Here is a 72,089-nt window from a genome sequence, read left to right as displayed (position 1 = left end):
CAGTGTTAGCTGTGAATATTGCTGACATTAGTGGAGGTGGCAACAAATCTGTGCCAGTGGTTAGTTTAAATATTGCTAACATTGAACTTTGAAATGCAGAGACACATACCATGTTGGAGTTTGTAAAATTGAAGTTTGCCCCCTCCAACCCTCATTGTCCATGAAGATTTAAAACCCAGAGAAACCTGGAGACTTGTTCAAAGTCCCACAAATAATTTCTGACATTAATAAAATTAAAATTGAAGAATTTTCCCTGAGCATTTCCTAGGGAATGGAAGGAATAGGAGGGCCAAGTTTGAGGAAAATCATATTAAGCCTCCCTAAATAGAGTTCACCAGGATGTCAGACAAAGGAAAACAGACAGGTAGACTCTTATAGACTAATCCTGAAACCTTTTAGTCCTACTTGTTAGGGAACATCTTCAATTTGATGGACAAATAATCCTATCTTTTCAGCAATTATATTTTCCGAACAACAAAAAAAATCTGAACTGCCAGGCTCATGCATTTAATCCTAGCTACTTGAGAGGCTGAGATCAGGAGGGTCTTGGCTTGAGGCCAGGACAAGTAGTCCAAGAGACCCCATATCCAGAACAACCCAAGCAAAATGGGCTGAAAGATTGGCTTAAGCAGTAGAGTGTCTGCTTCATAAGCCCTGTGTTCAAACCTCAGTCCTAACTAAAAAAAAAAAAAAAAAAAAAGCCCCAAAAACCTGGAAACTGATGCTTATAATAAACTGAAATATATTAAGTGTTTACTGTCCTTAAAAATTTGGGTCACACAGTTTCACCTAATAGCCATTTCTAATATTACACCTTTTTGACTCTCAATTGAAAGATATTTCTGACTCAGTTGCTCACTTTTAGAGGTTGGCCTTATTCCTTTTGTATTAGCTACCATGGAGTTCCGTCTTCTCTCATATCTTGTAGAGTGACTGTCCTTTTTAGTCCACAATCACTAGATAGCAATTTAGCGGCCCATTGTGTCACTCTGACAGACCATTGATAGAAAAAGTTGGAAGCTCGTGCTCCTTATGAGCCACCTTTCTTTGATGATCCACACCTGGGATATCATTATTTTCAAATTGTCTTAAGGTGCTGTTTTCAACTGCTTCAACTAATGTAGGATAGATTCGGTAACTGACTTTTCTATCCTGTCTGTAGAAGCCCCGCTTCTCATTTGCTTACAGAAGGACCACTCCCACCCCCAAGGCCTGAGATTTCTATAATCTACCGAGAGCTACAAGGCAAGTTCAAAATTCATCATACAGCCTCTCAGCTGATGAGGCATATGACCAGAGTAACTGGATGTGAAATATAGGATGACATCAACTTTGCCATGGCACCAAGTAGAAAAGGTCACTTCAAAGGTACCTTCTTTCCTAGCCCATTCTAGTCATAAAAGTCATAGGACAACAGCTAAAAATCACCTAGTCCAGCCATGCAGAGAGATTTTCCAAAGTTCAAAAAAATGAACCCATCACAGTGAATTGAGATCTCCTGACTTCTAATTCCGGGTCTCCGCATGGCATCACCAAGCCCTGGACATCTGCACCAGCTCTCACTTCTGCCCTGACACCTCTGCAAAGTTCTAGGGGGATTTCCTATGTCTCCTCTTCTCTCCTCATCCTTCCCTAGACTCACTGGCTTTTAGTTATATACACTTTCATTACAACTTTCTCTTAAGTAGCCCCAAGCCATAATTACATTTGAAATTTAATAAAATAGTTAATATAAAACTATAGCATTGCTATCAAAGGGAGGACAATAATAAATAGCAACCTGACCTCCAGGGAAATGGAGAAGTGGTCAAGCGTCACTGCTATTTTTACCTGCCTGTAATTATAGAAAGATTTGTAATGCCTAACTGATTGTGTGGTCACACGGACAGCAATTCAAAGCTCTTAGAAAATTCAAATCACATTTAAAAGGTTTCAATGGATTCTAATCTCTTTCTTCTATCACTAAGTTACATGTCCTGGGAGTGTTAATAAACCCATTGGGGTCTTGAGTTTCTCCTCTGTAAAAATAAAGGACTTTAATGACATGATTTCTAATTGCCCTTCTAGGACTATATTCTATTTTATGTTTCCTAGGGGTAGTGTAGAAGGAAATTGGAAGAATAAAGAGAGAGACCAAGAATTAGGTAGTGTAGTGCGGATGAAAAGAAAAAATGGGAAGTCTTTCAAATTTAATCTTCACCTTCTCTATGAGCCAAGAGGTTACTGCCTTGGCTCCCTCACACCTACTCCCTTATCTCTTTCACTATTTTATGGAAATAAATTACATTTCAAAATGCAAGCATTGATTTAAAAAAAGGTTATAACTGTCAATACTTCCTGCATAGTATGAGCTAATTTAAGGAAAGATTTAAGATATTTCTTGTAAATATTTAAAAACTGGATAATTTGGGGTATCAGAGGATGAAGAACAATTCTTTATAGTAGGTTAGATGGCCCTGAGCTACAACATTGTTAAGTAAATGTGAGACCACTGTGTAATATGGAGAAGAAAAAAACAGAAGCCAAGTTTGGGATAGGCCTCACTCACCAGCCTTTGACACAGGGAACTCCCTTGTTGAACTTTGTGCACCTCTGTCTGGGAGACAGAGGTGGCAAGTGAGAGGATTTTGCATTGCCGGCAGGTCCCTCAGTCCTATCTTTCTTTAAATGGCAGGGAAAGAAGTATCCTGTACCTAGCCTAATCCATAGACTGCAAAAGAGTTCCAAAGTCCAAACAACTAACAATATTAAGCTTTTACAATGCATCATACTTTCAGGACTACAAAATTACCACTGCTAAGGGAAAGAAGGAACACCACCACTGTGAGGTAGTCATTTCATTAGGCAACGAACTAACAGACGAAATTTCATGGAATGCCAACAATAATATTCACTTCCACACAGCCTAATTCCTAAGTCACTTTTTTTATATCCATTAACTTTATGACTCCAAAAACAGAAACCCCTTAGGGCAAGCAAACACAACAGCAAAAAAAAAAAAAAAAAAAAAAAAAGAGGCATGGAGCTATCATTTGTAGGCATTCTCAGTTTCTTGCACAACCACATACTCACTCTTCTCTTCTAGGAGTGGTAATAATTGGACTTAGCCAGGGCATAGTTTTCCCCACTTTACTGAACTCCCTTTCTGCTAGAGCTGGTCATGAGATCCAGGTCTATCAATAAAATATAAATGGAAGACTTCTGGAGAAATTTTTGGAGAAGTTTTCCTTTTCTGGTGAGTGGAGTAAATAAAGCTAGTATGATCTCCTTCCTCTTTATCAAGGATGCCGTAGTCCATTTTTTGTGCAGGTATAACAGAACACTATGGGCTGTGTAATTTATAATAAGCAAATTTTTTTATTATAGTTATAGAGAGCAAGGACTCCAAGATTGAGGGGCCAGCACATAAGAAGGGCCCTTTTGCTGCACTGGCCCATTGCAGAAGTCGAAAGGGCAAGAAAAAGAACAAGACAGAGTGAACCCAGCCCCGTAAAAATGAACCCACTGCCACAGGGGGAAAAAAACACAATATTAATCCATTCATATGGCAACGTCCTCATGACCTAATCACCTCCCAATACCTCCTCCCAATACCACCTCCCAATACCAGTACAACGGCAATTAAATTTCAACATGTGTTTTGGAGAGGGCAAACATTCAAACCATAGCAAAGGACAAGATATTTGGATCTAGAGCATGTTGTGTGATTGTGAGGGAAAGAGAAGCACAGGGATTCTCGGTGAGGTCCCTGAGCGCTTGAGTCTCTACCAGCAGTGAACTAGCTCTGTACTACCTATTTTGAGGGAAGAGTCAGTACTTCTTTGATTAAGTCTCCAAAACTTTTAAGATATTTTTTCTTGTTGCTAAAAGCTTTCCACTAATACAAAGGAATATCATACATACCAAGGCCTAAATTAAAGTACACTTTAATTAACTATTGATACAACCACACCCAATGGTCAGCCCAGCTTTTAGCCCAGTCTCCCTTAACTGTGCTAATTTTACTGCTAGTTTGTGTATTTCATAATACAATAATCATATTTTATCTTGCTCCTGAAATACTGGAATAAAGAAGAATTTACTCTGAATATCTTTCTAAAGAGGTTATACTGTTTCTCACTTTTTTATTTGGATATACTAGATTTCAATTCAATTAAATTCAGCATAAATTATTTTGTTCTATGAAAAGTACACCAAACTAAATGAATTAGATGGCTCTATATTTAATCTGATGCATATATTTGAAAGAATCAGAATTAGACTATATTACTCATCTTTCTATCACTATACCTGACACAAGCTATTTATAAAGTAAAGAGATTATTCTGGTTCATTTTTCTGAAGGTTCAAGGCCAACATCAAGTGATCTGACTGGTTTTGGTCTCTGATAAGGACAGTAGATGGCAACAGTGGGAGCAAATGTTGGAGGAAATGAGGGCTCATGTTCCTGAACAAGAAGCAGAAAAATTATAGAATCTATAATCCCCTTTAATGAAGGGTACTCCCCCAATGACCTAAGGACCCTCTGCTCACCAGGCCCTACCTCTTAAATGTACCACCTCCTAATAGTGCCTCACCCTTTAACGTATGGAACTTTGGGGGCCACTCATCCAAACCATAGCACAGAATAACATTTCTGGCACAGTGGGCAAATATCACATATCATCTTTTGTTTGTGCACGTCTTCGCCAATGGCATTAGATATATATACTGATGAAGAAAATTCCTTAAAACCATTTATTCTACTATGCTATTTCTAATATAGCAAAGATTATTGAACTTCAGCACACAGAAATTGTCTTTACATCTGAATCTCTAACTTGGACTCATTTGCATAGAAAAAGTGATTCCACATTTATAAGTAAAGAGTAATGGGTTAAAAAAGCACCATTCTGAAATTTCAGTGTTTGCTAATATTCTTCCAAGGGGAAGACAAAATAATGAGAAGTCTCCTACCAAAAAGATTAACTCTGGCTAGTGTGAATGAATACCTAGGGTTAACTTACATGTAACCACTGCATTCATCTTCTGTTAAAACTAACTTCTCCTTTCCTTATAAAGAAATCAGACATGGGATATTAAGTATTTATGTTCCCAGATGAGTTGAGAAGGTTTTTAAACAGACAGATAAAGAATCTGCTATTATAATACTACAAGGTCCCCTACAACATTTACCTTAGTTTCATTAGAAAAACAACCAACATTTATTAACAATTTCTATACCAAATATATGTATTATTCCATCTAAGTGTCAAAAAAATCCCCCTGAAATTTGGAATAATGATTTCCCCATTTTGCCAAAAAAGAAACTGCGACATAAGAGGATAAAAAATTTGCCAAGAAAATATAGGTTAAAAGTCTATAACTTAGATTTAAACCCAAGGAATGTGGTTCCAGAGTCAGGAATTAGACCATGGAGGAACTTACAGATGTGGTAAACATTTCAGCTAATATTCCTTAGCATATTACTTCAGAGAGTAGTCCTGGTGTAGGTATTTTCATAACAGGAAGTGATCATCTGTTCTTTACTTCCTGGCCCAACCTTCACACATGGAACTGACTATTCTTCCACCTGGCCATTTGTCCAGATGAAATCAGAAGGTGAAGAAGCGTTCTTTGGAGAGCCACTAAAGGCCTTACTTTCACTCTGAGCACTTCGCAAGCCTAGAATCTTGTATTATCCCTTGAAACCATGATAAGACGGGAAGATTGAACTCATGGGTACCCCAGGAGTAGGTGATGAGCTGCCCTTGTCTCTCCTTTGCAGAGACTCTAATAAGACACTGGACTATTTACCATCTTATTCTTCCAAAGACAATACTTCATGGGTGATGAAGTCACAAGAGCCTCTATCTGTATTTATATGTTTAAAAATGTTATGCGTCTCTACTTTAAGGATTCTTGCTCCTCAGGTTCAGGATTCTTATTTGCCTTATAATATAATTCAGCAATCTACATCAAAATTTTCAGCTTGATGAAAAGGGATTATCAGATCTCTTTTAGTGCTAGCTACATTTGATAAGGAAGAAAAGGAGCAAAGTGCATCCTGGCCCCAGGCCCACTGTACAGTCCCAGGCAACGTGGGAAGGTTAGTCATCCTATTGTCAGTCCAAGTCTTTCCATCTGTCAATTATCAGTTCTCTAAAGCTAATCCAATGGCCCCTTAATAGCTGCAGTAAAACCATACCATACAGTAAAACTCATAGAATTTTTTTGCAAAAGGGAAAAACACCTCTTTCTGTGAGAAAATTTTTAAATTAAATAAATTTATTTATGAAGAATGCCCATTAAGAGAAAAAATTTATCCACGCATCCATCTATGTCACAGAGCAAAGAATATTGCACAAAGAGTCAAGAAACCTGAGTTTTTGGATCAATTCCTTTTAACTTGATACATAAATTTGGCAAATTTCTCCACAATTCCATGTACTAACCTATAAAATAAAAGACATAAGCTAATTCTTTAAAAAGCTTTGACCCAAGTCTAGAATTCTAAGAAGTTGTGACATTGCATCATATGGAATTTCCCAAGTTGTTTGTCTTAAACTTCAGCAAAGACTAAAATTAGCTAGGGGTGGTAGCTGCAATAGGCAGACATCAAATGAGGGTATTTCCTAATTTAAAATGCTCTCAAAAGAAGTACTGGCAGAAATCTTTCCCACCAATAATAACAATAATAAACCTCAAATGTGATCAACTTTCTAGGCATCAAGCTACACCTAGTACCCAGTAGAACTTTTTCCATTTTTATTAGCATACATTCATTGTACAGAAGGGATTCATTGTGACAATTCTGAATAGCCTTACATTGTACATTGATTAGGTAGCCCCCACTATCTCCCTCCCCATCAACTCCTTCTCTGTGCCACCTAAAACAACCAGTAGAAGTCTTTCCCACCAAAAAAGCAATAATAAACTTCAAATTTAATGAACTTTCTAGGCATTGAGCTACCCAGTAGAAGTTTTTATTTAAATATTTTCTTTCCTTTGAGACAAATATGTTCATATATATGTGATATTTTGATACTATATAACTTGTATAATTGTCAAATCAGGGTAAGTATCTATCTCCTCAAACATTTATCATTTCTTTGTGGTGAAAACACCAAAATCCTTTTTTACAGATTTTTAGAAATATGATGACATTATCATTTTCAATAACCACTGTACTGTGCAATAGAACGCCAGACCGTACTTCTCCTATCTAGATGTTACTTAATACCCACTGAACAAACTTTCCCCAACTTTTCTTCCCCAAATTGAAATTTTAAATCAACTTTTACCCTTTCTGCTCAAAATGAGGTGTACAAATAAGAGGGAAAGAGAAAGAAAATCATGACCACTTTGAGGAAACTAAGATTTTGCATTTTGGTTTTGCCTTTTCATGTTAGATGTAGGGATAAGAAAGAAGGGACTTTTTTAATGCTAACAAGGAGATCTGAAGCCACTCATGTGGGTGTCTAGTCAATCTGAAAGCAGTGGAGCTGCTCATATCTTCATACTGAAATTCCAGAACAGAAAATACTGCTGTTTCCATTCTATTGGAATGTCCCTTAAAATTTTTATCTCCACTTCTAATTGAGAAATTTCCGTGAAACAGAAAGAAGAGGAAAAAGGTCACTTTACAGAGGACTTTAGGGAATCTTAAGTGATATGAAGGGGAAACTGACCATAGAAGTCAGAGTCTTACTGGTACCAGAGAAAGATTTCATAGATAATTAAATGGAATTGTGGAAAATGTTATGTCTCTAAATTTTAATATTTAAAATGTTTGATGTCATAGATTTACTCCTATTGTAATCTAATACCGAATCAACACACAGAATATTAAATTTTATATATAATGTCCATATTTAACATTTAAAAGTATTTGAGTATTTTTAAAAACCAAATTCACATGCTTCATTTATTTTCATTTAAGTCATAAAATTGTAATTTCATAAGAGCCTCTTCATGTGCTGTATTGGGTTTATTGGGTATATTGAATTTTTCTGCAATAAAAGTATCTCATAACAGTCCATTTGAATTATATGGTAGAAATGAACCTTGGAAGCCACTGCCTATTAAAGCTGTTTGGATTTAAAGTTATCATCAAAAGTGCAAAGTGACTTTTGAACTAAGCAAAATAGATTACTCAGTCCATTATCTCTTAGGATCTGAGAGCTCAAAGACCTCAGCCACTATCAGCTTCAACTTCCAAGATGATGCAGAAAGCCCTCTTTACCCATTTTCCTGCAGCACTTGTTCCAGCAAACAAGTTGCTTAGTACTACCCATGGCACCAGGCAATGCTGCATCATTGTGAATCAATTCCACTTGCCCTCTCTTCACAGAGACCAGATCTGTTTCCAAAAGCTTCCATCCAAGAACCTAATTCTGTCCTCAAGGATACCATACATCTGCCCTGTGGCTATAAAAGTTGGAATCATGTCTACTCCTTGGTTTTCTCATTTTTATATCTTCTGCAAATGGTCCTCATGTGAATTGATTTTCAACCAATTTTCATCCTGTCTTCCCTTCTCAAACCCACTGTAGGTTCAATGATCTTTAAATTCTGTATATCTATGAGAGAACACAGTGACTCCAGGACACTCAACTGGCCCAGAGTTTTTACCTTGAAGTGAAAAATATTCTTTGCTGTGGTATTGATAATATTGCTATTTTTACCATGATATCCCTTGTGAAATTTCTTTCAATAAATAAATTTCCTCAACTATAAAATGAATAGGTTACATGAGATCAGCAGAGTTGCTGTTTCATCAATGGAATCCTAACATGAAGACCAATATTCTAAAAAGCCAACCAAGGAGCTGCCTAATTAAAAGCAGAGCTATAGATTCAGAGGGGAAAGGCTGGAGGTCTGAATGTCCCTTCCTACAGTCTCCACATTTAGGCTTCTCAAATGTTCTATGAAGCTCCAGATTCTCATTCTGAAAGTCCAACCCAGTTAGATCCTCTCAAAACTGAAGAAAAACTCACAGTGTGACTTGCCTCTAAAAAGCTACAAGTGATACAATCATTTATATTTTATACTATTATACGAATACCCAAATGTTCATTCATATCTTCTTTTAATATTAAAGTGTGGAAACTTTTCTTTGTTTATGGTTACTTGTATGTCTTTGGTTGTGCAACCCACTTTTACATACAAAAATGTAAATTGGGGGACATATGCATAAAAATCTACTTAACTGTTTTTACTTTAAAACTGCTATTCATTAAGAATGAGTAAGGTTTTAGAAAAAAACCTCAAAATTAAGTAAAGAAATTTTTAAATGTAAAATAAAAGTTATATATTTGATCTATAGAATAAAGGACAAACAGAAAGGGGAAGCCATGTAAGTAAAGGGTGAAAAGGAGAGAGAAGACAAGGCAGATGCTATGATTTAAATATGTTTCCTTCAAGTTTCATGTGTTAGATAACAATAACTAAGTTATAGAAATAGCCAAGATGCCCCAAAATTTATGAATGGATTAAGAAAATGTGGTATTTAGATACAGTAGAATTTTATTCAGCCATGAAGAAGAATGAAATTTTGTCATTTGTAGGTACATGGATGGAATTGGAGAACAACCTGTTAAGTGAAGTCAGCTAGGTTCAGAAAGTCAAAGGCCACATGTTTTCTCTCATATTTGAAATACAGATCCAATACAAATATAAGCAATATTTTGAAAAACAGACCAGCTAAGGGGAAATTACTAATAAGAGAGGAAGTCTAAAAGAGGGAAGTTAAGAAGGTGAATATGGTTGATGTACTTCCTATAAAAGAATGAATATAGAATTTTTAAACCAGTTGAAATCACTATTAGAAGGGTATAAAGGAGAAAAACAGAGGGAATAAACCAATTTGGGTTTTAAGACATAGATACATGGAAATATCACAATAAAACACCCGTATAGCTTATCTTATACAAACAAAAATGTCTTTTTTTCAAAAACAGAGAACAGGAAGGCAAAACAGGTCCTACCTGGGGATTTGGTACCAGTGGGAGGGGGAGGATGTAAGGAAAGGGAATAGGGGGTGAATATGGTGGATATGTTATGTACTCATGTATGAAAATGGAAAAATGAGACCTGTTTAAACTATTCCAAGAATAGGGGGAGGAGGGATAATGGAGAATGATGGAAGAGGTGAATTCAACTATGATATATTGTAAGAACTTTTGTAAATGTCACAATGTACTTCCAGTATAATAATGAAAAAAAATAAATTAACTAATTTCTAAAAAGGTTCATTTTTAAAAAGGTTAGAAACTTAATCCCCAATGCTACAGTGTTCAGAACATTTACGAGGGAACTAGGTCATAAGGGCTCTGACCCCATGCATAAATTAATATCATTATCACAAGAAAGAGTTTGTTATAACTTGTGTAGTGCACTCTCTCTCTCTCACCCATGGTGCTTCATATTCTGATACTTCAAAGGCCCTCACCGATGTCAGCACTGTAATTTGGAATTTTCTAACCTGTAAAATTGTGAGGTAAATTTATAAATTACCCACTTTGCCAGTTTTGCAGTATTATGTTATAGAAGCATAAAATGAACTAAAACAGAGAAAATACAAAACCCCTGAGAGAGAAAGTAAAGAGAGGGAGAGAGAGAAAGAGGGAGAGAGAGAGAGAGAGAGAGAGAGAGAGAGAGAGAGAGAGAGAGAGAGAGGAGGGGAGAGGAAGAGAGAGAGAAAGAGAAGGAGGGAGAGATGAAGAGAGAGAGAGGGAGGAAGGGAGAGATGAAGGGGGAGAAAGAAAGAGAGAGAGAGTTGAGACAGGCATGAAGGGACAACTCATATAATTCCAGGTCTCCTCACACTCATCGAGAGAGAAAAGAACTCTGTTCTAGATTCCAGAGGCTCCTGTTAGTAAGAACCAGATCTCTGTCCCTTCCATCCTTGCTAGGAGAAAAGTATATATCCAAAACACAGCATTCCTCTCACCAACTCTCACACAACACAAGGAATACTGACACTTCAGTTTATAATTTAAGGATCTCAGGATGTCTTAGGATTGTCACTTTGCAAATGTGATATGCCCCCAGAAGATCACGAATTTTTAAAAGATAATAATTATAGGCATTGTAAATGAAAATCACATCCAGAGTCACATCTCTAATCTTTCTTTATAACTAGAGAAACTGAGGCTTCAAGCTGAGATGACTTTCCCAGAGTCTTAGTCTGGTAAGGGGATGGCCATAAGCCAAATCGAGGGGCGAACAGCGTCTCAGTCTATCAAGGTGAAAGCAGAATCGTTTTTCTGAACCACTGTACCACTAGCACAGCCTGCATCTCTGTCACCTTATGTTTTCCACAATACATCTGTAGCCTTGGCTCTGTCAAGTTACCACTTCCTGATATGGGGACTGTTTTCCTTTCAAGAATAAATAAACAGTAACAGTCAATAAACTCTAGGATGATAAATGCCCTCTTGTCTCAATATTTTCTTCCCAGAAGATGGAATACCACACACGAGCAAAATTCTTTCACCAGAATAATAAATATTTATTGTAAGACACAAACAGTACACTAAATAAAGTCTTGGGGCAATTTTACTTTCTGTCAGTACATTTTCTCCAAGTCCTTGGGGCTTGCAGAAAGAAACTGACTGACTAATTCTGAGCAAAAGTTTGGATACCAGTTTGGTCACATGGTATGGACCACTGAGTTATGGTGCTTTGGTATTTGTTCCACTCAAGCACATTCAAAGCATTACATAGTCTGACCCATACCTACTCACTCAGTGACAAATTCAATTCCCACTTCAACCAGAAAACCCAGGACTCACTTGATCCTAATTTTCAAAAGAGATTGGCTCCCATGGCTGGAGGGCCCCAGTAAAGGAAATTTCCAATCAAAGTTAAAAAATCATTTCTGTGATATGCTATGAGCTGCTCATCACCACTCAGCCATGTCCTGGGATCTCATTCTACTCCCCAGGGCAGCAATGGTATTTATATCATCTATAATCCAAACTGTCTCCACCTCTTAAATACACATTGGAAATTCCATGATTTCAATCACAGAACTGGAAGAATCCAAGTCCAAATAACATGTATCTTACTCGTAACTGAATTGATTTGAAAGGGTTATAAGTACTTACTATCTACTCTGTACAGAACACCATATTATGACTATACAGGACCAAAGGGGAGAGTGAATAGCAATTTTGACATACAACTTCTAATTCCAAATTTGCAGCTATTTATTTAGGTTATAGTTGACAGGGCTCTAGACTTTTGCCTTCTCCCCATTTCTGATCAGGGTGCCCACTCTTCTTACTAAAATATGTCCAAGAAAGTGATATAGGAAATTTTAGGTTAAATAGAACAATTCAAAAGAATTCTTTGTTAATATGAAAGTTGAAGGTTATAACCCTTGTGCTTTGATACCCGACTGCTCCCAGGTGGGGAGTACAGAACATTCCCCATGGCAGTGTAATTACCAGTCAACATCCAGATGTCAATCAGAAGACATAGCATATTGGCCTAGCAATATGCTACAAATCAACAGTCAATGCATAGAAAAGATAATTTAACAATGTGGGATGCAGAAGTAAGAGACATGGATGCCACAGGAGGTTGGGGGGTAGTCCCCTGACAGCAAAAGTTCAGGTACCTCTGGTTCTATTGGAAGTACATTTTCAACAGATTGATTTAGATGACTTACTGCCAAAGGCAAGGAACATGTTAGGTGGCATTTGATGAATATTCTAGCCTTATAAATCCAATTCTTGATTTTTGTGCCCCTAAGAGATCTGGAATTAAAGGGAAGAAGTTAGATCAGCAAAATTGATTTTTTTGGAAAGTATAGCTATAGGAATGATACTTTAATTTCCTTTACTGATCATTCTATTTCAAAGACAGTGGTTAATCATGATTCAAGAAACTGAGGAAAATAATATAACCAATTTGTTCTGCTGAAGATCAACACAAGAAATAATTTTCATTCTATTTCAAAGACAGTGGTTAATCATGATTCAAGAAACTGAGGAAAATAATATAACCAATTTGTTCTGCTGAAGATCAACACAAGAAATAATTTACACTAACCTTTTCCTTGAGGCGATAATATTTTACATATAGAATAGCCCACAGTTATTTGCCCACTAAGATATATTGAGCCTCCTTCCATGAGTATCACATAGTGCGAAGTATAGCAAACAAAAACAAAGAACAATAGAAAGAAATTGGTTACTGACTTAAAATAACTTCATTTTTTGCATAATGAGTTTAAATCAATTGATTAGTATTTCCTAATATGTCATCTATGGATCCTCTGATCAGAACCACTGTAAGAACTTTTTAGCTCTTCTGAGAGACCCAGGCCTTACCTAGCATCTAATGGTTTAGAGTCTCTGAAAGAAAATCCTTTGTTTAGTACTCTCCAGGGAATTTTAAGTATGTTGAAGTGTGAGATTTCCTTTATAGAAACAATCTTAAGTCCATATCAGTTAGGAGATTCAAGTACAGACCTAGATGAGAGAGTGACTCAATTATAAGGGGTAAAAATTTACTAAGCGTCTCATTCTCCATTTCCTGTCTTATACTCAAGTTCACATTCTGCTGGAATTCTTTTGGCTCTTTCCTTCCAAAGGAAATTGCTGTATGTTACTGAATTACCTTTATTAATAGCTCAGTTGCACTTGAAGAGCTGAATACATAGTAAAGATTTATTGATTTGAACCTATTAAAGGAAAAGTAACATTAATTTGGGAGGGGCCAGAATCAGCAGACTTTTTAACAGAAATGTTTTTCTTTAACGTAATAATGATGCATTCTAACTTACAAACTAATGTCAAATTTTAGAGCTGAGTTTTTGGTGTTGGTGTAGGTTGAGATGTACTGAAAAATCTCCCTACCACTTTGTCTACCCCATGATTCATCATTACCAGTTGTTATGGAATTTTTCACCCTCAGATTTAACAAGTATGTTGGTTCTGAAAAACCAATGACAAGAATAAGAAAATAATCATATTTAAAACATGCAGTATGCCAGACACTATTTCCTTAGCTCTTAGCTCTATTTTACCTTTAAAGATGGGGTTCAGATGACCACTAAATGATAACGCCAAAAATAATGCTTGAGTCTCCATTCTCCAGGTAAGAAATCTTAGTATATAATGCAGCATGGTGTTTCTTTCAATGTAAATGTGCTTGAAAGAGAGAACATATTTCTTACACTGGGGAAAAAAGGTTATAATGTAGAAACTTGAATAAAAAATGTGTGCATGTAACTAAATATATTACTTGTGAAATGTCACTTCATCAATTTGTAGCTCTGATTGTCTACAAATGGGGATACTGTCTCTTCCTTTCTATGAGGAATAACTGAAATTAAGAGAGAAAATTTATCACTAACAGTTAATAAATTTTAGTTTGCATTCTTATCTTTTAAAAAAATCAATTAGGCCAGTAAAAATGTTTTTCTAAAAGCTCACTGCTGTAGCTCTAAATATTTGATTATATGGGTATACCATACTTGTTTATCAATTGATAGATATTTGGATTCTTTCTATTGTTTGGCTATTGGAAAAAAGGATACTATGATCATTTTGTGCAAATTTGTGCAGAGAATGGCAACTCAAGAAAAGCAAAACAAGTCTGATGCCATGACTCCTGCCTGTAATCCTAACTACTTGGTAGGTTAATAGCTGGAGGATCTTGGTTCCAGGAAGTTTGAGGGACCCCATCTCAAAGGAAAAAAGCTTGGTGTGATGGTTGACACCTGACATCCCCACAAAAACCTCAGGATTCATAAAATAGGAGGATCCGTGGTCTAGGCTTGTATAGGAGGGAAAAAAAGTGAGAAACTATTTTCAAAATAACTGGATCAAAAAGGGATGGAGGCATGGCTCAAGTGGTAGAGTACCTGCTTAGCACATACCACAATGGTTAGACCCTAGACCTTCTAAACAAAGGAGAATGAAGTCAGGGGTGAATTTAACTAAGCTACATTGTAAACACTTTTACAAATGTCACAATGTATCCTCAGTACAACAATACATGCTAATAGAAAATTTGATAGGAAAAAGAGATCTATATTCTTAATTTAAGCACACATTTTTCCATCCTCTAGCTCCTATCTTTACAACTCAGTTTATCTTTCAATCTTATTTCAAAACTCTTTGGGGCTATTGAGACGTTCAGTCTATAGATTCTACCACCTATCCTTTCAAATCCTTCCCTTTCTTCTTACCAAATTTAGAGCACAGGTTCCACCATTTTAATCACTTCTTTCATAAATCCTCAGCTACTTGCTTTCTTTGACTGACAAAACACCAACCTTTTATGATATAGCTCTATTGCCTACTGTACATCTGCAATTGAGCAGCTGAGTGTGGCTAGAGATAAACCCAGAGGAAGGCTGACTATTCCTTCAAATATGACCTTAAATCTCAAAAATGCTAATAATGCCTAGAAAAGTTCAACATTCCCCTGTCATTCTTACTCTTTAGAAACTTCTTTTTTTATGTATTTTTTATTTTTAATTGACACAAAATTGTACATACTTATTGGGTACAGTGTGATATTTTGATATATGTATACAATGTGTAAAATGATCACATCAGGGTAATTGGCCTGACCATAATATTTTTCATTTCTTCGTATTAGGAACACTTAAAATTCTCTGGCACTTTGAAATATACAATTAATTGTCAACCATAATTACCCTGTTGTGCTACAGAACATTAGAAGTTACTCTTCCTATACAACTGTACCCCTCTATATGTTAACCATCCTATTCACCATCTCTCACTCCCCCACACTCTTCTCATCTTCTCCTAGCCACTATTCTATTCTTGTCATATGAGCTCAACTTAGCTCACACATACAAGTAAGAACATGTGATATTTCATACACATCTTTCATATCTTTTCTCCCTGTCTCTCTTTTTCTCTGTCTGAGAAAGAAAATGAGTTAGCTCCATCACCAGCTCCATCCTTACTCTAAGTTGTCTTACTTTCTTAGTCAAGCATCAGTATTTAGTAGATATTTAGGTCTACATTGTTCCTAGCCCAAGTTTAAAAGCCTACCTGTGCCTGAACCCATATGCTCTGCCTTCTATTTGTCATAATGATATCTAATGCTAAATTCTCCTTTTATTATCTTGATTTTTTTCCCTTATCCCCAAAGACTTTGCTCCGATAATTATCCCTTCTCTTAATTGCAACATCATTTTTATCAGTATAAAACCATACTATATCTCCCATTATAAAAATACCCTGCAGGAGTCACATCTCCTTCCAGCACCTGGCCCATTCTCCTAGTCTCATTTGTAGCAAAACTCCTTGAAGGAGATATCTATGGTAACTGTATTCATGTTCTCATTCCCTCTAATCAAAATGGTACCTCAACATTGCACTAAGCTTTCTCAGTGCCAAACCTGCCCCTCAGTGCTCCATCCCTATTCCACACCAACTCTCAGCAGAGGTGAGCACAGCTGCTCATGTCTTGCTTGAAACAGTCTTCTCTTGGCTTCCAGGACACCACACTGGATTGTCTTTCCTCCTTCTTCCCATTGCTTCACAACTATTCCTTTTCCACCTACTCTGCAAGATGCTCCTTCACCTCTTAACACAAAGTATTAGTGTGACCATAGCCCCGATCTATACCTCCTTATCTAAAATGACACCCACTCCCCAGACCTTTAATCTAATCCAATAGTTTAATATCCTGTCTGTATGATGCTGACTCCCAAATCACCAGTACTGGCCTATCACTTAAACTATAGCTGTTCATGTCCATGGAACACTTATTAGTATCCCTGAGCCCATCTCGATGTCTCCTCTGCAGTCCCTAAAATGTCTCCTTCCTCACTCTCTAATGAATGAGTGACTACTCCATTCCTAGGCCATTTATTCAGTCAAACATCTGAGGGTCACCTTTGATATGCTTCCCTTTCCCAGACTCCCCACATTCAATCCATCAGCAAGGCTGGTTCACAGTACAGCCTCAACACATGTACATCAAATGAATGAAAAGATGGATAAAAAAGCAAGTGTGCGTGGCTGTTTTGTACAGGGGCAGAAATTATGAGAACCTACTCCTTATCATCCAAAGATACAAGCAACAGCATGTATTCTTAATATGCCTTTGTAATAACTTATGAGGAAATGAAACCCATAATAAAGTCAAATGCTGAGATTTATAGCAAGAGTCCTCACTTCTCAGATTTGGTTACTTCCCCTTAAATTACTGGCATAGTCTGTCCAGCGTTACTATTTTGGGAGATCTGATTTCTCTTCTGTTAATTGGTTAAAATAAGTTTTGACATGCTTCACTTTGAAATCATTGCTCTCTAAATACACTAAATCCCTAAACTGTAATATATTAATTGTCAGCCACTACTTGGGGGAAAACCTGGAGAAAAAAACAACAAACTTTCTAGCTAAAAGAAGCAATAGCTTTGGTGTACCAGAGTTAAAAGATAATAAGCCATATCAAATTCTCTCTGGAAACAACCTTTAAGAGTAGAATAAATAAGGTGGGTTTTTTCAGCTTAATATTTTAATCCAATATTTTTTTATTTGCTTTTCAAACCCAAATTCAATTTAAAAGTAAACAATTAATGTTTTTCAGGATGGGAAACATTAATTTGCTTTTCTTCTGGTACACAAAGAACATTAGTGCCTATAAAAATGTCTTGGATCATTGCCTTTTCAATAAAAGAGCAAAAACTTGAGCCAGGGTTGACTCATATATCCATTAGCCTCTTAGGTTTATTGACTGTCATCCACATTCCTTTTAAGTTCTTTCTTAGGGAGAACTTACCAGATGTTAAATATACAGCTCACATACTCTAATAAAAGTTTGTCTAAAGCCCATGTTGTAAATTCGCTCCACACATTGAAGAGTCAGTCATGAGACAGTTAATCCAGATGAGGTCACCCCCATTTGTGCCCAGTGGTCACTAGAGCCAATGGAAGGCAGAAAGCATGATCTACCCAGCATCCCTGGGAAAACATTTCATTTTGAAAATCCTCTCATCTATGAAATAAACATCATCAGTTTTTGGTTTTTCAATCTGCAGTATGACAAAGGTAATGCAAGTTAGAAGATAAAGAAATTATGCTAAAGGAAGATAAAGAAACCAATGATTTGTAAAGAAGCAGAAACTGTCAACATAAGATTTTTTAAAATGGCAGAAGATAGAGGACTTCTGTGTCCATTGAAGATATGACTGAAGGTGTCACATGTAGTACACTTTCTAAGACTCAGGAAGAATTCCTGGCAATTAATGGACACTGGAGAAAATTACTAAATAAACTATATGATGATTTCTTCACTGTACAGTGGGACATACTAGTTAGGAATTGAGTTTTGGAGTCATGTCTAAAAAAATTAATGAATAAGGGCATTTCTGCAGCAGTCATAAAATCCTTCCATATAAAGTCAAAGCCCTTCACTAATTACTAATTATTTATCCTTGAACGAGTAGTAGTAACATCTCCACCTTCAGTTTTCTCCCCAGGAAAATGGTTAATAATAACACCTGTCCTACCAAACTGATTTAAAGGATGATCATAATAATAACTAACACTTACTAATGTTTACTAGATGACGAGCACTATTAAAATACTTCTGTGGTATAACTTGACTTAATCCCTAGAGGAATTATAGAAGGTAGATTTTATTAACATCTCCATTTTGTAGAGGAAAAAATTGAGGCACAGAAATGTAATTTGAGGACCAGAAACATCAACATCACTTGGGAGCTTGTTAGAAATGCAGAATCTCAAATCCTACCATAGATTACTGATTTATAATACAATTGATTGATTCATATGAGTAGTAAAGATTATTAAGCACTTAAGACCACCTGGTTAGAAGTAGAGGAGGAGAGTGTTGAAACTTCCAAGTTTTACTCTGTAACTGCTGTACTGCATTGCCTCTTTGCATTAGAGAATGTGTGTAAACTGCCCCAGCATATCATAAGTAACAAAAAGTATTATAATAGTTTTTATTTCATTTATGGTTTCCTATAGTTCTACATGGAGAAAAAACAATATGTATAATCAGGTTAAACTTTTAGAAAGCTGAAATTGTTATCAGCCAACACAGTATTGACAGGAATTTGAATCATAGAATTATAGAACTTAGCCTTAAAAGGGAACAGAAGAACTTAAGAAATCAAATCTCTTATTTCTGTGGAAATTGTTGCTGAGAGAGATAAGGAGTAATTTGACTAAGGTCAGCTAGTAAATTAGGGATATTGAACTTTGTAGGTAGTCTGCAATTATACAATTATTTTTGGCTTCTCTTTATTCCCTGCTACTCCACAGAGCAAAAGAGACTGTTGAATAAGAAAGCAATTAGCAGATGCCAGTGGTTTCACTTACTGTTTAAAGTGTTCTGTCAACTACAGGGGTTAATTCCAATATCTATGAATATAAAATATCTTTATAACATGTTTCTGCAGAAAACAATTGTTTAGTGGATCTGTATTAGGTGTTTTGCAGGTGTTTCTTGGCATTTGGCCAAAGCATTGATGCAAAATTAGTGTGTAATATTGTAAACATTGAGCAGTAGTGTAATCTCCCTGAAAAAAATCTTTCTTTCTATTCAACATTAACCCTTATCATTCTAACCATCTTAACAGAAAATTTTTTAAATGGCAATGCTTTGATCTTCTTTAAATTACAGTATAATCTTCCCTACCCTCCAGAGTCCCCATCTCATAAATATTTGTCTTCCAAAAAGTCACACTAAATTTTATTTCTTGACTTTCATCTGCACACTAATATTCCTTCTGCTTCTATAAAAGTAGACACCAACTATAAACTGTCCATTTCTTCTCTTATCACTACATTTTTCCAAGACTCTCAATCATACAAAACATTTTCAGGCTGGTAGAATGGCTCAAGTGGTAAAGCACCTGCCTACAGAGCGTGAGGCCCTGAGTTCAGACCACAGTACAACCAAAACGTATTCAAATTACTCCTTCAACAGGCTATTTCATACTTTCTTTAAATTTCTCAAATTATTTCTCTCATAAACGTTTTTCACCAATAAGGATTGTTGAGGATAACCAAGATTTTTATATTAGGCCTTTTATTAATCTATACTATATAATCAGCAATGTAGACATGGCATGCATTATCTATGACTTTACCTCCTATGCAATATTCTCTACACAGATACTAGGTAGCCTTCAGTCTTATGGATGACTTTTAATTTAGATGGGATGATGATTAATTTCATATATCAACTTGATCAGGCCATGAGTGCCCAGATATTGGTTAAACATGATTCTGGATGTGTCTATAAGCATATTTCCAGGTGAGATTAGCATGTCAATTAAGTAAGTTACATTTGAAAGTTGGACTTCATAGATTAGAATCAATTGACTAATTAAAGCATATTCCCTCCAATGTGGGTGGCCCTTATTCAATCCCTAGAAGACCTGAACTGAACAAAAATGAGAGAGGAGAATTTACTTACTTTCTCTGTTTTAGAGTTAGATGTACACACACATTGGAATTTATATTATCAGTTCTCCTGGATCTCAGGACTTAGACAGGAGCTAGAACCATCAGCTGTCCTGGGTCTACAGTTTGTAGATGACAGATATTGTGTTGAAAATGTACTTCCAATAGGACCAGAGGTACCTGAACCTTTGTGAGACTTATCAGCTTCCATGGTTGTCTGAGGCAATGTTTTATAAATAAATCACTTATTTCTCTGGAGAATCCTGACTATAGTTGTATCCCCCTATCATTAGAGAATTGTTCCAACACTCCCAGTCGATTCCTGGGACAATGACAATACAAAACCCTATATATACTATACATGCATACTTACGATAAAGTCTAATTTATGAGTTAGGCACAGTAAGAGACACAACAACTTATCTCAGATCGTAGCAACCTCAGCATACAATCTCTTTTCTTTTCCTTTTCAAGTTGAAAATGTCTCCTTTTTACTTGAAGGAAGTGCTTTATAGCTTTTCTTTGGTATACCCTAACATCAGCATCATTACTCTTATGCTTTGGGGCTATTATCAAGTAAAATAAAGATTATTTGAACACAAGCACGAAATGCCATAACAATTGCTCTGATAAACCAAGATAGCAACAATGGCTAAGTTACTAACAGACGGGTAACATGTAGAGTGAATAGACTGAGCAAAAGGATAATTCATATCAGAGGAGGTGAAGAATGACAGCACAATATTTCATCATGCTACTCAAAGCAGCACACAATTTAAAACTTAGGAATTGTTTATTCCAGGAATTTTTTATTTAATGCTTCTAAACAGTTGACACAGGTGATTAAAACTGTCAGAAATGAAGCCATGGATCAGGGCACACTGCTGCCTAGCAGATGGCTTGTTGATTCACTGCCCACTGCTCCTACTTCCCCTGCCTCCCATCCATGCCCACTGTGCTCTGTACATGCTTCAAGGTTGGCTGTGGACAACTAATGAGAATGCTTTCACCTATTGAAAACAGGTGAAAATTCAGCCTGCTTTTCCTAGACTTAGAATATTTTCTCCTTTAAGTGAATTTCCTTCACCTATTAAAACAGTAGAAAGCTTAATGTATATTCAACTGTATTAAAAATTAACCAAAAAAGTTAGAACACAATGCACAAAATCTTAAGGTTCATTGTCGAAGGATGTTTAGATTATGAGAGTGATGTTACTTTACTAATTTTTTTATTTTCTATACATTTTTAAGATTTTTAAAATAGAACTAATTCTGAAAAAAAATTCAAAATTATTAAGAACTGGAAGTTTGGGTTTATTTTGGCATCTGGATAGTAATTCCCAAAAAACTGGCATCTACTACTCACCAAAACTCAAATAAGAAGAGAATGATAGAGCATCAACAATATCGTAAAACATAGCATCTGTGATGGTAGAGGATATAAGGAAATGCATTGAAAGCTATTGAAAAATGGGGGGTGGGATGGGGTAAGGGAGAACAATGGCAAGGGCTGAATGGAGCAAAGTAAAATATAAAGTGGGGAACATCAAGAAACCCCTTGGAACATCGACTTAAGTATTAATAGTGGAAGACAGGAGTAAAAAATAGGTACTGTATGTGGGGGGGTAATTGTAGGGGGAAGGGTGAATGAAGGAGATTAAGGTGAGGGTATATGGTGGATTTTATATACACATATTTTATATGTGTATATAAAATAAGACAAAGAAATGTATTGCAATTGCTTTAAGTGAAGTAGAGAGGGAGTTGAGGAGGAAAGACAGTGAGAGTGATCTAACAAATGTACACTATAAGCCTATTTGGAATTGTCATAATGAACCCTCCCTGTATAACTAATATATCATAATAAAAATATTTTAAACAATGTTTTTTTTTAAAAAATCCTACAAAAACTAGGACTACTATGCCATCACGAAGCAGAAAAACTAGATTAAGGTAAACTTACATAGGCTTCTATATACCACATACACCAAACTGGTGTCATGACAGAAATTATGAAAAAGAGAAAGATGGAGAGATCTTTGCTATTTCTTCCCATATGTCCCAAAGCCAAAGATCTAAACTGCAACAGCTAAAGAACCAGTTGTGATGATCCTTTCTGCCTCTCTATTCTACTCTGTGAAGAGCACAATGACTATTCCCGTTAACCATCCCCACCACCAGTCACTATGATCAGGTGCAAAAAATCTATTTAGTTGAAATAGGTTATAGGTTACATTTTCTCACCACAAAGAAGAAATATAGTTTTTTTAATTAAGTGCCATTTTTAAATGAGAGAGAAATTACCTTTAAAACAACCCTAGGATAAAATAAGAAACTAAAACTACAATTGCAAGTCAACTGGAAAATACCAAAAAATAAGAATACTGCACATAAAAACCTGGGAGGTATGGCCAAACTGTATAGTTCAAGAAATTTATCTAAAGTGATTTTATTACTAATTTCTAAAAATTTAATGGTCAAAGCATTTAACTCTTGAAATTTAGAAAGATTAAAATAGAACAAACTTTAGGAAAACAAGATAAAACTTAATAAAGTAGAAATCAATAAGTTGGGAAATGATGAAATAGAGGCAAATTAAATTTATAAGCAAACTGAAAAGTTAGTTACTTTAGCTTCTGCACAACATGAGAAATGGTTTCTAAATTGAAGCAGTCCCACGGAATGGGAGATTTGCCAGCTATACATCAGACAATGGATTGATAACCAAAATATACAGGGAGCTCAAAAAAATAAACTCCCCAAAAACCAATGACCCAATGAAGAAATGGGCAAATGAACTGAACAAAGCCTTTTCAAAGAAAGAAGTCCAAATAGCTAAATAAACACACCTTTATAGGAAATGCAAATCAAAACCACTCTAAGATTCCACCTCACTCCTGTCAGAACAGCTATCATCAGGAAGACAAACAACAAAAAATGTTGGTGAGGATGTGGAGAGGAAAGGAACCCTCATACATTGCTGGTGGGAATGTAAATTTGTACAACCATATGGAAAACAGTATGGAGGCTCCTCAAAAAACTAAAACTAGAACTGCCATATGATTCAGCAGTACCACTCCTAGGGATATATCCGAAAGAATATGAGTCCAGTTAACAACAAGGCACTTTCACACCCATGTTTATTGCAGCACTATTCACAATAGCTAAGCATGGAAACAGCCAAGATGCCCCACCACTGACGAATGGATTAAGAAAATGTGGCATCTATACACAATGGAATTTTATGCAGCCATGAAGAAGAACAAAATGTTATCATTCACTGGTAAATGGATGGAATTGGAGAACATCATCTTAAGTGAAGTTAGCCAGGTTCAGAAGGCCAAAAGCTGCATGTCCTTCCTCCTATGTGAAATATACACCTAATACAAATACAGAAATATCATGAAAATCTGGTCACACTAAGAGGAGGTCCCATACAAAACGGGTAGGGTAAAAGAAGGAAACTAAGAAGATGAATATGGCTGATATACTCTTACACAAAAATGAATATAGAATTCTTAAACAGACTGAAACCACCATAAGAAAGAGACTAAGAATGAAGAAAAATAAAGAGATGAATCAATTGGGGTTATAATAGACATATACATGGAAATATCACAAGAAAACTCCCTGTGTAGCTACCTTTATCTCAATCAAGCAAAAATGTCATGTTTTTCTTTTTTTTCTGCAAAATCAAAGAACAGGAAGGCAGAGCAGATCCTGTGGGGGAAGGTGGTACCAATGGGAGGGGGGAGGTAGTGGGAAAAGGGAGTAGGAGGGTGAATATGGTACAAAAATTGTGCACACATCTATGTAAATGTAAAAATGATACCTGTTGAAACCATTCCAGAAATGGGGGAGGGGAGATAAAGGACAGCTGTGAGGGGCTGAATTCAAGTATGATATATTTGAAACATTGTAAGAACTTTCATAAATACCACAATGTACCCCAACTCAGCACAACAATAAAACAATAAAGTTAGTTATTTCATGTTTATTGCAGCACTATTCACAATAGCCAAGTTATGGAAACAGCCAAGATGCCCCACTACTGATGAATGGATTAAGAAAATGGGGTATTTATACACAATGGAATTCTACTCGGCCATGAAGAAGAATGAAATCTTATCAATCACAAGTAAATGAATGGAAATTGAGAACATCATCCTGAGTGAGGTTAACCAGGCTCAGAAGAACAATAATCATATGTTCTCCCTCATATGTGGACTTTAGATCAAGGGCAAATACAGCAAGGTAATTGGACTTGGGTCACATGATAAGGCAAGAGTACACAAGGGAGGTATAAAGATAGGTAAGAAACCTAAAAAACATGATGGTATTTGATGTACTCAATGCAAAGAAACTAATGCAGAAACTTTAAAGCGACTGAGGCCAATAGGAGAAGGGGATCAGGCACTAGAGAAAAGGTCAGTTCGAGAAGAATAAACTTAGAACATAACACACATGTACAGGAAAGCAATGCGAGGAATCTCCCTGTACAGCTATCCTAATCTCAACTAGCAAAAACCCTTTGTCCTTCTTATTATTGATATACTCTCTCTTCAACAAAACTAGAGATAATGGCAAAACAGTTTTTGCCTGGAAGCGAGGGGGTATGGAGGGAGAGCAAGGAGGTGGGGGAAAGGGAGGGGGTCGGGGAAAGGGAGGGGATGGGGGAGGAAGGGAGGGGGCAGGGGGGAGAAATAACCCAAACATTGTATGAACATGTGAATAAATGAAAAAAAAAAAGAAAAATTTGGACAGATATAATTTAAGAAAAGAAAAATGAGAGAGTAAAAGGCACTTAAGAGTAGAAAAAGACTAAACTACAATGAAATATTTTAATTAGAAAAACAGAAAAATCTCAATAACTACAAAATAAGTTGGAGAAAGTTGCCAAAGAAATTCTTTCACAAATATTGCATGACTAGCACAGTTCATGGGTAAATATTTCTGGTTTTTCAAGTGACAAGTAATTCTTTTGCAATTTCAATTCTTAAGAAGTGTAGAAAAGTGTGAAATGTCCCTTAATTTTACCAATCTGAAATAATCCTTATACAAAAACCTGACAGAGAAAACTACAAACCCAAATAACTTTTAAGTATTAATAAAAATTTATAAAGTATTATGCAATAAAAACCTGCACAACATTAAAAGAAAAAGAAGATATCATAACCAGTCAAGGTGTATTCCAAAAAGATTAGTGGTTTTTTCATACATAGAAGAAAAAACGTAATTTGTCTCATCAGTAAACTAAGCAAGGCAAAATTATCATCTCAATAGATATTGAAATGGCATGTGGAAATAATCAATCATTCATTTCTGACAAGTTGAAAAGCATTAATCAGATAGAAGGAAATGTCCTCAATCCAACAACCACTAGCCAATTTATACATACTGTCGTAACATCTGAGATACTTCCATTGACAAGTGTGCCTGATGGCATGATAATTTATAACTGTTCTAAAAGGCTAAACAAAACTAATATGATAAAATGCAATATAAACTTAAAAGAGGAAGAGTCAAACATTATTTTCATGTAGTGTGGTTCTTTGCCTAAAATATGAGAAAAACAATTTAAAAATTGTAATCATCTAATTATCCCCAAATCCATAGATTAAAAAAAAATTTAGGGCTGGCTGAGTTGCTCAAGTAGAAATGTGTCTGCCTAGCAAGCATGAGGCCCTGAATTCAAACCCCAGTGCCAAAAAAAAATTGCAGTGCTGGGAATTGAATCCAGGGCTTTATGCATTTTAGGCAAGCACTCTTCCACTGAACTGTACCCCCATTCCTTGAGAGATGATTTTTACTATTAATCTTCAATAGTGATCCAATTTCACTGCCTGGGAAACACACTCTCAGACTATACATTCTGCCTGAAGAAGATAAGGTTCCCTGTATAGGTTCAATAAAGTGAACATATGACCTATTCTTTTCTAGCCATGCAATGAAGTTGTACTTGGTAATACTTTAGCACTGGTCTTTTTGTTGTTAATTTTCATACTCAAAGGAGCATCTTGGGATTCATTGTTAAAGTTTTCTTTGAGTCTTTTGAGAAAATTCCACCTTAAATGACCTCAAATATTCAGCAATTGCATACTCATTTATTTGACTAATCAACAAAATATTTTCTGTGTTCTAAAACATGAAGATATGCACTAAAGATAACACAGATGAATTTTATGTAACTCATCCTGTTTTCTGGTAGCCAAGAAAAGCATAGGCATAAAAATTACAAGTAAGATATAATGATACCAAAACCAGATAAGGACAAAACAAAAAAGAGAAAACTATAGACCAATTTTCTTCATGAACATAGATGCAAAAACTCTTTGGCAAACTTAATTCAACAACACATTAAAAATATCATACAACATGATCAAGTTGTTTCTATTCTGGAGATTCAATGATAGTTCAATATTTACAAGTCAATAAATGTAATACAGCACATACACGAATAAAGGACAAAAATTATATGGTAATCTCAACAGATGCAGAAAAATCTTTTGACTAAATTTATTTATTTATTTATTTGTGATAATTCCACACATGTATTTTTTGTTTTTGAGGAAGCTGCATGCCATGTTCCATAGTGGCTATACCAATTTATATTCCTACCAACAGTTCCTTTTTCTCCACATCCTCACCAGTATTTGCTACTTTTTGTTTTTTTGTTTTTGGGGTTTTTTTTATTCATATGTGCATACAACAAAATTTAATGTCCACTCATGATGAAACTCCTGAAAATACTAGAAATAGAAAGAACATACCTTAACCTGATAAAGGATATATGACAAGTCTATAGCCAACATTGTTCTAAATGGGAAAAAAAACTGAAAGCATTTTCTTTTTTATTTATTTATTTATTTATTATTCATATGTGCATACAATTGCTTGGGTCATTTCTCCCCCCTGCCCCACCCCCTCCCTTACCACCTACCCTGCCCTCTCTCTCTCCCCCCCCACCCCCTCGATACCCGGCAGAAACTATTTTGCCCTTATCTCTAATTTTGTTGAAGAGAGAGTATAAGCAATTATAGGAAGGAGCAAGGGTTTCTGCTAGTTGAGATAAGGATAGCTATACAGGGCATTGACTCACATTGATTTCCTGTGTGTGTGTGTTACCTTCTAGGTTAATTCTTCTTGATCTAACCTTTTCTCTAGTTCCTGGTCTCCTTCTCCTATTGCATTTTCTTTAAAATTAGGAACCAGATAAGGGTGTTCACCCTCTCCACTCTTATTCAATATAGTACTTGAACTATTAGAGCAATAAGGCAAGAAAAAGAAATAAAAAGAGACAAATAGGAAAGGCAAAAATCAAATTACCCCTATTTGCAGATGATGTGATCTTATTCTTAAAAAACCTCGGACTGCACTAGAAAACTGTTAGACCTGATAAACAAAGTTACAGAATACAAAATCAGCCTACAAAAATCAGTAGCTTTTCTATACACCAACAAGAAACATAGTAAGAAAGAAATAAAAAAAAAAGATCCCATTCACAAGACCCCCATCTCAACAAATAAGCAAGATGGTGATGCACATGTGTGTTCCTAACTACATTAGCAATGTGGGTAGGAGGACTATGTTCTGAGGCTGTCCCTAGGGAAAAAATAAATAAAAACAGGGACTCTATCTGAAAAACAACTAAAGCAAAAAAGGGATAGGGATATGTCTCAAGTAGTAGAGCAGCCATCTAGCAAGTGCAAGGCCCAACAGCTAATAATAATAATAGTAATGCTGACAATAATGTGGAGGAAAAAGAACCTTTATGCACTGTGCAGTCACTATGGAAATCAGAATGGAGTTTCCTCAAAAAAAGTAGAAATAGAACTACCACATGATCCAGACATACCGCTCCTAGGTATATAGTCAAAGGAATGTAAGCCAGTATACAACAGAGACACCTGCACACTCGTGTATATAGCAGCACAACTCACAGTAGCCAAGGTACTAAATCAGCATAGGTGTCACCAACCAATAAACAGATAAAGAAAATATATGTCATATATATGATGAAGTGTTATTTATCCATAAAGGAGAACAAAATTATGTCATTTGGAAGAAAAAAGATGAAACTGAAGACCATCATGCTAAGCAAAATAGGCCTGATTCAGAAAAACAAAACCACATATTGTGATCCATAAATTCAAACAAACAAACAAGGAGACTTTAACCAAAAGGGACGATTATTTGTGGGAAAGGGACAAAGTGAATGGACTGAGGGGAGAAGAAGAAAAGTAAGGGTGATGGATGTTGAATAAAATCAATGGTCATTATATGCATTTGTAGAAATGTCAAATGAAACCCATTATTTTGTGCAATAAATTAGTTTTTTGAAAAAGAAAAAAACCCACAGTCCTATAATAAAATTGTGTGCTGTGAGATCATAAAGAAGGCAGAGCCTTTACTCTTTGAACCCTTTGAAAGATACATCTAAGGGTTCCCTTATATAGCCATATACCTCTACTATATACTGACCTAAGGATAGTTCTGAAAATGACTGAGTTCATATATGAACTCTTCCAGAGAAAAGAGGTGATGCTTTAGTGTTCAAAATCATTATGAAGTTATATTACTTAGGCAGCTACTTGTTTAAAAGAACTTTTTGTCTGTTAGATAATCCTTTAAAAGACACTTTGGGAATCACAAGGCACACTCCTGCCTGGCCAGCCAGCCGGAGCCCCAGCTAGTACCTCAGAAACTAGGTGGCACTATGTCTTTGCCTCCTGAAGGGAAACTAGAGACTAAAGCCGGACACCCACTCGCCATGAAAACCAGTGGGGTGCAAATTGTGCAGAAACACAATTTCTTTGGTGTAGGCAACAAAGAAGAGAAAAATAAGGATGACCAAGAATGGGAAGGCCCCAGCCTCCTAAGTTGGCCCTGTTCATCTCTGGTGTCATTGCCCAGGGTGACAAGGACTTCCCCCAGCAGCTGCACAGCTGGCTCACCAGAAGCTCCAGGCCTCCATGGACAAGCACCCTTCCCCAAGAACCCAGCACATCCAGCAGCCTCGCAAGTGATCCACACACAGAGCCCCGTCCCACGCAGCATGTCCTAGACCCCCCAGGATAGCTCTCAGACAAACCGAAGTGGCACTTTGTGCAAATTATTAAGCTGCTGGGAAACTGAGACAAAGCAAAGAGCTCCTTCCTTTGTCTTCAATTCCCATAGTTTGAACCAGAAGCAGCTCAAATCCCAAACTGTGTTTATAGGAGCCCTAGCTGGGAGTCACTGAAAGATCTCTGTACCCCGGGAGAAGTGCCATTCACAGAATTTGCTAAGTCCTCAGTAAGATCAGTCCTTCACACTGTAACTTTAATCCATCTTGGCAATTACCTGTGGTCCTTGCCCGTGGTCCTTAAAACAAGAGGACACAAATTTGGAGACTACATAAGATGAGTGGGCAAGCACAATCATTTCATGCTTTTCAACGAGAGGACAAGACTTAACACCTACCTGCTGCAATGGCAGGTTCCAGCCAAGCCAGAGGAGGGAAGCTTTGAAACAAGCACAGCAACACTGAATTTCCCTCCCCCATGTGACAGCCCCCTCCCCCACCACACACAAACACACACACAGTGACTAAGCACACAGCTTTGAAATGGCTTTCATTCGATGAGTCATAGTGCTGAAAACTGAGAACACGGGGGAGGGGGGGGGGGGGGAATACTACCAGGTTTGCCCTTGTCCGGAAAAGCTCCACTGGAGAGCGAGGCAGCCTGTGGGCTCAGTATTCACCTCTAGAACTGCCTTTGAGCTCTGGAAGTGACCATTGACCAGGTAGAGGAGAGACAGTGAATTCTGGAACACAAGTAAGAAATTGAAAATGTGAGAAGATGGGCAGATTCCTGCCCTTTGCCTCCCCAGGGACCTGAAACACTGCATTCCACTTGAGCTAGAACTGTTTGTGGGTCAGTCTGCCTATGCCCAGAATCCCCATGCATTCTCCTAGGCCATCCTCATGGGCTCATCAAATCATCCACTTTCTGCTCATTTTCCCTGCCCCAATTTCCACCTGCCCTCCTTTGTGGTTATAACATGCTTGCTTTCCAACCAGATATTAGAACATTACAGAGTGCTCATGGAGAGGATGGATCCTACTTTCCCACTCACCAGCAGTGGAGTTGGCTGCAGGCCACAGTGTTGCTGTGAGCAGCATCTGCACAGCCAGCCTTCTTGGTACCCTTGTGTACCAAGAAGGAGGGGTGGGCCTGGTCAGGGCCAACTCTGCCTCTTCCCTGAGGGAGAAGTATGGCATCTCCTCCTGTTTTATAGGCAGGGTCTGGTTTCCCAGTGATGGCCTTCCAGGAAGCAAGTGTGTAACTCTCAACGCCCCATGCTGTCAACCTTGTATTTCTTAATCACCAAAATATTATGAACCACGGGTGGCTTTGGAGACTCAGACCTAGCCTGGAGTGCTACTGTGAGTGAGCCTAGCAAGTGGCTCTTCATCTATCTTGTGAAGTCAAGCAAAAGAGAGGACCTCAGACCAGGCAGCACCAGGTCAGACTGTGCCAAACAGTGCAACTTCCCCTGCAGAAACCCAGTAGCATCAATAAGCCCTTGATATCCACAACAAGAGGGGCTGCCTGTGTCTACAGAGGCACATGTTCTGTGCGCTTGCAGCTGGACGGGGCGCATGGTGGGCTCTGGGTACTGAATGTGAAGTGTTTCCCAGATGAATTCCTGCATCACTGACTTCAAGAATAATAATGATTATAATAAACCCCAGCATCTCTTTTAAAAAAATGACACTTTGGCTTAGATTTCATTTGCTTTCTTGTTGTCACTCGTGTACAATGGTCAACTAGACTGGAATTGCTGCCCAATCAGCAAACATAGAACTGTGGTGCAATACTAACAGGAAACTCCTTGAGTTCCCACAGCCTTACCCAGCAGTCCCTTTAACTTTGCCCATAAACCAATAGCAGGCACCTGAGGCCAGCCTAGAGCACCCTGATCTGCACATAGATTTGCAGCGGGATGCTGAAGCTGGGGCTATCTAGCAGGGATAAGTGGGGCAACTAGACCAAGCACAAGTCAAAGAGCTGTTTTCAGATTCTGTGAGGCCCCATGAACAACAACAGTGCTGTGAACTGAGACCCAGTAACCAATAAACCAGGATTCACGCATCAAGAATACAGCTGCTGTTACTTAAACATGGACTCTGGCCAAATCACAAGTCTGGGGAAGGGTAATAACTTCGGTGAGCTCTGCAAACAGACCTGGGCACAAATTGCATATGAAAATTACAGTGCAGCCTTCACATTTGCTTAGGGATGAAGAAAAAAAATGCTGATTTTACTCAATCATTTCAGCCTGACATACAGAGGCGATCAAATAAATATATGTTGAGCATTTTATCCTCTGTATTCTGATCTATGTCAGGAGCTATTCAAAAGAAGTGTAAGATGTGGTCTCTGACTTCAAGATAATTACAGTCTAATTCACAAGTCGTATTCTCCCAAAGAACCCTAAAGTTACTTTTTAAAACTCCAAATGCAATTGTAAGTAATTATCACACTAATCTTTTTCTTAACCCAGGATGCCGTAAACTCCGTGAGCTTAAGGACAGTCACTAATTCATACTCCACTTTATTTCCAGTGCCATGTGCATAGTAATCTTCTATGTCTTAAATACATGAACAAGTGGATTGATGATTGGCATGTTATAAACATTTCTAAAAAATTGGATACTGTCTGAATTGTGTTTACTATACATAAACACAAAGAAAGGAAAGCAACTGATGGGCTTGAGTAGTGCAAAAAGGTTTAATTATTTCCTTTAATATCATGTATAAAAATTAAGACAAAACCAAGTATACCCATATGTATAAGCCTAAAATGTTCACTTGACTTGATAGTTAAATGACGTGAAAATGTTGACTTGTCAGATGCTATAATCCCCCAATCATCTCCAGGCTGCTGTGACTTTCTCCCACAACTTTACTGAAAGTGAAAATATAATCTCAGTCATTCATTTCCCCACCATATAGTAAACCGGGTTGTGAGCTGTAATAAATCTTTACTGAGTTTCAAGATAACATGGGTACAGTCCAGAGAACAACCTTCCCTGTTAGAACAGGAGACCACTCATAGCCACCTAGAAGTCTGTTCAGGCTGAAAACACCCTTCCTGGTAATCTCCAGAAATATACCAAGAAAGAGTTCAGCAGAGCCTATAGCTTGGACTTCAAGTTGCCCAACACATGAACATCTTCTCCTAAGTTAATGCTGAGCTACATGACCTGACGTGGTGATGGGGATCCTCAGGCCACATACGATGTAAAAGGCTGATTTTCTAATTTTCATTTAGTACATACATTTTCATTGCCTCTTTTCCTGATATTGTAATAAAATCCAATTAGCACGTCTCACATTTGTTTAATTTGTCCTTTCTTCTTTCAGAATCCTTCATGCACTGTATGCAGACATCAACTTTATTTTCTTACTTTTAAAATTTTTTCTCTACCTTGTTTTCTATTTAAATTCTAGTGAAAATGGACATCCCTACTTATAAGCATTCCAATATTCTTTGTGCTTTTTCTCTATTGGGTCATAATGGTATTAATTATTCATGAAATATGATAGATAATTAGAGGGTCTTCAAAATAGAGTGCAAGTATCCCTGGGTTATATAAAAACATCCCAAGGGTAAGCAAGCAAGCACAGGTGAATGCATCTATAGTACAGACATCTTACTAGTCCTTCACTCTCACAAATATACACTAGTAAATCCATATATATATATATATATATATATATATATATATATATATATAAACCATCTTCTCGGTTTGCATATTGATTTTTATCACAAGCTTGATAGATTTAGATTAATGAGAATATGCCTAAATTATTGTATCTTTGCACCTACTGTCCTGCATTCTTTTGGCTGCTAAATTCCATTGAACCCTATTTCATTATAATCATATAAAGTTTTTCCACTATACTTTTAAATATAATTACCTAACAATAAAAATTTATAAAATAAGTGTTCTGTGTAATAATAACAGCAGCAAATTTATATCTATGCAGAATTTTAAAGAATTTTTGGCCATTCTGGAGTTTGAAGTCAGGGCATTGCATTTGGTATGCAGGGCACTCCACCAAGTGAAATGCAATCAAAAATGTTGACAGTCCACTATGGAAGATCATAAGAGACTAAGTGAATATACTCAACTGCTCATACCAGTGCCTGCTCAGCTGACCTGCTTCTGCTCCGAGGTTCTAGCTCATTCCTAAATTTATCAGTTAAGGCATTTCTGGAACTGACAGATTTCCCAGGAAATCTAGTCCTGCAAACTCTAAACTGAGTCCAGGTTAATTCCTTTGCACAATCATTCCTCTGAGCAGAGAACATTTTAGACCTGCAGATCACTCCTAACAGATTTCCAATCTTAATGTCTACTGAAAACAAAACAGTGATCAAAAATAAGACACACAGACATACCTAGAGCCAGATTAGTTTAATTCTCTATTGCTCTAACTCCATAGTAATGCAGTTTTACTAAAACTACATTCAATTTACATTAATAAATGGATTATTTAATGCTCCAGTTTTCAGCTTATGAATTCAGATATAAGTAGTTTTCATTTCTTTTTCTAAAACTAATGAATGGCTACATATATTAGTTCTGGAAGGTTGAATCCTATAATGTTCATAAGCAATTTAGATTTACTCAGCTTCACCTGTCTTTCATTCAATCAGTGCTGTGCAGTGCTGACCCCACTTCATTCAGATGCAACCAATGGTGTTTTCTATCAGTCCCAGTCTTTCCACCCTGGGGCTTCTCTGATGTTGCTGCAGAGTAGCACATCACAGAAGCTTGTTCCTTACTAAACTATGTACAACTCAGAAGAGCAAGGATTTGTCCCATGGGGCAAACCTTTGACAAACTGAGGAGGGAGCCTATGAAGTGTTTCTCCATTTTCTTCCCCCCAAAAGATGGTCCTGAGATGCATTTTGTATGGCTTCTCAGATGGTTCTGTGAGGTGCTGTAACAGTTAATAAGATTTTTTGTATTTATTTTTCCCTTCTTCTTGCTTTGTTGACCCTCAATTCCGTTCTCCGTTAAAAAAAATCCCAATCAAGTATTTGCATAGGAAGCTTTGTAGATGTTCTGTTTTCTAAGGAACCAAGTCTGTGACTGTTGATACCAAAAATGGTCTTAGAAATCAGTATTTTAAGACTAGATCATGTATGAATCATATGGCAAGAAAGACTCATTATTTATAGTAAATGAGGTGGCAGCATATAATCACATCACAATTACTTGGGTTTTTCAGTTTTTATTTATTGGGGAAACATACAAGTCGAACGTGAGGTATTAAGTTTGTGATGGCTATAGCGCTTGAGTAGTCTAGAGGCGATGACACAAGGATTGAGGAGTAGTCTGGCCTTTGTCAACAGTTTTCTACAGTTGTAACCAACTTGATAACACTTCTTGTATTGGTTTTCCCTGGAAAAAGAAAATGATAGACTTCATATATTTAACTGTCAACACTGTGAAAGCCAGAGACCCATACTAGAGGGTTTGAACTCTGAAGATTTCCCAGAAAATCTCTGAGGGAAATTGTGCAAAGGAATTAGTCAGGATTTGGTGTGGAGATTGCTGAAGTAGATTCCTGAGAAACCTCTGAAGAAGATTCATCTCTTGCAGTTTAAAGACTATTCTACTGAGGTCGGGTGTGAAATCTAATTGTAAGGGGGAAGTATTGAATAGGAAAAATAATGTATAGACTTGAGAGTCACCTGTGCCAAACTATAGTCCTCATAGCAAAAAAAAAAAGAGACCCTGATTTTGGGGATGGAAGTGTTTGTTGAATAACTGAGAATCTTGAATTCTCTGACTCCCCTAAACACTCCATGGAGGTAAAAGCAGAGGAAAGGAGCTTGGTTACCTTGCATTGCCTCACAGGTGCAAATGACTTCAAAACTGACACATGTCTTCTTCAGGATCCATTACCACCCCATGGCATTGCTGCCAGGCCAAAAATACAGTCTGGTCTTAGTACAGTCCCTATCTAAGAGGAAACTGCTTATGCTTGAGGGACTTGTAATTCATGACTAATATGTACCATAGAAACAGCGAGAATACACATCAGAATAGCTGTTGAAGTTGATGATCCAAGGGGAAGAATATAAAACTTGATAAGAAAGCGTTTAGAGAGAAAGAGAACCAGTCTCCATATACTACTGGTGTGATTTCTTAAAGCTAGATGTGATGTAAATGAGTGATAAACATCTATTAGCTTAAACACGTAGTAAATGAGGTGGACATGATAGAACTTCCTTGGTTAAATAACTAAGAAAGTACTAGTAGACAGGTTCTAATTTCAAATTGGATTTGTTAATAAAACCAGAGAACCCAACCTATGTCTGTGTTCTCTGTGAGGACCCAGAGGATACTCCTTCAATAAAGCAAAGGAATACATGACAGGGGAACAAGGAAAGGGAGATCTTTAAGAAACTCACTGAGGGAATGTACTGTGAAATACAGTGCCACAGGGCTCTGATTCATAATCGATTCTCAAAAGGAATTATGAGAGCTGGAGGTACGACACAAGTGAGAGAGTTCCTGCCTTGCAAACACGAAGCCCTGCGTACTGCCAACAAAAACAAACAAAAGGAATGATGGAATCCCAGAATGGTAGAGATTCACAATTGGCATTTAATTGTTAGAACCAAGTTAGATGTAATTATCAAGTCTTAAGATCAGGAGTGCATACTAGTAATTTATTAATGATAGAAATAGTACATTCAGGATCAAGTCTACCAGGCACAAGCAAATTACCATGAAGCAACAGCCCAGACTACCATGTCACACACCTTGGTTATACTGTCAGCAATCCCTCAGCTTATATATAAGGTTCCAATGGGAGGACAGAGCTGGTTCTGTCCAACCACTGATGGAGGAGCAAACACTTAGTCCTGGTAGACATGAGACAGTGCCATGTTGGCACTGTCAAAAAAAAAAAAACAAAACAGTGGACTTCTGTTTTATTACAGCCTCACTCAAGAGTAATCCTAATGAAGTCCAAAAGGTCAAAAAACACATGAAAAAAATCCTCACCATCCCTGGCCATAAAGGAAATGCAAGTCAAAACCACACTAAGATTCTACCTCACTCCTGTTAGAATGGCTATCATCACGAACACCAACAACAGCAAATGTTGGCGAGGATGCAGGGAAAAAGGAACCCTTATACACTGCTGGTGGAAATGAAGTTAATACAATGACTTTGGAAATAATATGGAGGCTCCTTAAAAAACTAAACATAGGTCTTCCATATGATCCAGCAATACCACTCCTAGGAATATACCCCAAAGAATGTGACTCAGGTTATTACAAAAGCACCTGCACACCCATATTTATTGCAACACTATTCACAATAGCTAAGCTATGGAAACAGCCAAGATGCCCCACTACCAATGAATGGATCAAGAAAATGTGGTATTTATACACAATGGAATTTTACTCAGCCACAAAAAATAATGAAATTTTGTCATTCACAAGTAAATGGATGGAACTAGAGAACATTATTTTAAGTGAAGTTAGCCAGGCTCAGAAGGCCAAAAATTGCATGTTCTCCCTCATATGCTGATTATAGACTTAAAACAAATGCAGTAATATTATTGGACATGGGTTACACACTAAGGGGAGAGCATGCATGGGAGAAATAGAGAAAGGAAAAGAAATCTAAAAATTGAATGTGGTTCAACTCCCTGTTGAGGAGTGAATAAAGTAATCTTAAATTGGCAAAGGCCACTATGGGAAGGGGACCAGGAAGTAGTGAAGAGGAGATGAACAAACGTGGGTTGCAATTCACAAGTGCATGGAAGCAACGCTAGGAATCTCTCTGAATAGCTATCTTTATCTCAAACTAGCAAAAATACTATGTCTTTCTTATTATCTCTTCAACAAAATTGGAGAACAAGAGGGCGGAACAGGTTCTGCCCGGAAGGAGGGTGGGGGGGCACAAACAATGTATACACATGTAAGTAAATGTAAAAACAATAAAATGAAAGAAGAAAAAGTAGTAGGCAGAGCAAAAAAAAAAAAAGAATGATTCTAAAGGACAGTAAATCTTCCCAGTACTCTCCCAGCTTGTCTCTTTAGTTACTGATTTTATGTGGAGAAAAGTAGTCCATGGTACAGATATACATGGATTCCTGAAAAGTACTTAATGGCTTAGATGTCTGTTAGAAATCTGTAAAGAATTAGATTGAAGTTGGGTGCCAGTGGCTCACACCTGTAATCCTAGCTTCTTGGGAGGCTAAGATAAGAGGATTGAGGTTCGAAGCCAGCCCAGGCAAAGAGTTCAAGAGACCCATCTCCAAAATAACCAGAGAAAACTGGACTGGGGTTGTGCCTCATGTGGTAGAGTGCCTGCTTTGCAATTGCCCAGAGTTCAAACCCCAGTTCTGCCCCCCAAAAAAATTAAATTAAAAGATTGGGATCCAAAAACTATCTGGTGAAAAAGTATATGGGTAACCTATGGGAGATGGCCCAAAGCATACAGGGTTTTTTTTTTAATGATAATATCCACCAACTCCCTGAAAATAAAATAATTAAATTAGGTTCATGGATAACTTGTTCAACAAATATCTGCAAGCCTCTCTCCTTGGCCAATCTAATTCTGACATAATAGACCTATGAATGTAGTATCTATGATGGCAAAGATGAAAACTACACATGAAGCCAACTTTCACAAAGTCTGATCTAGCTGCTCTTGCTATCAAGTGCCAATCCACCACCAAAAGACTGTTAACTTAATGCTGAGTGTTCAATAAACAACCATCCAATATATAACAATACCTCAGGGGAACAACCAGCTACCTGGTGGCAGACTGATTACATTTGACTCCTTCACCCTGAAAAGCATTATAATTTGGCCTTTCCAGAATTTACACCCACTTTTGTATTAGACCATCTTCTTTGCCCAAAGTGCCTATGGTTGCAGCACTGCCATCTCTGCAGAATGCCTAAAGTATCACATAGTATTTCACACAACATTGCCTTAGAACAAGGAGCCATGCAGGCAAGGTGTGGCAATGGCACATGCCCATTGGCCTTGCCATGTACTCCATTACAGAAGTAACTGGCCCAATAGAACAGTGGAAGTCTTTTCAAAGCCACCTAAGGCACCACCTCAAGAAAAGCACAATGTAGGATTAGGATGCTGTCTTACATTATATGTTGAGCCAACAACTAACACATGATGCTATATCCTGAATAACTATACTACATGAGTCTCAGAAATAAGGCATAAAACCTGGGATTGGCTCTTCTTACCATCACCTCCAGGGTTCCATGTGGAGAATCTATGCCTCTCACCTCCCACACTGGGCTTCTCTTGTGATAACAAAGCAAAGAACACCATGGGAACCCATTGGGTGTTCACATATACATCCAGAAGTGCACAAAACTTATTCTTTATAGAGCAAATGTTGGCCAATAAAAGACAGCAAGGTTGGGGGTATAGCTTAAGTGGTAGAGTGCTTGCCTAGTTCCACAAAGAAATATGGGATAGAAGTTAACAGATCAATATTTATCTTAAAATGCATTTCATGCTATTCCTTTGGATGAATAACCTGTTTTTCCCATAGTGGTCTGAACTTGATAATTTTCCTTGGATTGGCTTTTCTTCTCTCTCTGTTCCATTTCCCCTTTCCATCATTCCTACCCCCTGAAAAAATACCAACCTGGAGTCCCTGCTACTCCTGCTGGATCATTTGAATAGAAGAGTTCAATGTCGGCCTGAACAATAGAGCAAGAACCAATCTAAGAGGAAAAAAGGCGCTTCCGACATTCCCCAGCAAAGTACTGCCCATAAGTGTGAAGGCTCTGCTTTATGGGGGAAATTGGAATATGACAGATTTTGTGTTTGTAGTTCTCCTGGAAAAAAAAGAAGAAAACTTTCTCTAAAACATAAATAGCATCCTCTCTCCTAGATATAAGTTATCTAGCAATTTTCCATGCTTTAAAAAAAATATGAATGTACAACTTACATACAAAATACACAGATCTTAATGTATCTGTACATTTCCATATCCTTCTTGCTAGCAAACTTTAAAGATAAAATCCCTCCCAGAATATAATGTAAACTCATATCTTTAACAGGTTTGGATTTGTTCTCCTCTTTCAATAAATAAGATCCCACTGCACTAGCCCAGGCCTTCATCATCTCTTACTGTAGCAGGGTTCTATCATGCTACCTCCAGTGTTTTAACATCACTAAATCAGGCCTTCAATACCACCAGAAAAGCTATCTAAATGACACATCTGAACTTGTCACTCACCTGCTTAAAATTCTTCAGTGAGTCCTTATTATCTAAAGATATCCCTTGAAGTTCTTTATCCTGGTACACAGGCCCCCGGGAACCCAACCCCTACTTACCTTCTGATCTCATTCACTGTTGCTCCTTAGCAGTTCTGGCATCACTACTTATTATCTGTCACCTCCTACGTTAGCCTTACAGTCCCCTAGGATAGAATCCCCTCTTCCGTATTCAACACTGCTCCTCACCCCTGTATGAAATTTTACTCATTCTTTATATTTCAGCTCATATCTCTCCCTCTTGAAGAAACATCCTCTGGTTTCCCCCTCCAAAGCTGTGCCACATTCTACTCTGTCTATGGAAGGCCTTATCATATGTGTTCCTGTGTCCCCCAGTGAGAGCCTTATTACATGAGTCAGAATATGAAATTAGTGAGTTTTTATATGAACAGATTAGAGAGGAAAACAATATTTAAGGTACTTCACCCAGTCAATGTGTACCTAAACATTTATATAGAAAAGTTTTTAACAAAACCAGATCCTACATACCTTGATTTCCATGTTAAAATAAACAAATCACACCTGTAATCATGCACTTGACTTCCTACACTTGTGACACTCAAACACCTGCTATTGGTGATTAAACTGTTCTGACGCAGGCCTCGTCCTGACCTTGGGCCGGGTGATCTGAAGTGTCCTAGTTAGCCATAGTTTCTCTGAGCACTGTTAAGACACTCTCTTTTATGACTCATGGTACCATAGGCCTCTAGCTATTGAGTTCTAGTTTTCCATATCCCTATATGTGATCTCACTTATTGACTAGTTTTTTTTTTTTATGTCTCTGCTTAATATTCTAGTTCCTTAAAGTCTAGTTCTTCTGTCCTTCATTCCTATCTACTGGGACTAGTCTCTGATCCCTGCTGACTGCCTTCCAACTGGATCATGGCTAACTGCCTGGTCTCTGAATCTATGAGTCACCTGCCCCAGATCTGAGTCTTGGCTTTGAGTAAAGGTCTTGTGTATTTGCTATTCTGGCCTTTTAGCCTAGCACCCACCTTTGTATCTCCATTCAGACTAACCTCGTGGTGATTTGCATGGACTTACAATCCTTACCCACTCCTTACCAGCCTCACCATCACTCTCAGAGCCTAGGTTTGAACTTCTCCAAAATTAAGCTTTTGTATAAATCTGTATGTTATTATATCAAGGTTTTTAAACTAAATTGTACTTGTGATACAAAATAGATCAAACTTAAGAGTGAACCCAGAGGAAATAACTCACTCTGAGTAGAACTAAACAATTCAGAACTTTGCATAAGATTATTTAGAGTCTGGTTCAAAAAGAAAAGGCTCTCAGACCCACTGAGTGTAAACATGTTCTCTGAGACCAAGAACCTGACAGTTTGGTTGTGGAAGACCAACAAGCTTCATGAACAGACAAGCTTTATGAAGTCATTAGAAAGTCTGCATTTACACAGTAGCTATTCCATTGTTGATCAGCCTCCTTCTGAATATCTGACTTAAATTATTTCATTAGCAAGATTGCCTTAACTCATCCAAATGCCCTAAAATGAAAAAGTTTGCTTCTGCAAAAATCTCTAGATTAATATTGGTAAGAAAAAGAAGTTGAAATTTGGTCTTAAAAGTAAGACTAGGCATTATATTATATATTACATTATGCTTTGTTATAATATATTATACTACATTACATTGTATTATATTAATAGTACAAGTCAATAATGTTTCCTTTATTTGAAGAATGAATTTTATGGCATTTCCATAACTCATCTGCACCTTTACCTCAAGTAGTTAGTGACTTTCCAGTTTAACATGACCTCCTCTGTGCATAGGGTAATATGAGGAAATATTTCATCATGTCTGGTTGCCTTCTGTCTTTATAGAGAACATTGTATTTGGCGATCTGCTTCAAAATAGACTTTCTTACTTTTCATCCTTTTAAATCCAAGGAAACCCAAGTCTGGGGATACTATGGATGACCAAGCTGTTTTCTCATTATCAGTAGTTTCTAAATTACATCAGGAAAATGGTCAGCCAAAGCATCTTTGAATATCTGCCTATCACTTTAAGGAAACAAATTTCCCTGTTATTACTTAGTTGCTATAAAACCTACCAAGATACAGAATTGTTTGATCTTCAGCTTTTTTTGTGAAAGAGAATTTTATTTTGCTGAAGAAAATGCAGCATGCTACATTCTCTATGATGAAGATGGGGTGTTGATTTTTTAATGATATTTTGTTTGGGGGTATATAGTGCTATTGAATTATTATGTTTCTCAGAATGGAACACTTCACAAATGGATCCAAGATAGCCTTTTATGGATCGAAATGCTTCTGAACAGTACATTATTTATAACAACAAAATAAATGATTACTATGTGAAAAGAACTATTGATTGTATAACCTTTTCCCTCTTAATTTGAACTTTATGTCTAGTATTTCAGTTTTTCTATAATGAGAAACCATTATATCCACATTGATGATAGCCAAGAAATGTTGTCAATTAAAATTTCAAAGTGAACATTTATCTTAGGTTCAAGTTTAATTGACCAAAAACAAAAACAAAATAACATTTTCAAAAGAATTTGCCTATGTGAATGGTTTAACACTGGATTTTTCATGAACTCAGAAATATGTCAACCATGCATGGTAGTACACACCTGTAATTCCACCTATATAGGCGGCATAAGTAGAAGGATTAGGGTCCAAGGCCAACCCCAGCAAAAAGTTCAGTACCATATCTTAAATAAATAAATAAATAAAGCAAGCAAGAAAGGCTGGGAGCATGGCTCAAGTGGTAGTGCACCTGCCTAGCAAACATGAAGCCCTGAGTTCAAACCCCAGTAGAAAAAAAGAGAGAGAGAGAAAGGAAGGAAGGGTGGAAAGAAGGAAGGAGGGGGGGAAGGAGGGAAGGAGGGAGGGAGGGAGGAAAGGAAGCAATTGTCATGGTAAAAGAAAACTGACAAAGTCATTTAAAGGAGAGGGCTGAATTTGAAGTTAAAGTTCTATAAGGGGCCAAAAATGTCTAAAGATATCAGATAGATTAAAGTATTTGCTCTTCAAACAAAGCTTTTGTGATACAGACATTATTCATCTTATTTTATTGTGAGGAATAGTGAGGCAGAATTAAATACTAAGTGCAACTGATACAATTGTTCTACTACAGATGTCAATGACTAAACTTAACCTCTGTTGCCATCAACTAAAGATCTTCGAAAACATACTCTGTCTATTCAGGCACCACTGAGGCTCAATTGAATGTTAATCTCTAAGACAGCCAAAAATGAGTACTTTGAGAAAGCTTCCCATACAATTATAACATGTAGTCAAGGTTGAAAACATTGTGCTAAGAGAAGGCTATCTAAATGCTGTGAATTAAGGGACAGTGAAAAGGCCACCTGTTCAGGACACAAAGTAACCAACATTACTAAAGATTCTATTGACAGAGTTCCTGTAGCAGCCAAAACAAATATTTTTGTTCAGTAGCTTATCAGCAGATGACTTGCTTCAACATGTTTACAGCTAATTCATAGCCCCAAAAGTTTGAAAAACAATGACAAGTGGACATAATTTCCTGATAAAGACTTAATATTGCATAGATATTTCCTGTAAGAAATGTCTAAGCTAATTGAGGCATAATCATTCACTTAAAAGTCCACTGCAAAAAAAAGTAAATAAATAAATAGAATTTAAAACTTGTACTTTCACTTTGCAAAAAGGCTTTGTTGCCTTTCAAAATAATTCAGTATCTAAAACTTAGAGAAATGTAAAGAACAAGATCAAGAGAGATCAAGCTGGATCTTGGTCAAGCTGGATTCTTATTACAAGCATATTCATTTAATGATTGAAGATGGAGAACACTCACTCAGAGAAGACTGTGGGTATGGAAAGAGGCTCTTAGGAGGCAGTGGCAGGAAAGCAAAAGGGAAACAGGAGAATGTTGGGACTTGAAGCTAAGAGACTGAAATGTTTCCAGAACTGGGGAGTGAAAATTGGTACAGACACTGCTGAGAAATCAAGGAGAATGAATACGGAGAAATATCTATTACATTTAGCAATGAGTATCACTGTGACTGACTAGTGACATTTTTACACACTTTATTCCAAATGTACAATTATACATCATTTGTGCTCTGTCAAGAGATTATATCTCCTATTGTGTTTGATGGCTGAGTAAATTGGAGAGCCTAACTTAGATGAATTTTATAAACTGTACTTTTTCAATTCCTTTTAGCAAGAGCTTAACTTCAGTTTTGGGGGTTTGGGCAATAGACTAAGAATCAGAAAAATACTGAACTACAGAAGAGAAAACTTCATATTTAACTTTAAATTTTATTTTAAGGTTTTGAAAACAAGTCAGCAGTATGCTTCTAGTTATTTCTTCTGACTCAAAAACTTAATAATAAATTTGCTTTAGATTTTTACATTTCTTCACATCAAATAGCTATAAATGATAAGATGTACTTCAGAAATTATGGTTGGAAATATATTTAGAAAACTGTGGGCTCTGACTTTTGCTAAACTTTAAAAACTAGAGAGTTATAATGTATGCTTGCAGTTATGTGGCATTTTATGCAGTAAAGAGTGAAAATATCCCTGACTTCCAGGAGTTGAGCAGGACAGGAGAGACAGGGTTGAATGGGTGATACGTTCACATAGGTATTTTTAAGGCAGTGAAAATCATTTGTATGACTCTGTAATGGTGGAAACATGACATTATGCATTTGTCAAAATCGACAGAATATTACAGCACAGAGTGAACCTTATCGTATGAGAAATTTTTAAAAATCATTTAGAAGGTCTAGAGATCCCAGGAAGACACACAAACTAGCACAAGAGAATCTGACTGAATTATAAATTTGTTAAACAATCTCACTGAAGGAGAGTAGGAGAGAAAGATATTGACCTAAAAGAATTTAGAAATGATTGCAATATGTAAGACAAAATGCAAAAGAACTGCTCATAAGCACTGCACTATAATTGGCTATGCTTTGTTTCTTATAGGTGTACAAAGCTAGTGGGTAACAATTTTGTTGCTTGTACACATATTTACTGGAATCAAGCGGTAAGTGGATCAAGTGGGTGCTAGGAACCAGATTTATCAATGTTGGAGAGGTTCCTGAAGAGCAATGGAGCAAATGGAGGCTTGTACCATCCATCTAATATTATTTTGAGTTAGAGATATCAGCATCACCTCATGTTTAGCTTAATGTAGATGCATATATTTACATATAGAAATATTTATAGATATGGATATATATACAGAATAGTATGTGTATATATATTTCCTCACTATGTCATCTGAGAAGACCTAGAAGTAACAATACTTGAAAGTGAATACATGTGCCACCCAAATCATAATTTCTACCACACTATCCCTTAACTGAGATACTTTGGACCAAATGTTTGAGATTTCAGAGACATATTGTTGTTATTATAGTGGTGGTGATGGTGGTGGTAGTGGTTTTTGGATTTTTTAATATTTACATAGACTTTTCCCACTAAGCATTCTTAATTCAAAAATCCAAAATATGAAATTAGATTTCAGACTATTTTGGATTTCAGATTTTCTGCTTAAGGAGGTTCATCCTCTACCACGCCCCAATAAGAGAAGCCAGAGTTCTTCATAAAAATGATTGATTTTAGTACTTATAAAGAAATATAGATGATAAGCCTGGAGCATCATATAACAAGTAAAGAAATGTTCACAAACAAAAGAAGTTTCATACTGATGAGTGAAGGTTAAAGGGACACAGAGGCCAACCGAAAGAACTCCCAATGGTCAGTGCTAGAACAATGTGAGCAACAAAATAAATGACATAGTGTTAGTTTTTAACAGAAAGTATAAATTACATGGCCATGACTCTATACTAATATAAAGGATTATAAATAAATAAACGGGGAGAAAAAACAAATCCAGTGTGAAGAATTCCAAATAATTTATGTTGCTACCCCACACTCAATAAGGGAAAAACATAATTGTTCATTCCTAAAGTATGGGCTACACATAATGACTTCCTTATCAAGAACACAATGCCAAAAAGGGTAGAGGAAGAGTAACTAGAGGAAAAACCTACAAAAATTCATCTCAATCAGGTGTTCAAGGTCAACATCAAACAGTTGATAACATATATCTTTGATACATAAGAAAAATCACTTTATCTTTGTGCTCTTCATCCTAAAGCCCCAATCTAATAATGAGGAAAAAAAATATCAGGTATTTCCTGCAGAAACCATCCTGCAAAATACCTGACCAATACTCCTAAAACTTGCCAAGGTTGGCCATTGAAAGCTTCTGCTGTAAACTGGATCAAACTAAGGACAGAACAGCAGGGCTTGAGGACAAAGTAGATGTTCTAGAACACTCAAATGAAGATTAAATTTTAAAAATAATGCAACACGTAAGACATGTGAGTCACCATTAAAGCGCAAAGCTACAAATTATAGGCATAGAGGTGCAAGCTAAATGAATATAAAACATATTTAATAAAGTAATAGCAGAAAACTTCCCAAACTTTGAGAAAGACATGGTCATTCAAGTACAAAAAGGTTTTAGGATTCCAAAGAGACAAAACCAAAAAGAACCTCTCCAAGGCAAAATGTAGTTAAAACATTAGGTATACAGAATGAGAAAAGAACGCTTACTCATTATTGCTTTTCAATAATAACTGGATGTTAATGGTCTTAATTCCCCAATCAAAAGGAATGAACTGGCTACTCATGAGGCAGAAATCAGGATTACAGTCCAAAGCTAGCCCAGGCAAATAGTTCCACGAGACCCTGTTTCTAAAAAACAACTTCACAAAAAAGGGCTGGTGGAGTGGCTCAAGGTAGAGGCCCTGATTTTAGGCCCAGTACTCCAAAACAGAAAAAAAAAAAAAGCATGAACTGGCAAATTAGATTAAGAGAATAAGACCTAACCATTGTTGTCTACAAGAAATGAACCTCACACACAAAAACAAACATGGGTTTAAAGTGAAAAATGGATTTAAGACTTTCCAAGCAAATTGAGCCCCAAAATAAGCAGGGGTAACTATACTCAAATCTGACAAGCAGACTTCAAACCAAATTAGTCAGAAGAGACAATGGAGGTCATTTAATACTGATAAAGAGAAAGCTCCATCAAGAGGAACAGAATTTCACTAAGCATAAGCAAACTCAATTTATAAAACAAATACTTTTGGACATAAAATCACAGATAGATCCTAATATAATAATAGTGGGTGACTTTAATAACCCACTTTCATCAATACATAGGTCATCCAGACCAAAAAAATCAACAAAGACACTTCAGAATTAAATGACAACATAGATTAAATTGACCTAATAGACATCTACTGAACATTTCACCCAAAAGCTACAGAACACATATTCTTCTCAGCAGCCCACAGAACTTTCTCCAAGATAGATCATATTTTAGGCATAAAGCAGTCTTAAAAAAAATACAATTATCAGATAATAAGGAATAAAATTAGACATCAACAGCAAGAGAAAACAGTAAATATTCAAACACATGGAGAATGAACAATTCACTCTTCAGTGATTAGTGAGTGATTAGTGAGGCCCTTGAAGAAATAAAGGAGAAAATCAAAAAAATTTCTAGAATCAAATGAAAATGTAAATACAATGTATCAGAATGCTTGGAACACAGGAAAGGTAGTGATAAGAGGAAAATTTATAACTATAAGAGCCTACAGTAAAAATTCAGGGAAATCTCAAATAAATAACCTAATAACACACCTCAAGTTCTTAAAAAACCAAGACTAAAGCAATAGATGGATAGAAATAAAGATTAGGGCAGAAATTAATAAAATGGATACTAAATGAGCAATACAAAACTTATTGCTCCTTAAATTATTACTCCTTAAATTATTCCAAGAAAAAAAGAGAAGGAATGCTACAAAACTCAGTGTACGAAGTCAGTACTACCTTGATCCCAAAACCAGACAAGGAAACAATAAAAAAAGAGAAAATTGTAGATTAATTACCATGATGAATACAGAAGCAAAAATCCCTGATAAAACACTGCAAATTGAATTAAACAACATATTAAAATATCATACACCACGATCTAGCTTTTTTTTAAAGCATACAAGGATGGTTCGCCATTTGCAAATCAGTAACTGCAGTACAGCACATAAATAGAATAAAAGACAAAAGTCCAATGATCATCACTATATGCAGAAAAAGCCTTTGACAAAATTCAACATTCATGAAGCAACTAGGAATGAACAGAATGTACATCAACATAACAAAGGTCATCTACCATAAACATTGTACTTAAAGGGGAAAATCTGAAACCATTTCCTCTAAAGTTAGGATCAAGTCAAGGGTGTCCAAAGTGGCAGGATACAAAATCAACTTATAAAAATCATTAGCTTTTCTTTTTTTTTATTATTCATATGTGCATACAAGGCTTGGGTCATTTCTCCCCCCTGCCCCCACCCCCTCCCTTACCACCCACTCCGCCCCCTCCCTCTCCCCCAACCCCCTCAATACCCAGAAGAAACTATTTTGCCCTTATTTCTAATTTTGTTGTAGAGAGAGTATAAGCAATAATAGGAAGGAACAAGGGTTTTTGCTGGTTGAGATAAGGATAGCTATACAGGGCATTGACTCACATTGATTTCCTGTGCGTGGGTGTTACCTTCTAGGTTAATTCTTTTTGATCTAACCTTTTCTCTAGTACCTGTTCCCCTTTTCCTATTGGCCTCAGTTGCTTTAAGGTATCTGCTTTAGTTTCTCTGCATTAAGGGCAACAAATGCTAGCTAATTTTTTAGGTGTCTTACCTATCTTCAGCCCTCCCTTGTGTGCTAAAGCTTTTATCATGTGCTCATAGTCCAATCCCCTTGTTGTGTTTGCCCTTGATCTAATGTCCACATATAAGGGAGAACATACGATTTTTGGTCTTTTGGGCCAGGCTAACCTCACCCAGAATGATGTTCTCCAATTCCATCCATTTACCAGCGAATGATAACATTTCGTTCTTCTTCATGGCTGCATAAAATTCCATTGTGTATAGATACCACATTTTCTTAATCCATTCGTCAGTGGTGGGGCATCTTGGCTGTTTCCATAACTTGGCTATTGTGAATAGTGCTGCAATAAACATGGGTGTGCAGGTGCCTCTGAGGTAACCTGTGTCACAGTCTTTTGGGTATATCCCCAAGAGTGGTATTGCTGGATCAAATGGTAGATCAATGTCTAGCTTTTTAAGTAGCTCCAAATTTTTTTCCAGAGTGGTTGTACTAGTTTACATTCCCACCAACAGTGTAAGAGGGTTCCTTTTTCCCCACATCCTCGCCAACACCTGTTGTTCGTGGTGTTGCTAATGATGGCTATTCTAAAAGGGGTGAGATGGAATCTTTTGATGAGAAGAAGCTTTTTAGTTTTATGAGGTCCCATTTATCTATGCTATCTCTTAGTTGCTGTGCTGCTGGGGTTTTGTTGAGAAAGTTCTTACCTATACCTACTAACTCCAGAGTATTTCCTACTCTTTCCTGTACCAACTTTAGAGTTTGTGGTCTGATATTAAGATCCTTGATCCATTTTGAGTTAATATTGGTACAGGGTGATATACATGGATCTAGTTTCAGTATTTTGCAGACTGCTAAGCAGTTTTCCCAGCAGTTTTTGTTGAAGAGGCTGCTATTTCTCGATTGTATATTTTTAGCTCCTTTGTCAAAGACAGGTTGGTTATAGTTGTGTGGCTTCATATCTGGGTCCTTATTCTGTTCCACTGGTCTTCATGTCTGTTTTTGTGCCAGTACCATGCTGTTTTTATTGTTACTGCTTTGTAATATAGTTTGAAGTCAGGTCTCGTGATACCTCCTGCATTGTTCTTTTGACTAAGTATTGCCTTGGCTATTTGTGGCCTCTTGTGTTTCCATATAAATTTAACAGTAGATTTTTCAATATCTTTAATGAATGTCATTGGAATTTTTATGGGAATTGCATTAAACATGTAGATTACTTTTGGGAGTATCGACATTTTTACTATGTTGATTCTACCAATCCATGAGCATGGGAGATCTCTCCACTTTCTATAGTCTTCCTCAATCTCTTTCTTCAGAAGTTTATAGTTTTCCTTGTAGAGGTCTTTCACATCTTTTGTTAGGTTTACACCTAGGTATTTGGTTTTTTTTGAGGCTATTGTAAATGGAATTGTTTTCATACATTCTTTTCAGTATGCTCATTGTTAGTTTATAGAAATGCTAATGATTTTTCTATGTTGATTTTATATCCTGCTACCTTGCTATAACTATTGATGATGTCTAGAAGCTTCTGAGTAGAGATTTTTGGGTCTTTAAGGTACAGGATCATGTCGTCTGCAAATAGGGATATTTTGACAGTTTCTTTACCTATTTGTATTCCTTTTATTCCTCCTTCTTGCCTAATTGCTCTGGCTAGGAATTCCAGTACTATGTTGAATAGGAGTGGAGATAGTGGGCATCCTTGTCTAGTTCCTGATTTTAGAGGGAATGGTTTCAGTTTTTCTCCATTAAGTATAATGCTGGCTGTAGATTTGTCATATATACCTTTTATAATGTTGAGGTACTTTCCTTCTATTCCTAGTTTTCTTAGAGCTTTTATCATGAAATGGTGTTGGATCTTATCAAATGCTTTTTCTGCATCTATTGAGATGATCAAGTGGTTTTTGTCTTTGCTTCTGTTAATGTGGTTTATTACGTTTATTGATTTTCGTATGTTGAACCACCCCTGCATCCCTGGGATGAAGCCTACTTGGTCGCAGTGAATAATCTTTTTGATGTGTTGTTGAATTTGGTTTGCCATTATTTTGTTGAGGATTTTTGCATCAATGTTCATTAAGGAGATTGGCCTATAGTTCTCCTTTTTGGAGGTGTCTTTGCCTGGTTTTGGGATAAGTGTAATACTGGCTTCATAAAATGTGTTAGGCAGTTTTCCTTCCCTTTCTATTTCATGGAACAGTTTAAGGAGGGTTGGTATCAGTTCTTCTTTAAAGGTCTGATAGAATTCAGCAGAGAATCCATCGGGTCCTGGACTTTTTTTTTGGGGGGAGACTCTTGATTGCTGCTTCAATTTCAGTTTGTGTTATAGATCTATTCAGGTGATTAATTTCCTCTTGGTTCAGTTTTGGATGATCATATGTATCTAGAAATCTGTCCATTTCTTTAAGATTTTCAAATTTATTTGAATATAGGTTCTCAAAGTAGTCTCTGATGAGACTGCCAGGGGTCTATAGATCTTGTTTATTTATTCAAAGAACCAACTTTTTGTTTCATTAATTCTTTGTATGGTTTTTTTTTTTCTATTTCGTTGATTTCAGCTCTTATTTTTATTATTTCTCTCCTTCTATTTGTTTTGGGATTTGCTTGTTCTTGTTTTTCTAGGAGTTTGAGATGTATAATTAGGTCATTGATTTCGGATCTTTCAGTCTTTTTAATATATGCACTCATGGCTATAAACTTTCCTCTCAGGACTGCCTTAGCTGTGTCCCATAGGTTCCGGGAGGTTGTGTTTTCATTTTCATTGACTTCCAGGAACTTTTTAATTTCCTCTTTTATTTCATCGATGATCCATTGTTCATTAAATAATGAGTTATTTAGTTTCCAGCTGTTTGCATGTTTTTTGTCTTTACTTTTGTTGTTGAGTTCTACTTTTACTGCATTGTGATCAGATAGTATGCACGGTATAATTTCTATTTTCTTATATTTGCTGAGACTTGCTTTGTGCTCTAGGATATGATCTATTTTGGAGAAGGTTCCATGGGCTGCTGAGAAGAATGTATATTGTGTAGAACTTGGATGAAATGTTCTGTAGACATCAACTAGGTCCATTTGATCTATTGCATATTTTAGATCTTGGATTTCTTTATTGATTTTTTGTTTGGATGACCTATCTATTGATGATAATAGGGTGTTAAAGTCTCCCACAACCACTGTGTTGGCGTTCCTATATGCTTTCAGGTCTTTCAGGGTATGTTTGATGAAATTGGGTGCATTGACATTGGGTGCATTCAGGTTGATCATTATTATTTCCTTTTGGTCTATTTCCCCTTTTATTAGTAGGGAATGTCCTTCTTTATCTCATTTGATCAATGTAGGTTTGAAGTCTACTTTGTCAGAGGTAAGTATTGCTATCCCTGCCTGTTTTCGGGGCCATTGGCTTGGTAAATCTTCTTCCAGCTTTCATCCTTAGCCTATGCTTATTTCTGTCGGTGAGATGGGTCTCCTGTAAGCAACAAATTGTTGGATCTTCCTTTTTAATCCATTTCGTCAAGTGGTGCCTTTTGATGGGTGATTTAAGTCTGTTAACATTAAGTGTTAGTACTGATAGGTATGTGGTGATTCCTGTCATTTAGTTGTCTTAGTTGTTTGAAGGTTTGATTGTGTGTACCTTAGTTGAGGTTACTCAATACTTTCTTGCTTTTCTTTTCCTGTGGTTTGGTGCTGCCTTTCTTTTCATGTTTAAGTTGGGGTTTACTTTCTGTGTGCAGAATCCCTTGAAGAATCCTATGTAGTGGTGGCTTTGTGGTCACATATTGTTTTAGTTTCTGCTTATCATGGAAGACTTTTATTGCTCCATGAATTTTGAATGATAGTTTTGCTGGGTAGAGTATCCTGGGGTTGAAGTTATTTTCATTCAGTGCCCAGAAGATCTCACCCCACGCTCTTCTTGCTTTTAATGTTTCTGTTGAGAAGTCTGCTGTGATTTTGATGGGTTTACCTTTGTATGTTACTTGTTTTTTCTCTCTTACAGACTTCAATATTCTTTCCTTAGTTTCTGAACTTGTTGTTCTAATGATGATATGTCGTGGGGTAGTTCTATTTTGATCTGGTCTGTTTGGTGTCCTGGAGGCCTCTTGTATCTGTATGGGAATATCTTTCTCTAGATTTGGGAAATTTTCTGTTATTATTTTGTTAAATATATTACGCATACCCTTCGCTTGCACCTCTTCTCCTTCTTCGATGCCCATGATTCTCAACTTTGGTCTTTTGATGGAGTCGTTGAGTTCTTGCATTTTCTTTTCACAGGTCTTGAGTTGTTTAATTAATAGCTCTTTGGTTTTTCCTTTAATTACCATTTCATCTTCAAGTTCTGAGATTCTGTCTTCTGTTTGTTCTGTTCTGCTGGATTAGCCTTCTGTTTTGTTTTGCAGTTCTTTTTCGTTCTTTTTGCTGAGGTTTTCCATATCCTGGGTGGTTTCCTCTTTAATGTTGTCTATTTTTGTCCTGAGTTCATTTATCTGTTTATTGATCATGTTCTCTGTTTCACTTTGGTGTTTATACAGTGCTTCTATGGTTTCCTTTATTTCTTTTTTTGCTTTTTCAAATTCTCTATTTTTGTTGTCTTGGAATTTCTTGAGTGTCTCCTGTACATTTTGGTTGACCCTATCCAGTATCATCTCTATAAAATTCTCATTGAGTACCTGTAGTATATCTTCTTTTAAATTATTTGTGGGCTTCATTGGGTCCTTTGGCATAGTTTATCTTCATTTTGTTGGAGTCTGGATCTGAGTTTCTGTTTTCTTCATTCCCCTCTGTTTCCTGTACTAAGTTTTTGCTGTGGGGAAACTGGTTTCCCTGTTTTTTCTGTCTTCCCGTCATTGTCTTTGGTGTTGTTACTGTCCCTGTACTGTGTGCAATTAAGTATTTTCTAGCTTGTAATAATAACAATGGTAATATTTAGAATGGAAGGGTGAGCTGAGATGGAAAGCAAGAAGTTAAAGAAATGGGAAAAACAAATACACAGCCTGGAAGGAGAAAACAGAACAAGGTATCAGACAAGAAGGTTTCAAAGGTATAAACAGGGAGCTTTAGTGTACTAATTGAAAGTAAGATGAACAGACATTAGAGAGACAGAGAGAGGGTTGAAAATTAAAAATAAAAAAATAAAGATAAGAATAAAAATAAAAAATAAGTAAATGAAAGAAAAATCTATATGTAAAAATGTATTAAAATAAAATGAAAAAATAGAAAATTTAAAAAAAAACCAAAAAACCTTCAAGTTCAAATGCAATGAAGTTTCAGTCTTAATAATTTGGGTGTCCGTCTCAGTCTCCAATCCTGGAGATGGTGCCTCAGATGTTGTTCTGTAGTTGTCTCATCAAAGGGGATGCATAAAGAAGAACAAAACTACACACACACACGCACAAAAAAAAACCCCACTAAGTGTCCCAAGTTCAAATGCAATACAGCTTCAATAAGTTTTTCAGCTTGCAGGTGTAATTAGGTTGTTCTCTCATCAAAGGTAGGGAGAAAAAGAAAAAAAAGAGTCTGGAGACAGTTCTGAGAATGGTATCTGCAGCTGTGGCTTGCCTACCCGCTGCTGTCAGCCTGCTGTTGCTGGAGGCGTTATTTATGCAGATCTCTGGGGTGAGCTTAGCACTCACCTGGCCCTACAGGCTTTGTTTGCTCAGATTTTTCCTGTGCGTGAGCCTCTGCTACAAGCTTTCCCCTTTCCAAGCACACTGGGAAAAGTGACACTGCACCCGCACTGTCAGGCCTGCGTGTTTATTTACAGTTCATGAGGGAGGTGGGTCTTCCCCCCTCTCCTGTGCAGTTTTTCTCCCACTGCCACTTTCACAAGCTTTCCTGCACCTGGTTGCTGGGTGCACACCCCCGCTCCCCCCAGAGGCTCTCCGGCCAGGCTGGCTTGTTTATTTACAGTCCTGGGAAGGATTCCCTTCCCCCAATCTTCAGTGCTCAGTGTGCCCCACCCTCTTTTCCTCGTGTCTTTATTGCGCTTATTGCTTATTACTTAGCTTCTCTTTTTTTCCCGGGTGGAGGTTGGTCTGTCCAGGGGGGCTATGCTGCTCTGGCCCAGGGTTGTCTGTGGGAGTACCGCGTACCGTGAAGCTCACCTGGTCCACGTGTTCCCAAGCTGTCTGGGCGCCGGCGACTGGCAGCCCGGGGGCCCTCTGGGTTTCTCCGTTTAACATGAAGTGGAGATTCTCTGCGCTGGCTGGAGGTGTGGAGGAGTCAAAGTTATGCCTCTTCTCAGTGATTATGCCTGCATAGTGTGTCTCCAGCGTCTCTCCAAGATTTCATTATAGGAGGCTCGCTTTCTGCTTCCTCCCTCTAGTCGCCATCTTGGAATCTCATTAGCTTTTCTATACACCAATAACAAACAAACTGAGAAAGGATATATGGAAACAATTCCATTTACAATAGCCTCAAAACAAAATCAAATACCTAGGAGTAAATATGACAAAGGTTGTGAATGACCTCTACAAGGAAAACTATAAACCCCTGAAGAAAGAGATTGAGGAAGACTACAGAAGGTAGAGAGATCTCCCATGCTCATGGATTGGTAGAATCAACATAATAAAAATGGCTATACTACCAAAAGTAATCTACATGTTTAATGCAATTTCCATCAAAATCCCAATAACATTCATCACAGAGATTGAACAATCTACCCTAAAGTTCATTTGGAAACACAAGAAACCGAGAATAGCCAAGGTAATACTCAGCAAAAAGAGCAATGCTGGAGGTATCACAATACCTGACTTCAAACTATATTACAAAGCAATAGCAATAAAAACAGCATGGTACTGGCACAAAAACAGACATGAAGACCAGTGGAACAGAATAGAGGACCCAGATATGAAGCCACACAACTATGCCCACCTTATTTTTGACAAAGGCATTAAAAATATACGATGGAGAAAAGACAGCTTCTTCAACAAATGTTGTTGTGTTGGGAAAAGTGGTTAGCCATCTGCAAAAACCTGAAACTAGATCCATGTTTATCACCCTGTACTAGTATCAACTCAAAATGGATCAAGGACCTTAATATCAAACCCAAAACTCTAAAGTTGGTATAGGAAAGAGTAGGAAACACTCTGGAAGTAATAGGTATAGGCAAGGACTTCCTCAATAGAACCCAGCAGCTCAGCAACTAAGAGAAAGCATGGACAAATGGGACTTCATAAAACTAAAAAGCTTCTGCACAACAAAGAAATGGTCTCTAAACTAAAGGGACCACCCACAGAGTGGGAGAAAATATTTGCCAGCTATACATCAGACAAAGGACTGATAACCAGAATATACAGGGAACTTAAAAAATTAAACTCTCCCAAAATCAATGAACCAATAAAGAAATGGGCAACTGAACTAAACAGAACATTCTCAAAACAAGAAATCAAATGGCCAAAAACACATGAAAAAATGCTCACCATCTCTAGCCATAAAGGAAATCCAAATCAAAACCACAATAATAGTCCACCTCACCCTTGTTACAACAGCCATCATTAAAACACCACTAACAACAGGTGTTGGCGAGGATGTGTGGAAAAGGAACCCTGGTACACTGCTGGTGGGAATGCAAATTAGTGCAACCACTCTGAAAAAAAATATGGAGGCGTCTTAAAAATCTAAACATGGATCTGCCATATGATCCAGCAATCCCACTCCTGAGGATATAACCAAAGGAATGTGATGCAAGTTACTCCAAAGGCACCTGCACACCTATGTTTCTTGCAGTGCTATTCACAATGGACAAGTTTGGAAACAGCCAAGATGCCCAACTACTGTCAAATGGATCTAGAAAATGTGGTATTTATACACAATGGAATTTTACTCAGCCATGAAGAAGAATGAAAGCTTATCATTCACAAGTAAATGGATGGAAATGGAGAATATCATTCTGAGCGAAGTGAGCCAGGCTCAGACAACCAAAAATCCTATGTTCTCCCTCAAATGCAGACTTTAGGTCTAGGGAAAATACAGCAATGTAGTTGAACTTGGTCACATGATAAGGGGAGAGCACACATGGTAGGTATGAGGATAGGTAAGAACCCAAAACATGAGAGTATTTGATGTCCCCACTGCAGAGGAACTAATACAGAAACCTGAATGCAACAGAGGTCAACATGAGAAGGGGATCAGGAACTAATGAAAAGGTCAGGTCAAGATGAATCAACTTGGTTGTAACACATTTGAACATGGAAGCAATGCTAGGAATCTCTTTGTATAGCTATCCTATTCTCAACTAGCAAAAGTGCTTTGTCTTTCTTACTATTGCTCATACTTTCTCTTCAACAAAATTAGAGATAAGGGCAGAACAGATTCTGTCTGCAAGCGAGTGGGGGTGGAGAGAAGAGCGAGGGGACAGGGGGTAGGAGGGAGAAATAGCCCAAACAGTGTATGCACATATGAATAAGTGAATAAAAAAATTGAAAAGACAAGGGTGTCTACTGTCTCCACTCTTACTCAAAATAGTTAGTGCTAGAATTCTTAGCCAAAACAATAAAGTAAGATAATTAAAGGGATACACATACAAAAGGATGAAGTCCAATTATTCCTAGTTGCAGATAATAGGATACTATACTTAAAAGACATTAAAGACACCAACAAAAAAACCTTGTAGAACTGATAAACACTTCCAGTAAAATATCACATTAATTCAATATACAAAAATCACTAGCTTTCTATACGCCAATAACAAACTTTCTAAGAATGAAATCAGGAAAGCAATCTCATGCACAATCACTTAAAAAAATTAACACCTAGGAATAAGCCTAACTAATGAGGTGAAAGTTCTCTACAATGAAAGCAAGATATTGAAGAAGACACTAGAATATGGAAAGACCTTCCATGTTCATGGATCAGAATTAATATTGTGAAAATGGCTATTACAGTACTGAAAGCAACCTACATATTCAATGCAATCCCCATCAAAATTACAATGTAATTTTCACAAAATGGAAAAGTAAATACTAAACTTCATAGGTTAGCACAAAAGACTCAGAATAACCAAAGCAATTCTGAGCACAAAGAGCAATGCTGGAGGTATCACAATACCTGATTGCAAATTATACTACAAAACCCTAGTAACAACAACTGCATGATACTGACACAAGAACAGACACAAAGACCAATGGACCTATTTTGTTAGGAGATTCAGAAACAAATCCAGAGTTGCAGCCATCTTATTTTTGATAAAGGTGCCAAAAACATAAATTGTAAAAAAAATTTTAAAAAAAGACAACCTCTTCAACAAATGGTGTTGAGAAACCTAAATGTCCACATGGAGAAGAATGAAACTAGATCATCTCTCACCCTGTACAAAATCAAATCAAAATGGAACAACAGTCTTAATATAAAACCTGAAACTGTGAAACTACAAAAGAAAAGTGGAGGACAAGCACTTGAAGATATGGACAAGGGCAACAACTTTCTGAACAGGACTCCCTTGTTAAGGAAACAAGAGCAAGAATAGACGAATGGGATTACATCAAATCAAAAAGTCTCTGTGCAGCAAAGAAAACAACAAAATGAAGAGACAGCCTACAGAATGGGAGAAAAATATTTTCCAGTTATTCATTGGAAAAAGGATTAATATCCAGAATATATAAAGTGCTCAAAAAATTAAACACAAAAAGAACAAATAACACAATTAATAAATGGGCAAATGAATTAAACAGTTAGTTCTAAAAAGAAGTACAAATGGCAAATAAATACATAAAGATACACAAAGAAATGTTCAACATCCTTTACTATAAAGGTAATACAAATCAAAACAACACTGAGATTCCATTTACTTCAGTCAGAATGGCAATCATAAAGAAAACAACAAATGCTTGAGAGGATGCAGGGGAAAAGGAATCTTAATACACTGTTAGCAGGAATGGAAACTAGTACAGCCACTAGGGAAATCAGTATGGAGGTTCTTCAAAAAACTGAAAACATAACTATCATATGATCCTGCTATACCACCTCTGAGCATATATCTTAAGGAATATAAGTCAGCAGACAATAGAGATTCCTGCACATCCATGTTTATAGCAGCACTATCCATAATAGGCAAACTATGAAATCAGCCTAGGTGCCCATCAACCAATGAATGGATAAAGAAAATGTGATTATATAAATACACACACACACACACACACAATGGAGTATTCTTTGGCCATAATGAAGAATGAAATTTGTCTTTTGTGAGAAAATGGATGAAACTATAGATCATCATGTTGAGCCAAATAATCCAGATGGAAAAAGACAAATATTACAAGTTGTCTTTCATATGTGGAATCTAGACCAAAAAAAAAAAAAAGAATGACATGAGTATAAAACCTGGACTATATGTAAAAGGGAAGTAGTGGGAGGAGAAGGTGAAAAGGAGAGGGTAATGGGGGTGAAATTATGATAAAATTACTTTACATGCATGTATGCAAACAGAATAAGGAAATCCATTGTAAGATTTCTTTAAGGAGGAGAGAGGGGATATGAAAGAGTAATAGGGTGAATTCAACCTAAGCACATTATATGTATTTATGGAAATATCATAATGAAACCCTTTTGAAATTCATATACACTAATAAATTTCCATACCCTCATGCATGTAAAGTATTTAAAATAAGTATTATGGCTTTTTTATGAAAGATAATAAGTATTTAATATTCATTAGATATGAAATCTGTAGGAACTTCTGAAATTGTTATCAAAGTAGATATGAATGAGTAGAATAAACAAATGTCTTTTAAAAGCATATATCACAAATTTCTTTAAAACCATAGGCTTCACAAGACTGACAAAAAACATGTGAGACAAACAAGTTTAAGAATCCTTACCTAAAGCTGGGCATGTGGTGCATACCTGTAGTCACAGCTACTCAGGAGGCTCAAGCAGAAGAATCACTTGAGCCGAGTCATCTGAGACCACCCTAGGTGGGCACCACAGCAACACCCTGTTTCAAAAAAATAATAATAATACCTACTTAAAAATTATTAGAATTATTTTAATATGTGGTAACATAAAAATGAGCTCTGGTTACTGTGTTTGAATTGAACTAAGACATCAATTCTACTGATCAGTAATCTCTAAACTGGACATAATCTATTTCTCAAATAACTTCTTATAACATCTACTCCACGTACTGGTCTCTTTCAGTTAACTTTGTAGATCAGCCCTTCACACTTGTGTCATCAAAAGAAACTTAAGCCAGATGCCTGTGGCTCCCACCTACAATCCTAGCTACTCAGGAGGCAGAGATCAGGAGGATCGAGGTTTGAAGCCAGCTGGGCAAACAGTTTTCAAGACCCTATCTCGGAAAAAAAAAAAATCACAAAAAGGCCGTGGATGGAGGAGAGGAGGGTCGGTGGAATGGCTCAAGGTGCAGGCCCTGAGTTACCAGTACCACAAAAAAACAGAATTGCTCTCTGCTAATTCACCTGTTCTCAGTTATTCATCTTCTGCAAAACAGGTCTGTGGTGGTGTTTTAGGAGCCCCAAAACAGATTATGTTTCATCTCCCTTTCTCTTCTACCAGATTCATGCTAGTAACTGATGCCTGTAATTCCTTTAAGGAAAAAAACCTTCCAGGAGCTGGGAGTGGTGGTGCACAATCCCTGAGGCAGAGACTGGGAGGATTGCAGTTCGAGGCCAGCCTAGGCAAAAAGTGAGACCCCATTCCAGCAAATAAGCCAGGGTGGTAGTGTGAGGCTGTGACTCCAGCTACACAGGAAACATAGGTAGGAAGATCAATCCCAGGTAAAAAATGTAAGACCCTATCTGAAAAATAACTAAAGCAAAAAAAACCTAGAGGCATGGCTCAAGTGGTATAGTGCTTGCTTAGCAAGCACAAGGCCCTGAGTTCAAATTCCAGTACCTCCAGAAAAAAAGTATCAAGGAGAGTGAAAAAGGGTTTAGCAAAAAACCAGCCTCTCTCCCAATTTTTCCTAGTCAGCCCTGAATTTCAATTATTCACTTAATTCTGGCATCAGAACTTCTAGTTACTTGGCTTCCCATTTGTCAAACAGGAAGGTTAATATACTACTTGTTACCCACATATTATGTGGTGCAGACTGTCAGCCTCCCTGGTATCAAATGCTTTGTATTCACTGAAGGAAATGTCATATGCCACGACTAGTAGCAACAAAAACCATCTCTTCATTACGGCAGATCTCACATGGCCTTCCCTCCCTCTTTCTCTTAATGGGGCTCTCCAATCTTTAGCTTCCCACAACACAGGAAGAGTGCAATTACGTGTGTTTTTAGGTTGACTCATTTTGACAGTAACAATCAGTATTTAAGCTAATTAAGATTCTTTTGATGTCTTTTATTTCTTTCACAATTAGTGTCCTGCTACATATTCTTTTAAAATAAATGACTAGCCAGTGGTGGGAGGATAAGGAATCACTTAATTATCTTCAATGTCTGTCTAGCTTGGGAGAATTGCTCCTCATCTCGCTGTTTTTCTCTTGAAGAGCATATAAAATGGGGGTGATGGGAAATAGTGACTGTGTTACTCTGAGCTTCCTCTGATTTTGGAATTCTGAATCCAGGTCCAATGGGAACCTAAGGGCAAAGTTCCAGAATGTTCTCTCTTCTCTGAGTCAATTCTCTATTTCCACCCTAGTAAAATTCAAATTGAATTTCTAGACTTCAGAACCCTGGCTCAGATGAAGTTAGCAGATTAGTCAGATTCAAGGATCGAGACCTGCAATGAGTGGACAGCAAGATGGGTAAAAATGGATGAGATACAGAGGTTGGAAATTCTGCTGGAAAAGTGTGCGATAAGGGGGCCTTTTCATTGTAAGAAAGCACCAGACAGCTGAGAAGCTGAGCTCTGTAGACTGAGAAGGTCTATAGAGGTGGTCATTCCTCCCCAAGAATGTCTGACATTTTAATTAAGCCATGCCTTCTTCATCAAAGGACTGCTGTTCAACTGCTTAAAACAAAGGGTCTGAGACCATCAGTCTTCAACTAGGCATAGGACAACAATGGAACTGGACACAGAGTGTAAGAGTGGTCAGTGACAAAACACAAATGAGACTCAAAGTCAAGCTATTCATAGGTTCTCCAGATGGCTTCAACTAGCACTTAATGCTTATAGAAAAATCATGTGAGAATCTTAACAGTGAGAAGCCTAAAGCATGATTCTTGCCTTAAAGTCACTCATGGTCTTGGGTTGGGATGAAGCAAATGGGCCACTGAGAAGCAAAGCTTGGGTTAGATGTGAGATGGGTTATAGGTGAGATGTGACACAGCACTGCAGATGGCGCTCACCAAAAGAGCACCCCTGAGGACTTAGCAGGAAGCTCCCTTCACATTTAAACATGACAGCACAGACATTGATCGCTATCTCCTCAACGCGGATGTGGCTGACAAAAGAAACAACCAACAATCCCCTCTTCATTGCCTGTGTATGAAGAACAACTGTCCACACAAAGCTGCAGAAAATTGCATGCTGTTCTGGTTGTTAGGGGTATCCTACTTGACCTCCTTAACTGTTCAGAAAACAAACAAATAAAGGCAACTTTCTGTCCAAGTGTTGCAAGCCATCTGTATTTACTTCTGGAGAATCCCTGGAGTTCAAATGATGGTCTATGATTTGAAATTATGGGTTAAGAAATACTCAAAACAAACAAAATCCTCAGCTTAACTTCTAGGTGAAATCCTTTCTCACAAGCTGCTGTATGTACAACTTCACCTCTCACCATTCCACTTTCACACACAATCACACATAAGCCCACCACCACCACTGAACTGCTGAAGCCAAGTCTGCAGTATACCATTCACTTTCACAGTGCCAAGTCACAGAGGATATCACCTCCCTAAGTAGAATAAATCAGTTTTCCAGTGCCAGAGTTGGCGGTACAGGTCCTCGCACTTGCTAAATGGGCACTCTACCACTTGAGCCACATCCCAATCATTTTTTGCTTTAGTTATTTTCAGATAGTGTCTTGAATTTTTGCATGGGGCTGGCCTTGAACTGCAATCCTCCTCCATATACTCTTCCCATCTACCTGGACTCACAGAAACATGCTACTACTCTTGGATTATTAGTTAAGAGGTGGTCTTGCTGCTCTCAAACCTTGATCCTATCAATCTCTGCTTCCTGGGTAGCTGTGATTACAGACATAAACCACAACACCTGGTCTTTTTCTCTTCTTTCTTTAGTGAAATCCTACTCATCTGTCAAAGCACAGGTGGGTTATGATTGCTACTGTGAAACTTCCATCCCTAAAAGTCATTTCTCCCCTATGTTGCCACATTTGACTGTTCTCTCTATCAGAACATTAATATCGTATATTCGCTTAGGTAATCTGATTAATTCACTGATTAATAAAGAAATGATATCCTGCTCTTCTAATAATTTTTTCAAGCATAATTTAATTGACAGACCAGCTGTATTACAAGACATCTGGATATCTAAATTTACCATTTAAAGCTCCTATTTAGCTCAGAGATGATACTGAAGAAAAGGTTAAAAGGTCAGTTGCAAATGTATAATTTTGAAATCTCAGAGCTCTTACGAAAATAAGCTCTACGTATCTTCAATTTTGAAGACTTGATTTAATCACAGCCAGTCACTGTCTAAAAGACCTAATCAGGTCATCATGAGCTTGATTCAGTGCAGCAAGAGCAGTATGCAGGAATTCCCTTTATCGTTTCTAATGAACACCAACTACTACCCAGGCGAGAGAGATAATCAAGTCTTGATTGGTCCCTGGAAAACATTAGTGAACACTCCAAATACCCAGTACTGCAGTGAATCATGAACTAGTGGAATTCTAAGTACTTACACTTGGTAAAGCACCTAATCACCAATTCTGGATTACCCCCAATGTAGGAATATTCTCTACAACATCTGAGGCAGATGGTTGCTCACCTCTGCTTTAAAAAAATAAAGACAGAAACTCCTTACCCTATTTATCTAGTAACTTCTGTTGGTAATGATCAAATACATGTAAAACATAATAGTAACTCGTATATTGTAACTACTCATTAAATGTAAGCTATTGAATAAATAAGGGAAAAAATATCCAATTGTATGTATTAATATTGTTATGCTTATTAACATTAAGGCTCTTTTTATATTTTATATTTTGGGGGGCAGTATTGGGGATTGAACTCAGGACCTTATGCTTATAGGCAGGTGCTCTACCACTTGAGCCACACTTCAGCCTGGCCCTTTTTTATTTTACTGACAATTATTTCTTTTAATATATAAACAATATACAAGGGGCAAAACAGTCTGCCTGGTACACCTCAATAAAGACTATGCATAGATCTATGATGATGTGTATGGGTGTATGCATGGCCATGCTTACAAAGCTTCTGGAAGGAGCCTGCAGCTGCCACTGTTGAGGACGCCCATCATGAAAACTCTAATGTCCGTGCCAAAGATACTGTCTCCAATCCTCTGATGCCAGAATGTTGTCAAGTTTGGTACAAAGGTGGTGTGAAAAGCCCCCTCCTCCATCTTGTCATACTCTATTACCTGTACCTTGAAGCAGTATTGTTATAACTACAATCCCAAAAATCCATCATTTACCCTAGCCAATCCTGGATACTGAGCATTGAGTCATCTTCCCCATCTTCTAGTCTCCAAGGCTCAGCTATTAATCACCTACAGTACTAAGCCTCACTTGGGAAGAATAAACATACATAAATTATTTCCAGTAGAATAAGTAACTATTTCTGTATCAGTTATGATAAATTCCCATTTGGAGAAGAAAAAGTGCACAGGGTCTACAGAGATGCAATTCTGGCTAGAGCATAAACACCTTTCCATATTGTCACATAGAGCATTTCAGTTACCAAGAGCTGGAGCTCTCAAACATTCACTTTTCTAATTATGGGCTAAGCTCTGCAATTATAAAACCAACTAGCCCATCTCTGAGGTTTCCCCAACAGAAGAATACTTTCTGCTCTATGTGTATTCAAGTCTCCAGTTCATGCAGATACACTTGCAACTTTGAAATGACAGGTTGGTTTGAACACCACTTTGTACTATTCCCATTCAGGCTTCAGGGATTTAAAATCTAAGATCTAAGAGCCAATATTCACTCCGAACTCACATCCCACAGTGTTTATATTCTCTTCCCCATGAATTTATGCAAGGAACTCACAGATTAGGAATGAGATCTTAGCTTAGCTAGCCAGCTACCTCAATTTTATTCATTTATTACTTAGGTAAACATTTTGAGTGCCTGCCTAGTATGAACCATACACCATCACTATCACTTTCCCTTGGATATGTTCCCAATCATGAAGCACATATATGAAAAGGTTAATTTTGAATAGTTTCCTTCCTACCAATTCCATTAATAGTCTGTTTTTTCTTATTTGCCACCACCATGACACTCTTTCTGAATAAGACAGACATCAACACAAAGGTACAGTCTGTGTGATACAAAGGTGCAGTGTTTCTAATATGTTACTGTTTGTGTGAAAGAAAAGACCATACATAAGCACAAGCTCAGAGAGACATGAAATACTCTGAAAGGACATATACAAGGTGACAACAATAGCATCACTAAGAAAGGAAACTAGGTAAGTAGGTGATAAGACAAAAATCTTGTGTGATAAGATAAAAACAAAAGTAAAATCCTGTTTCTCTCCTTACAGCTTTAAGAAGCAATCTTGAAAAGGAAATGCATGCTTTCTTGATATATACATCTGTAATTTTTCATTTTTAACTATGCTCATATGTTTGGCACTCAAAAAAATTTTTAAAGAAACATTGCACATGTGAAAATAATCTCAAAAAACTGGAATTAATTTTTGAGCAAAAACATTCTGACTTCTTTCCTCCTTGACAAGGAGACTTCTTATATTTTTGTTTCCTATCATTTAGGCTACCAGAAAAGCTACCAGCTCTTTACTTATGGCAAATAAGAAAGAAAGTAAATGTACTAGCTAACTGTTGGCACTATATAAATTATCACAAATTTAGTGGCTGAAGACACCACAGCCAAACATGCTGACACATACCTGTAATCCCAGCACTTGAGAAGCTGAGGCAGAAGGAGTGTGAATTCTAAGCAAGCTTTGGCTGCATAGTAAATTAGAAACCAGCCTGAGCTACATAGTAAAATCTTCTCTCCTAAAAAATAATAATAATAAAACAAAAAGAAAGAAAGAAAAAGAACACAAATACACAACCTTACAATTTTGCAGGTCACAAATCTGCATGTCCCACTAGACTAAAATCAAGATTTCAGCAGGGCTGCATTGCTGTCTGTGGGTTCTAAGGGAAGAACCCACTTCCTTGCTTTTTCCAGCCTTTGGGAGCTGCTCATAATCCTAGGTGTGGGGCTCGAAAGCCTGCAATGGCTGGTCAAGTCTCTTTCTAACATTGTTTCTTCTTCGAGAAATCAATTCCACTATTAAAGACCCTTGTTATTACTTCATGCCCACTAGATAATCCAGGATAATCTCTCAATTTTAATATCAGTTGATTAGAAATCTAAATTCCATCTGTGATCTAATTCCCCTTTGCTATGAAACATAACATTTCCCAAGCTCCTGGGATTAGGACATGAACATTTCATGGTGGGGGCAGTTCAATTATTCTGCCTGCCACAGTAAATAGATAGATTAGATACACACATACATATATACATTCATGCATGCATACATACATATATACATTCATGCATGCATACATGCATATATACATTCATGCATGCATACATACATATATACATTCATGCATGCACACATACATATATACATTCATGCATGCATACATACATATATACATTCATGCATGCATACATGCATACATAGAGGCTCCATCAAGATGCAGCTTCCTCATGGGATACTATTTTATCTTATAAAATAATATTCAAAGTCCTTTTTCTAAAATAGAAGCTCTGTATTACTTTAGTACTGTCAGAAGCCATTCTAAGACATATTAGGAAGTTCTTAAAACAGTCAATTAACATATGCTCTATAGCATATATTTCCAACTTCCTGGTTTTGAATGCAACCTCGCCCCTTACCCTGTGTGATTTATATCTCAGTTTCCTCATTCACAGAATGAGAATGGTGTTAGTGCCTGTATCATAGGATTGTTGTGAGGCTTAACTGAGTTACCAAGCACTTAGGACAGTGGCAGAACATAAGCACTGCTGCATGGTTGGATTGAGTCATATCCACATGACTGAAAGCTCTCAGAAGAACCACTCCAGAACAGTAGTGGTCAGATCCAGAATAATATCCTATTTCTGTCCTCAAAGTTTCAAGAAGAAAGTATTGACAAATTATTTTTTTTAATCAACCTTGGCATATCTGGTTTTTTTCTTTCCATTTTAACAGATGGAAAATTGAAACATCAGGCTGTCTGGTTCAATACTAGGAGCATGGAAACCCCACTGGTTTTCTGATATTATTACATGGATTGAACCACACAATCTTTGCCCTCAAGGAAATTGCCACATTATAAGTAGGTAGGACAAGCAAAGACAGAACAAAAAAATGACTTATAGAGCACCAGATAACTTGTACTTTAAGACAAAGAGAGGAATTCTTTATTTCAGCTGAGATGCTCATTCTTATTGCTAACACATGAAGGAATCATTCAGGACACCTTCTCTAAAACTGTAATCCAAAAACTGCATCAAATTACGTTTTATTGATTTTTGCATAAATCTTTCCTCATATGTCCAGGAATTCTTTCTAGGGAATAGATAAAATGGTATGTCATTTGTTTCTCTAGATTTATTATTCTAAAGGATTATTCAATTCATAAAACTCAAAGACAATCACATGAGCACATGGTATCAGTTTAACAACTAAGCATCATTTAAAAAAACCTTACCCTGAAAATCCTTTAGATTTTTACTATTAGAGCTCAGTAAAGGCCCAATCTCCTTCCCACGAAATCACTGCTAAGTTGGAATCAGGAAACCTACCATTACTTATTCTTCTTTCAAGTATTTTGGTGGTCACTCAACCATGTAATTCAAAGCACATAGGGAACTGACAATATTTGAATGTTGCACCATGGAAGGTATGCAAACCTGATGGCTATCCTTTGTTGAGATTATCAAGTAAAAATGAATTGTATCTTTTCTGAAAAAATCAATATTTTATTAAATCATATGTATAAAAACTTTTATATTATCAAATAAAACAATTTCTCTCAGTTCAGTAAGCTATATATTTAACGAATAAGAGAAATTAAATATTGCCTACCAAGTATACTTTTACAGCATATTAAATCCAGTCTTTGGCTATTCTATAATTTTCATTGCACCTGTGAAATTTTCTGGAATAGCAGTCTCCTATTTCAAGGTTTTTATGAACAGGATAACATTTCTTTTAGTGTAAATAAGATAGCCATATTTTATAAAACAAAAGGTTTAATCTTTGTATGTGACTTCCATTCAGAAATATCAACATAGGATGAATATTAATCGGCTATTATCATATATATTAGGAATTACATCAAATTATAGGCACTTTTTTAAGTAAAAAAAATTTTCCTCTATACTCAAGAAATGTACAACATGCTGATCTATTTAAGAAGGAAGCAATGATTTCACAGAGAACTAGAGTCTAAATAAAATATTGTCTAATCACAGCAAATTTCTTCATTTTAACTTTAACCATATTATTATGGTTTAAAATTTGAGTAAAATTGTTTGGTTAAAGTATATTTTTATTAGCTACAGAAAAATAGCATCTAAATTAATTCAGTCATTTAGGAAATACTCATTATCACCACTAAATGCCAGCCCACTATTCTAGGAACTGGGAGTACATAGTTAAAGCCACGTCTCAAAAATGACTGATTAGAACTCCAAGTAATCAGGTAGTGGCCAAAAGTTAGTGCTTGAAAATACCTATGGGAGAAGAGGGGAGAGAAGGGCCATATTCAAGGAGGAGAATTTAGCCAGCTAATTTTTTTAAGGACAAAGAGATGATTTGGAGATGTTTCACTAAAAAATACTGGAAAATAATTTTTTAAAGTTGAACATAAGGCAAAACCACAAAGCACCTAAAAGAGGCCTAAAAAAAATTAGGTGAGAAAAATTGTCCACCAAATACAAAATATAAAAACAGAAGGACAGGGCACAGAGAAACCCAGACAAGAAACTTCTAGCAGTGAACCAAAACCTTGATGACTTTGAAAGTGCCAGTCTCATCTGACTGTGTTTATAAAAAGGAAAAGAATCATGGACTCAGGATTGTTTCTCCTCCTATTCCAATCAATAGTAACTTCCTTTTTACAATGAGACTTTAAACAATTAGGGAAATATTTTGGTTTCCAGCTAATGGATATAATAGCTATTGCCATTTCAGGAAAAGCACTTCATTCAATTGTAGGCATGCCAAAGGTAGAAGAGAGGGGAGCTGAAGAAGCATAAACTGTACTAAAGGCCTGCACAGCTGGCTTTCAGTCACTGAGAAAATAATATCCTCCTCTAATAATTCCTTAAAGACTAGGGATTGCTTTCATTCAGGATGAGAATGTGCTGGCCTCAGTACAACTGCTGTTTCAACACTTGAACATTGAAAAGCTTGATGTTTTATTTACTGTGCCAATGCCAGGCATTCCTGAGTAATATGTGAGCAGTCCCTGAGAAAAAAATAAAATATATATATACTATATATATATAGTATATATATATATATATATATATATATATATATATATATATTGGAGGTTCAAATACTAGATACTAGCTTTCTAGTTAATGGCATGTTCACATATTCCACACTTTTCCTCCTGATCAGCATCCTATGGCCTCTGGGTTTTCCTTATTCCTTTTCTCTTCACTCAAGAACAAAGTAGAGCAGAGATAGGTCAAAGACATTGGGTTAGCAACCCTTCTTTTGGCCACAGATAACTTAAGCATGCACTTTCAGTAATCCATCATTTTGGGGCCTGCTTTTCCAGATTTCATCCTTACATTTTGCGTCTACCAATCTTAATTAGTTTCATATATATATATATATATATTCTTGCTTTATGTAGACATCAATATTTCCACTCACTCTAATGTCAGCATCTCAAAATTTGCTGTAGATACTTATGCTTATAAGATGTAGGAAGATGAGAAGCAGAACTTGGAGCTAGGGCAAAAGAGTTCACCAATGTTTACATCAAGAATTTTGGAGAAGACATGGATGATGAGCGCCTTAAGGATCTCTTTGGCAAGTTTGGACCTGCCTTAAGTGTGAAAGTAATGACTGATGAAAGTGAAAAATCCAAAGGATTTGGATTTGTAAGCTTTGAAAGGCACGAAGATGCACAGAAAGCTGTGGATGAAATGAATGGAAAGGAGCTCAATGGAAAACAAATATATGTTGGTCGAGCTCAGAAAAAGGTGGAGCAGCAGATGGAACTTAAGCGCAAATTTGAACAGATGAAACAAGATAGGATCACCAGATACCAGGGTGTTAATCTTTATGTGCAAAATCTTGATGATGGTATTGATGATGAACGTCTCCGGAAAGAGTTTTCTCCATTTGGTACAATCACTAGTGCAAAGGTTATGATGGAAGGTGGTCGAAGCAAAGGGTTTGGTTTTGTATGTTTCTCCTTCCCAGAAGAAGCCACTAAAGCAGTTACAGAAATGAATGGTAGAATTGTGGCCACCAAGCCATTGTATGTAGCTTTAGCTCAGCGCAAAGAAGAGCGCCAGGCTCACCTCACTAACCAGTATATGCAGAGAATGGCGAGTGTACGAGCTGTGCCCAACCCTGTAATCAACCCCTACCAGCCAGCACCTCCTTCAGGTTACTTCATGGCAGCTATCCCACAGACTCGGAACCGTGCTGCATACTATCCTCCTAGCCAAATTGCTCAACTAAGACCAAGTCCTCGCTGGACTGCTCGGATGCCAGACCTCATCCATTCCAAAATATGCCCGGTGCTATCCGCCCAGCCGCTCCTAGACCACCACTTAGTACTATGAGACCAGCTTCTTCACAGGTTCCACGAGTCATGTCCACACGGCGTGTTGCTAACACATCAACACAGACAATGGGTCCACGTCCTGCAGCTGCTGCCGCCGCAACTACTCCTGCTGTCCGCACCGTTCCACAGTATAAATAAGCTGCGGGAGTCCGCAATCCTCAGCAACACCTTAATGCACAGCCACAGGTCACCATGCAGCAGCCTGCTGTTCATGTACAAGGTCAAGAGCGTTTGACTTCTTCCATGTTGGCATCTGCTCCCCCCTCGAGAGCAAAAGCAAATGTTGGGTGAATGGCTGTTTCCTCTTATTCAAGCCATGCACCCTACACTTGCTGGTAAAATCACTGGCATGTTGTTGGAGATTGATAATTCAGAACTACTTCATATGCTTGAGTCTCCAGAGTCTCTCCGTTCTAAGGTTGATGAAGCTGTAGCTGTACTACAAGCCCACCAAGCTAAAGAGGCTGCCCAGAAAGCAGTTAACAGTGCCACCGGTGTTCCAACTGTTTAAATTGATCAGGGACCACGAAAAGAAACTCGTGCTTCACCGAACAAAAATATCTAAACATCGAAAAACTTAAATATTATGAAAAAAAACATTGCAAAACATGAAATAAATAAAAAAAGGAAAGGAAACTTTGAACCTTATGTACCGAGCAAATGCCAGGTCTAGCAAACAATGCTAGTCCTAGATTACTTGATTTAAAAACAACAAAAAAAAAACACACAAAAAAAAATAGTAAAATATAAAAACAAATTAATGTTTTATAGACCCTGGGAAAAAGAATTTTCAGCAAAGTACAAAAATTTAAAGCATTCCTTTCTTTAATTTTGTAATTCTTTACTGTGGAATAGCTCAGGATGTTGGTTCTGTTTTAAGTAACAGAATTGATAACTGAGCAAGGAAACGTAATTTGGATTATAAAATTTTTACTTTAATAAAAATTCCTTAAACAGTGAAAAAAAAAAGATGTAGGAAGATGACAAATTAGGATGGATATTTGAATCAATTAAAGATAATTGACATGGAATTAAATAAGCACATTTATGTATTATGTATTTGCTAAATTATTTAGTTCTCATCACACAATATTCAAATGTCTTCACTATTTATTTGGTGTTATTAGATTAAGCCACTTCCTATATGACTAAATTATCCTTTTAATTATACAGTAAGAGTTTCTGTAGTATGAAACTGATAGTTACGAAAAACAACCTTTAATATATAATATATATTATATATTAATATATAATCCCATTTGCATCCCAAAGACTCCACCTCCAAATATCACTAATGTACAACTTTCAAAATTGAATTTCAGCATAAGTTCTTGAGGGGAAAACCTCCCAGACCATAGAAAATCCCTACTAGGATACTGTTTAAATTAGGAATAGGTTTAGCTATGAATAGTAGAAAACTTGACCATTAGGCTTAAGCCACAGGATATTACTTAACAAAAATACCAGTGAAAAGTCATCCCAGGATTGCCTAAATGATGGCATCACGAAGACAAGGTCCTTCAAGTTTTCTGTTTAGCCATCCTTAGTATGTAGTCAATGCTTTTCTTCATGGTCAAAGACAGCTATCAAAGCTCCAAACAGGAGCTTCTCATATAGGCATACAGCTTTCCTAACTTATTACTTGCACATCATTTTCCACAGCAAGATAACAAGGCCATGACAGACAAGTCATTGACAAGGAGCAACAAGATTTACA

General features: G+C 37.0%; 1 protein-coding gene, 1 long non-coding RNA gene and 1 pseudogene across 2 annotated transcripts; 2 read left to right on the top strand and 1 right to left on the bottom strand.

The window, feature by feature from the left end:
• Positions 1 to 29,136: 29,136 nt before the first annotated feature.
• LOC109695667 (death-associated protein 1) lies at positions 29,137 to 29,461 on the top strand. The gene is given in 3 exon segments (XM_074075351.1): positions 29,137 to 29,281; positions 29,284 to 29,343; positions 29,346 to 29,461. Coding segments are annotated over 3 exon segments (306 nt in total). The 3' UTR covers positions 29,447 to 29,461.
• A 5,249-nt stretch (positions 29,462 to 34,710) lies between these two features.
• On the bottom strand, positions 34,711 to 41,081 carry LOC141424208 (uncharacterized). Its single transcript, XR_012449186.1, has 3 exons — positions 40,258 to 41,081; positions 39,134 to 39,326; positions 34,711 to 34,887 (listed from the first exon to the last, which is right to left on the bottom strand). It is a non-coding gene; the product is annotated as an uncharacterized lncRNA (long non-coding RNA).
• Positions 41,082 to 67,449: 26,368 nt separating this feature from the next.
• On the top strand, positions 67,450 to 71,159 carry LOC109695661 (polyadenylate-binding protein 1 pseudogene; annotated as a pseudogene).
• The last annotated feature ends 930 nt before the right edge of the window (positions 71,160 to 72,089 follow it).

Source organism: Castor canadensis, chromosome 6 (assembly GCF_047511655.1).
Source record: "Castor canadensis chromosome 6, mCasCan1.hap1v2, whole genome shotgun sequence".
Taxonomy (NCBI): Eukaryota; Metazoa; Chordata; class Mammalia; order Rodentia; family Castoridae; genus Castor; species Castor canadensis.
The sequence above is the reverse complement of the archived record's forward strand: the minus strand, read 5'-3'. Positions and strand labels throughout refer to the sequence as shown.